General features: G+C 39.6%; 2 protein-coding genes across 5 annotated transcripts; both read left to right on the top strand.

Annotated features, from left to right (window-relative positions):
- The first annotated feature begins 1,422 nt into the window (after positions 1-1,422).
- Positions 1,423-21,637, top strand: GBP5 (guanylate binding protein 5). Of its 2 annotated transcripts, none has more exons than XM_053591464.1 (11): positions 1,423-1,603; positions 9,065-9,306; positions 9,915-10,042; positions 11,215-11,321; positions 12,242-12,435; positions 12,771-13,013; positions 15,136-15,416; positions 16,265-16,477; positions 17,352-17,454; positions 17,743-17,924; positions 18,913-21,637. In XM_053591464.1, the coding sequence occupies exons 2-11, from the start codon at positions 9,117-9,119 to the stop codon at positions 19,027-19,029; spliced, it is 1,758 nt and encodes a 585-aa protein (XP_053447439.1). In that variant the 5' UTR covers positions 1,423-1,603; positions 9,065-9,116; the 3' UTR covers positions 19,030-21,637. The 2 variants fall into 2 exon arrangements, with proteins under 2 accessions (XP_053447439.1, XP_053447438.1); XM_053591463.1 differs by having other exon boundaries at positions 12,239-12,435; positions 18,913-21,636.
- Positions 21,638-31,421: 9,784 nt separating this feature from the next.
- On the top strand, positions 31,422-56,279 carry LOC128585997 (guanylate-binding protein 4-like). Of its 3 annotated transcripts, XM_053591460.1 has the most exons (12): positions 31,422-31,682; positions 37,136-37,197; positions 37,819-38,014; positions 45,604-45,731; positions 47,634-47,743; positions 47,934-48,130; positions 49,800-50,045; positions 52,596-52,876; positions 54,081-54,293; positions 54,615-54,717; positions 55,080-55,273; positions 56,004-56,279. In XM_053591460.1, exons 3-12 carry the CDS (start codon positions 37,825-37,827, stop codon positions 56,223-56,225), a joined length of 1,884 nt encoding a protein of 627 aa, XP_053447435.1. In that variant the 5' UTR covers positions 31,422-31,682; positions 37,136-37,197; positions 37,819-37,824; the 3' UTR covers positions 56,226-56,279. The 3 variants fall into 3 exon arrangements, with proteins under 3 accessions (XP_053447435.1, XP_053447434.1, XP_053447436.1); XM_053591459.1 differs by lacking the exon at positions 37,136-37,197 and having other exon boundaries at positions 31,423-31,682; XM_053591461.1 differs by lacking the exons at positions 37,136-37,197; positions 37,819-38,014 and having other exon boundaries at positions 31,423-31,682.
- Positions 56,280-72,089: the final 15,810 nt, after the last annotated feature.

The raw sequence follows: 72,089 nt of genomic DNA, 5'->3' as shown, positions 1-72,089 counted from the left end.
TACCCTGCATCTCCTAGTCCGTCCATGTCAGGCCAATCCAGGTCTCCCGGGAAGAAGCACACACCACATCTGGATTCTCTTGGTGTGAGACTGCATGGTGGGGCCCAGATCGAAGCCGTGGTAATTGGGATATCTTATGTTAAGGTAAAGAAAGGCCAAGAGACAGCAGCCTCCAACCAGTACTGGCATGAATTGTCACCAAAGTAATGTCAAAATGTCAAACACTCAGGTTGGAACACTGTGGAACTTAACATACCTCTGTGAATGCGGTAATAGAAGATGGCATATTAGTATCTCGATGGCTTTTTTGGGGGTCAGGGGTCTCACCTCCTCAAACCTGGTTGATCTGGTTCGATTACCTCACCAAGCTAGTTCAACTGAGGCACAGTGGTAATTGAAAGTAAAAATGAAAGGAAACTGGAAATTAAACTGGAGCAGCACAGGCAGCATGAATAGGGAGCAAAGTAACTCGCACAAGTTTCAGTGTAACAGGTGAATTTTATTTAGGAAGAACAAAGAGAAAGTGTAGAGCACTTCCAAAGAGAGTTGGAAGTGGTCCCTCCCATGATGTAGGGAAGGTGGGAGATAGAGATTCAAAGGCCATGCAGGGGTATAAATTCTCTTTCCATTTGAAATTCCAAAGTTTTTGGGAAGGAAAGACTTTTCATCTTTGGGCATTATTGTCTTTTTTATTGATCACTGATTATTTCGTATTTACATTTTTTTTTTTTTTTTGGCTGGGGCTGGGTTTGAACCCGCCACCTCTGACATATGGGTCCAGGGCCCTACTCCTTTGAGCCACAGGCACTGCCCCATATTTACATTCTTATGGGCCCTTCGCACTTTCTTGTTCCACAGGCCAGGAGGCCAGGCTTTCCCCCCCTCCCCCCAGAGCCCCTTTCTTAATGTTCTTTCTCAATTTTGAAGAAGTTATTAAATCTCTCTGTGCCCTACCTCTTGCAAAACTGGGGGGAAATATTTGTTGGGAGAATTAAAATACACTAATAAATAGGTAAAAACATAGGTGCCCAGAACTTTGTGCTTGCCTCGGAGTTAAGGTTCTTGGCTACCTAACCTATTGCAAAAGCAATAAACATACGTGAGTGCATCTAACATTTCAGAAAAGTAGGCCTCAATAATTATATGGAGTCTCCCCAAGGCTGCCTCCAAACTAGAGGGACATGTCATCATGCTTCAAAGTAGGTCAATATCATAGACTGTGAACAATTGCAAAGGATCTGGAAGTTCTCTTCTGGCAACAGTTGGGAATTTCTGAGAGATCAGGCCAAGTCATTCATTTTCATCCACCAGGCCACAGTTGGGAAATTCCCTTCAGCATCTGCCCTTATCACCAAATACGGTTTCTGGTTTCAGTTTCCAAATTCCTTCCCCCTTTTGCTTGGTTTGTATTTCATACTCAAATTGTCTGCCTTGCAGGGTAAGGAAGAGTGAGTGGAGAGAAAAGAAATCCCCAGGCTTGGGAGAGAAAGAAGTCTATCAGAAAGCCTCACAGCTCAATTTAGAAACAAGAGTTGGAACTCTTACCAAGTTCTCATCAAAGCAGCTTTTTACTAGCTCTGAAAGATCTCATTTTCTGGTTAAGGTAAGAAGGAGGCATGAGGGGGAAGAGATTTGTAGGGTTCAGTTAGTTTTAAAAAACATTCTGTGTGGGATAAGATACAGCTCAGCCTGTATCAGACCTCAGTAAGGACTAAATTGTGGTATCATCAGATATGCCACAGAATTCATCAAGAGCCAGTTACATTTGGCTCCCACTGAATTAGGCACAAGTATGTGTGGGAAGTAAACTGAGGGTTTGAAAGGCCTTCAAATTGTGTTTCTTTCTTTGCCACTTCATGACCTCTAAGGATGTAATTGCTACTTATGTTACCTTTGCCTTTGGTAAAATCCGATTAAGCTGATTCAAAATGCATCCTGAAAGTTTCAAGAAATGTGATTGTATTATTATTTTGTGGCACAAAATCCTATTTTTTAATTTTTAATTTTATTTTAATAGATTTAGGGAGTACAAATAGTTTTTGTTACATAGACAAATTATATAATGGAGAAGTCTAGGCTTTGGGGGTACCTATAAGCTGAATAGTGTTTATTGTACCTACAGGTAATTTTTCATCTCATGTCCCCTCTCGAGTCTCCAGGGTCCATTACATAATTCTGTGTGTCCTGCGTGCCCATTGCTTAGCTCTCGTGTATAAGTGATAACCTGCAGTGTTTGGTTTTTTGGTTCCTGGGTTACTTCACTTAGGACAATAGCCTCCAGTTCCATCCAAGTTGCTGCAAATGGTCTTATTTCATTCTTTTTCAGACCTCAGTAGTATTCTATGGTGTGTGTGTGTGTGTATCACTTTTTTTGTTTTTTTTTTAATCTTCTCAACAGTTGATGGGAACTTGGGTTGGTTCCATATCTTTGCAACTGTGAATTGTGCTGTGGTAAACATGAATGCAGGTGTTCTTTTAACAAAATGACTTCTTTCCCTTTGGGTAAAACTCCAGTAGCAGGATTAATTGGGAATTTTCACAGAGAAGAGCCAATATTCTGAGACAGTCAGGGCTGCCATGGAGAAAGTATTTAATTCTGCAGAGCGCCAAGTAGGGAGATGGGAGGAATTTCTCAAATCAGCCTCCCTGAGAATTTGGGAGGCAGGGTTTTTAAAGATAATTTGGAGGGCAAAGGATTAGGCAATTGGGTTTGCTAATTGGCTAGATTCAAGGCAAAATTATAGGAGTGTGGAAATCATCTTGTTTTTCTTCACTTCTTTGGTTGGGGTCATGATTTCAATTCCAGAATCATACCCTTCATACCAAGAATTCCAGTTTCTTGGTTTGAGCTGCTGCTCAGGGTGGGTCAGCGTATCCACTGGATTTGAGGCCTGGAAGATACCTCAGAAACTACCCTGAGGTTTCAAAAAAGTGTTATCTATGAAGAGAGTTAGGAATTTTTATGACTACCAGCTATGTGACTCCAAAGTAGCAATTACAGAGTAGAAAACAAGGGGACAGTGACTAAGCATTACCAAGCAAACGAGGAGACATGGCTGGTTATCATTTTTAGCTAAGCCTGTGCCTTTGCTTCTAGGAACAATTGGGAATTTCTGAGAGATCAGGCCAATTCATTCATTTTATCCACAAGGCAACAGTTGGGAAATTCCTTTCAGCATCTGCCCTCATCACCAAATTTGGTTTCTGGTTTCGGTTTCCAAATTCCTTCCCCCCATTCACTTTTTAATTTCATACTCAAATAGTCTACTTTGAGTATGCTTTGAGAGTTTTAGGCCCTTACCCCAGTTCTTGCCTTCACACCTTTATTAATTTGTAAATGGTGGTTTCAGTGGATCCGCTTTTAGTTCTTTGAGAAGTTTCCTTACTGTTTTCCATAGAGATTGTGGTAGTGATCTCGAAATGGAGGTTTTTCCAAGTTCCTGGTGATCATCAGGAAAAGAATTTTGCACCATGTAAGCCTTGAAAGCAACAGCTTTTTGTTTCTTATATTGAAAGCAAAAATACTCTCAAGAGAAAGAGACCCAACTGGGTTTAGAAGAGCATCTGGAGGAAGCTGATTTTCAGTCTTTTGAAGTCTAACTAATGGAGGGGGAGAATATTCAAAGCCAAGCTTTAACTTTTACTAAGAATTTGGGTGGTCATTCCAAGAGTTGGGTTTCCTCCCATTGTTTTACTGTATATGATTGTCTCAGAAGTGCTTTGGTGATTGCAAGGGTGGAGAACTTTTAAAACCACAATGGCAATGATTTTATAATTCACCAAAGCTTGCTTAAGGTGATAGATTTAGCTGACAAGTAGGTTGAAGCCTGTTTTGGCAGAGGCTGAGCCAGAGGGATTTGGAGTCCCTAGAAAGAGTGAAGTGGGAGTGTTTACTTTTCCTTCCCTTAGAATGTGGCAGTTCAGCACCTCCTGATCTGCCAGAGAGCCCTTCTACTCTCTCAAGGCAAAGGCTGCTGCCATTGGTAAACTGGTAGCATCTTGAGAGCACAGCTGTCTGGCTGCAGGGCCCACATGGGGTTGCTTCGCCCTGCCACAGACCTGAGCTGAGATGGCAGGTGCCACATTGTCTATGCACTCACTGGGTGCCTCTATCCCGCCTCAGTCTCCCTGTCACTGGATCCCATAAGAGCATTCCCCAATACTCACTTGGACTATGGAAATTAGAAACAGGGAGACACAATATAGCTGCAGGATTTCCATTCCTGCCTGCAGTTATCAGCCTCTCTACTTAGCTTCTGCCAGAGGATTGTCTACATGAACACCTGCACCAACTCCGCAAGCCCCTGCTAGGGTCTTGGCCCTTGTCTCCTCCTCTCCTACACTATAGCCATCCCCATTCACACTGCATGAGTGTTTCCTTTTCCCTGCATCTGCTCCAGCACTGATTGTTTTATGTTTTGCAACCTTTTTTATCTATTTGCACACTCGAACCTATAGTTACACTTCCATTAATTTACACTTAAATTATATTGATTAAAAAAAAAGAGTTAAAAAATAGAATATACTTACTGTGCCTTGAACTTCTTTTGATTACTTAACTAATAATCTTTAAAAATTTTCATGGCACACAGGTTGAAAATCACTGGTTTTGACATCATCATAATGGTCATTGTGACAGAAGTAAAGTGCTATCTCATTGTGGTTTTCTTTTTCTTTCTTTCTTTCTTTTTTTTTGATTAATCTGGCAACCGACATCTCCAGCTGACCATCTTGCCCCCTCCTCAAATCCCTTTTTAAATGCCAGAAGCTGAGTGTAAAAGCTTCGTCTGTCTTGCACTCCTGTGGTAGCAGACCTGCATTCTGATGTATTACTTTCAAGAGAAAGAGCAATTAATGAGAAGCATATAAAGAGCTTAAATGTTGAAACCCACAAAGATATTTCATGAAAACAGCAACAACTATTTCGTCATTACCTTGACTTTGTGGATATCTTCCTTTGAAAATAGTTCTGATTTAGTTTGTTTTGGTTTCTTGGCAGCCACTCACTTTTCAACCCCTTCTGTATTGGTTGCTGCTAGGATTATGAATCACTAAATTGAACAGGTGCCGAATTGGAATCCTCAATACTGCCTGGCAATTTTTTTTACTCCTTGAAATTCTCTCCTTTTGAATTGCTGCTCAAGGCACATGCCCCACACATCTACTTGTTTGATTTCCATTTCTCTCCCTGGGAAGATGCTTTTTTTCCAATTAATGAGATGCGAAACAATGAGATAAAAAAAATGCAAAATAAAACAAAAACAAACAAGACCAACAACAAAAATAGCATAAAACCTTAACTAGAATCCTATGTCTGAAAATAGAGACATTTTCTTTCAGACACAACTAGCTCTTCCTGACCGTTTTCTCTTTGTTTCTTGGCAATTCCCTTCATTGTATTTTTTTTTCCTGTCCTGGAGCTCTGTCTCTCTCTTTTAAGATAGTAGTTTTACTGTTGTCATAAAATGTTTATTTGCTCCCATAGTTTTAGGAAAGAGGCTTGAAGAATTGAGGGATATCCCACTGTGTTATGGATAGCCAGGTGCAGAGCTGGGGTTGAAAGTCAAGCCTAAGTTACTGCAAAGCCAAAATGTGCAACTGTGTGTGTGTGTGTGTGTGTGTGTGTGCCCATTATTGCATTGTTTTTATTTACAAAAGGTTTGAAGGCCCTGAGAGAGTTAGGGAGAATGCATCCCTGAGCCCCCATCACAGGCTAAGTTCTGTATGACCAAGCAACAGTTCCATGTACAGACCAAACGTGTTGAATCTGCAGCACTATGGTAGAGATTTGACTCTCTTAAAAGCATTAAAGATGCTTTCAGATAACACTTGGGAAAAACATAAAATACGCTTTTCAATATATATACACAGTACAAAAGTTATTCATAAGGAAGTCTGAACACGTCTGGCAAATTATTCCCTCCCTAATTAGCAACATCATCTCAAAGCATAAGAACTCATAGGTTCCCAAATCTGCCTACAGATTTGTGTTATGTGTCTGCTGTTCTTCTAGCTAATTATTGTAGATCATCACTGCAAGGAGACCATGTATTTCTAATTTAAAAATTATTCCAGCATCCACTACATACAAACCAGGCAACCAGAATTCTACAATTATAAGGTACAAATATTCCATTGAAAATGGATTGGAATGGACTTCACATGTGAGTCTATAAATTTATTATGGAATTGCCTTTGTTTGGACCAGGCTTTCGCTAGACATTTCCTAACTCCTATGACCTAGTGCTATGCCATTTGCAAGTGGATCTCCTATTGTCTGCTCCTAAGAAGTTTCTGTTTTAATTTGTCTGTCACCTGGATCTGTCCAGGTCTTAGCTTGAGGAGGGGGCAAGAGTGAGTCTTTATAATTGTAAAAAGACAGTTTTCAAAGATCTCTATAAAGAGAACTATGAAACTTTAAGAAAAGAAATAGCTGAAGATATTAACAAATGGAAAAACATGCCACGCTCATGGCTGGGAAGAATCAACATTGTTAAAATGCCTATACTACCCAAAGCAAGATATAATTTTAATGCAATTCCTATTAAAGCTCCATTGTCATATTTTAAAGATCTTGAAAAAGTAATACTTCATTTTATATGGAATCAGAAAAAACCTCGAATAGCCAAAACATTACTCAGAAATAAAAACAAAGCAGGAGGAATCACGCTACCAGACCTGAGACTGTACTATAAATCGATAGTGATCAAAACAGCACGGTACTGGCACAAAAACAGAGAAGTAGATGTCTGGAACAGAATAGAGAACCAAGAGATGAATCCAGTTACTTACTGTTATTTGGTCTTTGACAAAACAATTAAAAACATTCCGTGGGGAAAAGATTCCCTATTTAACAAATGGTGCTGGGTGAACTGGCTGGCAACCTGTAAAAGACTGAAACTGAACCCACACCTTTCACCATTAACTAAGATAGACTCTCACTGGATAAAAGATTTAAACTTAAGACATGAAACTATAAAAATACTTGAAGAAAGTGCAGGGAAACGCTTGCAGGAATCGGCCTGGGTGAATATTTTATGAGGAGTACTCCCCAGGCAATTGAAGCAGTATCAAAAATACACTACTGGGACCTGATCAAACTAAAAAGCTTCTGCACAGCCAAGAACATAGTAAGTAAAGCAAGCAGACAGCCCTCAGAATGGGAGAAAATATTTGCAGGTTATACTTCTGATAAAGGTTTAACAACCAGAATCCACAGAGAACTCAAACGTATCAGCAAGAAAAGCACAAGTGACCCCATCTCAGGGTGGGCAAGGGACTTGAAGAGAAACTTCTCTAAAGAAGACAGACGCACGATCTACAGACACATGAAAAAAAGCTCATCATCCTTAATCATCAGAGAAATGCAAATCAAAACTACTTTGAGATATCACCTAACCCGAGTAAGAGTAGCCCATATAACAAAATCCCAAAACCAGAGATGTGGGCGTGGATGTGGAGAACAGGGCACACTTCTACACTCCTGGTGGGAATGCACACTAATACGTTCCTTCTGAAAGGATGTTTGGAGAATACTTAGAGATCTAAAAATAGACCTGCCATTCAATCCTATAATTCCTTTACTAGGTTTATACCCAGAAGACCAAAAATCACAATATAACAAAGACATCTGTACCAGAATGTTTATTGAAGCCCAATTCATAATTGCTAAGTCATGGAAGAAGCCCAGGTGCCCATCGACCCAGGAATGGACTAGCAAATTGTGGTACATGTACACCATGGAATATTATGCAGCCTTAAAGAAAAATAGAGACTTTACCTCTTTCATATTTACATGGATGGAGCTGGAACATATTCTTCTTAGCAAAGTATCTCAAGAATGGAAGAAAAAGTATCCAATGTACTCAGCCCTACCATGAAGCTAATTTATAGCTTTCATATGAAGGCTATAACCCAACTATAGCACAAGAATATGAGGAAAGGGCCAAGGGAAGGGAAGGGAGGGGGGAGGTTGGGGTGGAGGGAGGGCAATGAGTGGGGCCACACCTACGGTGCATCTTAGAATGGGTACAGGCGAAACCTACTAAATGCAGAATACAAATGTCTACATACAATAACTAAGAAAATGCCATGAAGGCTATGTTGAATAGTTTGATGAGAATATTTCAGATTGTATATGAAACCAGCACATTGTACCCCTTGATTGCACTAATGTACCCAGCTATGATTTAACAATTAAAAAAAAAAGACAGTTTTCACAATCTGTTGAAAAGAGATGGGGAATCCAGGCCTTTTCATTGTAAGATTTCAGTCAAAGAAGAAATAAAGCAGATGGTGGATTTTTATCTTTGTTAGCAAATAATCACCCTAAAATAGAAGAAAACTGTTCTTTATAATACGTCAAGGCAGGAAAGCAAACATTTGATTATGTTTCATATAGCACAAAAACACTCTCCCAGAGACTTTCTAGGTTACAGGAATCAATGCCAGAAGTTAGAAAGGAGGTAGTTAAGCCTCATTAAAGGAAATTTCTTTACTTATTCAGTCAGTCATAACATGATCATGCTTTGAAGTTTTGGTTTAATAAAGCACTTCAATAACTGTGTAAAAAATACTTTGAGAGATACATTCCTAAGAAGCAAACAACTGTGATTTCTTAGCTAATGCTAACAAATAACTTGGTAGTATGTAATATAATGAAGTTTGACTGGATAGAAACCTAACTAAGAAAAAGATCAACTTGATATGTGGTGAAAGCAACAAGTGTAATACAACAAATAATAGTAAAAAATAATTAATAAAGAGATTCAGGAAGGTAAAAACTAAGAAATGTTAAGTCAACCAAAATCAATGCAATTAGAGTTAGATTCAAACTAGCAGAGGTTTGGACTCTAGACATGTGTTTCTCTATGCCCACCAAATGTTTAAGGACCAGTAGGGTAACCTATAGTAGATCTATAAAAGGTCTCGGGCCCATTTTATTGTGGCCTTCTTTGCTATATCCTTTTATTTAAAAAAATGTTTTTCAGAAACTTAGGTCATGCTTGGAAGTAGTCCACTACAAGTTCAGTAAGCAAAGTAATTTTCTCTGCTTAAACGCTAGAAATTCCAGCCCATCTCATCTCTTTACTTGCGGGCAAAGCAATATCTGGGACATGGCTCCAGAGATCCACATGCCAGACCCTATGTGTCTTGTTGAGAATACCGAAGAGAAACTGAAGGTTAACCCAGAAGCATTTGAGATCCTGTCTGGCATCACGCAGCCCATGGTGGTGGTGGCTATCGTGGGCCTCTACCGCACAGGCAAATCCTACCTGATGAACAAACTGGCTGGGAAGAGCAAGGGTGAGTGGCACCCCAGAGCTTTGCCAAGTCCCTTCTGTCCACTCACATGGGCAGCATCCCGTGTGGCAATGTGAGGAGAGAAAGTTAGAGATGGGAATGGATGTTGAAAACCAGCACGTAGGCCACAGCTGATCTTTTTATCTTCTGTGAGATGAAAGGCAACTCATTGTTACTGATAGCTCACCTTTTTTTGCCTTCATACTTCCTTGGAAAAAGCATAACATATTTATCTCATAAAGGCAAGACATCAGTGAAATATTTTCCCTATATATAATTATGAATTAGCAAAGTTTTAGGAGCATATTTTAAAAAAATCAAATTTCCAACCTGTGGTATTTGATGCGACTTTCCCATCCTCTGTTGTAATTCTGATCAATATACTGGTTGTACCCTCTGTTTTTTCCTCATATCTCTTTTTTTTTTTTTGGAGTTTTTGGCTGGGGCTGGGTTTGAACCCACCACCCCACCTCCGACATATGGGGCCGGCGCCCTACTCCTTTGAGCCACAAGCGCCACCCTGTTTCCTCGTCTTGCTTTCCTTAAACCCTCACTCTATTACTAAGAAAATCTCTGATTTGCTTTTCCAACCTCTCTCCTCCCCCTGACAGGCTTCTCTATTGGGTCCGCGGTGCAGTCGCACACCAAGGGCATCTGGATGTGGTGTGTGCCGCATCCTCAGAAACCAGACCACACCCTAGTTCTGCTGGACACAGAGGGCCTGGGAGATGTGGAGAAGGTAAAGAAGAAGGATTTCCTTTTTAACTTATTCCTCATTTCTGAATAGTCTTTATACAGGGAGTGTTTAGGTTTCTTTTTCTAAATTTGTGCTTCTACTTAACCAAAGTATACCTCTACTCTTTCCCCTTTCTATATTTAGTAGTCAGAGTTTAGAAGCCTGAAGTGAGAAAATATAATGGAGTCAGTATTGGGAGAACTGCACTGACATTGAACCAGGGAGTTGACCAAAATTTGTAAAGATGGTGCAAATAAGATTGCTATGACCCAGTCCTGGAGATTACACTAGTTAATAGTGGACGCTGGGCTCAGATGAACTTGTGTTAAAATCAGGGCTGTGGGACTTGTAACTCTCTAACTTTGACAAGAGAAGTAAGTCTCCCTAAATCTTTTGTTTTCTCTTTGGTCTTATTCAACTCATAATTGGACAGTAGATAGGTGGATTTTTTCTAATTTTATGCTTGTTAGGTATTTACTAGCCAGCTCACTAAAGAGAAGAAACAACAACCTTGTTTTGTAGCATTTGACTGTTTCCTAAATGCTCCTATCCTTACTGAGTTCACGCTAACAAAGTGGAGACACTAAACTCATTCTTTGAAAGGGGTACCCAATATGCTGTCACCAGCTGGCTCTGACATACAACTGCATCCATTTCCATTGTTTTTATGTTGTTTGTTTGTTCATTTGCTTTTGATTTGCCAAGATGCAAAGATGATAAGCCGTAATTTGAACTTCAGTTTCCTCACCTACAAAGTGGAAATAGTAATTATAAATCCACATCACAATATATTTTTGTAAAAATTAGATAAGATCAGTTATGTGAACTGCATTATAAATAATAATTATTTAATAACATAGATATATTTATGGTTTATATGCCAATTTTGTTTTATGCTCTGGAAAACCATGGTTTTTGAGTAGTTATATTATTTCCATTAACGTTAACTAGCCATTTGTTTTGCAAATATCTGATACTAGTTACAAAAGGGGCTAGGGAATTAATATGGAAGAGTATAAAATTATCAGTGTTAATAAGAGAACTATTCAAGATTCACATTTATGACAATTATTCGTGTTTGTCTTCTTTAACATTTGTAGATCAGGAGCCTACTTTTATAGATCGTGCATCTGGGAATCCCAAGAGACATGACTTAAATTTGTTCTGACTTCTAGGTTGACCAGACTGATACGCAGATCTTTGCACTGGCAATCCTCCTGAGCAGCACTATCATATACAATACCATGAACAAAATTGACCAGGAGGCTATTGACCTCCTGCAGTATCCTTTTGTGGTGTAGGATGGCACCAAAATCAGAGATAACTCCTCTATCCACTAGCTGTTTGTTTGCAAGTCCTTGTGAATCACAAAAATGAAAACACGGCAAATATTGAAAGTACAAAGAAAAGAACTTTTCTATTTACTCATATGATGATTTGGTAAAGACCCAAAGGGAAGGCTGGGCCCGGTGGCTCCACGCCTGTAATCCTAGCACTCTGTGACGCCAAGGCAGGTGGATTGCTTGAGCTCAACCAAATTTGAGACCAGTCTGAGCAAGAGCAAGACCCCATCTCTAAAAAAAAAAAAAAGAAAAATAGGCAACAAATAGCAGCCCATCAATGCTGATGGAAATTATTCTATCAGTTAGCCAAGCAACAACTCAACCAGTCCTGGGCAAGAATTATAATTCAGCTTTCAAAACTGAAATTACTCTACTATTGCTATTTATATTGTTTTTATTGTGAAATGGAGAAAATACTTTTGTTGAGTTTCTTTGTATACATGAATATTTTTCTAATTCATTGCTCTCTAATAAAACATTTGGAAAAAAAATAGGCAGGTTTTGTGGCCAGTGCCTGTAGTCCCAGCTACTCGGGAGGCTGGGGAAAGAGAATTGCTTGAGCCCAAGAGTTTCAGGTTGCTGTGAGCTATGATGCCAGGACAATCTACCCTGGGTGACAGACTGAGACTCTGTCTCAAAAAAAAGCACCTTAAGGAAAATAAAGGTCTGGGGAGACATAGAATTAAACATAGGCTTTGGGCAGTGCCTGTGGCTCAAAGGAGTAGGGTGCCAGCCCCACATGCCAGAGGTGGTGGTTCAAACCCAGCCCTGGCAAAAAACAAACAAACAAACAAACAAAAAACATGGGCTTGGAGGCATCTTATCTCTGACAGTTTTCCTTAATTGCCCATTTCAGTAGTGTAACAGAACTGACAGATCTGCTCTGGGCAAGAAGCTCGCCTGACCTTGTTGGAGCTGAAGATGCTGTTGACTTTGCAAGCTTCTTTCCAGAATTAGTGTGGACTCTAAGAGACTTTTACTTAGACCTGAAAATAGATGGGCAACTTATCACAGCAGATGAATACCTAGAGAATTCTCTGAGGCTAAAGGAAGGTAACAGGAATTTCACATCTGGAAAGATGGAGAAAAGTAACATAAGAAGTGAACTCTTTTGTGTATAGTTTTCCATGTTCACTCACCTAGCTCTCCTACAAAATAAATAATGAATATTATTAATTTATAATGTAATAGGTTCAGTATTAAATTGCTTTACTCTGTTCTTAGAACAATTGTCTTTTTCCCCCTTTCTCAGATTAGTAATCATTTGTCTTTTTTGCTTAGAGTTTATGAAGATACATTAAACTGTGTAACATTAGGAAGAAGAACATTTATTTGAGATAAATAGATTAAAATTCTATACCGAATAAGTTCAATTTTTCCTTCTTCAGGTAGTGATCAAACAATTCAGAAGTTCAATTTGCCCCGTCTATGCATACAGAAGTTCTTTCCAATAAAGAAATGCTTTATCTTTGACTTACCCACTCACCAAAAGAAACTTGCCCATCTTGACACACTGCATGATGATGAATTAGATTCTGAATTTGTGCAACAGGTGGCAGAATTCTGTTCCTACATCTTCAGTTGTTCTATGATTAAAACTCTTCCAGGAGGGATTCAGGTCAATGGGTCTTGTAAGTACCATTTTTAGGTTTTTCTTTCAATTCAATGTAAAGAATAAGGACCATTTATAAGAGTTTACTTGCAGTGTCAGTGTTAACAAATGCATAGGGAATTCCTACCATGAAAATTACACGTATATTTTTATTAAGTTTTAGTGGGTATCAAAACTATTTCTAGTGTTTGTAAGTAATGCTTCCAAAACTGTGTAAAATGTATTTATTTTGTGTCACAGCTTTCAATTGGCACAAGAGGAGCAAGACGCACGTGCTTACAGAATTTGAACTTGATTGGAACAAACATTATTCAAAGGCCCAACTGTTCAGAATTTCTTCCTTTTTTCAGACACAAATATGTATTTGTGAATGTTTTACTGAATTTGTAAATTTTATTTTACAAGAATTATTTTAAATTTCATAACATTAGGGGGTACACATGTTTTATTGTTTGCCTACTTTGTTTTTGCACAGATGGAGTAAAAGTTATAAGCGTGTCCTTCACCCAGAGAGTGTGCACTGTGCCCAATAGGTGTGAATTTACCCATCCCCTCCTCTGCCCTCCCCCCAGCTTGATTTTCATTGTGATTTACTTCTGCATGTGCACTTAATTGTTGATTGATTACTTCCAATTTGGTATTAAGTACTTGTGTTCTCCACTCCTGTGAATGTTTCACTTAGAAGAGTGGTTTCCAGTTCCATCCAGGTTGTCGCAAAAGATACTAGACTGGCATTTTTTGTGGCTGATTAGTACTCCATAGTATGCATATACCACATTTTATTAATCCATTCATATATTGGTGGGCACTTGGGTTATTTCCATGTATTTGCAGTTGTGAATTGTGCTATTATAAACATTCCCATGCAGATGAGCTTTTTATAAGATGACTTTTTTCCTTTTGGTATATACCACCAGCAGGATTGCTAGATCAAATGGTGAATTCTTTGAGGTATTTCCATACACTTTTCCATCAATGTTGTATTAGTTTACAGTCCCACTAACAGTGTATAAGATTTCCTCTCTCTCTGTGTCCACACCAGCATCTGTTGTTTAGGATTTTTTAAGAGGAGCCATTCTCATTAGAGTTGGGTGATATCTCACTGTGGTTTTGATTTGCATTTTCCTAATGACTAGAAATGTTGAAATTTCTAACAAATTTTTTCATGAATTTGTTCATCATTAGTATATCTTCATTTGAAAAGTTTCAGTTCATGTGTTTGCCCACATTGTAATGGGATTGCTTGGTTGTTCCTTGCTGATTTGCTTGAGTTCTTTGTAGATTCTTGGTATCAGTTCTTTATCAGATGTAGAGCATGGAAATATTTTCTCCCATTCTGTGGATTGTCTATTTGCTCTTTTGATTGTTTCCTTGCCTGTGCAGAAGCTTTTAAATTTGATCAGGTCTCATTTACTTATTTTTGTCATTGCTGTGAATGCTTTTGGGGTCTTTTAAATGAGTTCTTTGCCTAGGCTGATATCTATAAGGGTTTTTCCAACATTTTCTTCTAGGATTCTTAAGTTTCCATTTCATGACTTAGGTTTAAATATTTTATCCATTGTGAATTAATTTTTGTGAGTGGTGAGAGGTATGGATTCTGGTTCTGTCTTTTAGAACACTAAAGGAAATCTGAGATTTCTTAATCTAGTTTTTCTTAAGAACTCTGTGTCTCAGAACTCTGTAAATAAATGCTGCATTACTAAATTTAATATCAGGTCTATCCAGATTAAGTAGAATGATTTTGAAGTATTTCTTCTTTTTCTATATCTATGAGATTTGGCATGATCTATTTTTTTGAAATTATCTTTTATCTTCATTTATAAATATTAGTTGTCTATTCTTTGATACTTTGGGAAAAAAATAATAAGAAGTATCCCATTTTCCATGGGATATATTCCACATATATCTTGAGATTTCCTCTGTTTTCTTCTTTGGACACAGTTACTTTTCCCAAAGAAGGAAAAACCTGGCTCCCTGATCATACAGTTTCCCAAAGGAACTTATCAAGGCTACTACCCAGAATACTGAAAAATGTCAGGCAACCCTGACATTTGTACACTGTTAAATGTACAATCTCAGAATTATTCATCTAAATTACGCCTTCTTTCTATGCAAATAAGCATTTCTTTTTTTCTATGAAGGTCTAAAGAACCTGGTGATGATCTATGTCAATGCTATAAATAGTGGGAATCTTCCCAGCATGGAGAACACAGTCCTGACCTTGGCCCAGGTAGAGAACTCAGCGGCAGTGCAAAAGGCCGTGGCCTATTATGACCAGGAGATGGGCCAGAAGGTGCAGCTGCCTGTGGAGACCCTTCAGGAACTGCTGAACCTACACAAGGCCAGTGAGAAGAAAGCCATTGAAATCTTTATGAAAAACTCTTTCAATGATGTGGACCAAAAGTTCCAGAAGGAATTAGAGGTAATGACTTTTTTTTTTTTTCTGGTTCATGAGGATTAGGGTCAATAGAAGGCAATATTGCTATGAAAGGTAAAACAGGACTTAATTAAGAAAAGCAATTGCTACTAGATTGGAAAACGGTAGGAATCACTTATCAGGCCATGATATCACTATCACTATTATTCTGAAAATAAACAAACATGTAACTACTCTGGGCCTTATACATTCTGAAGTTTTCATATATGCACACAACCTACTTTAACCAGGTTATACCCATGAACTACATTTGAATTAATTTTATTGCTGTAAAGAATTGTATTTACAAAGTATTAATTAACTTTCCCATTTCATTAATCAAGCATACAGAATTACCAGTTGGATCCACTAAAACTATGTGCCTGGCATTGGTTTTCCTAGCACAGAATTTATACTCTAATGATAGCTGTAGAATTAACTTGAACCATTGCAATAATTACCAGGTTTAATAAAATAGGCTGAGCTCATTCCAGCCAATTATTTTATTCCATCTTCTTACTGGAAAGCCCAGGCCTAATAAAACACTGAAATGAGGAATACTATAAAACAGTAGGCTGCATTTAAAATTAGCATGAAGCTAGTGATCTGTGGTCTGAATATCACGCCTGTAGCAGAAATCACAAGAAGAGGGGAGTTTGGAGAGATTTTGAACCCAAATGTCATTTTTCTACAAAGTATCATCCTTAGAACATTTCCAGATTTAGTGAGAAGGATACAAGCTTGCTTGCATTCCTTTACATTTCTAGAAAATACATAGATTGTTTTTGAGAATCATTTCCAGAAAAACTGAAGTATTGCTAACATCTTTGCCATGGGTTGTTGTCTCTTTGAAGACCCTACTAGATGCAAAGCACAAGGACATTTGTAAACAGAACTTAGAGGCATCATGGGATCATTGCTGGACTTTACTTCAAGATATTTTTGGTTCTCTAGAAGAAGCAGTGAAGCTGGGGGTTTATTCTAAGCCAGGAGGCCATACTCTCTACATTCAGAAGACAGAAGAGCTGAAGGCAAAGTACCGACAGGAGCCTAGGAAGGGAATACAGGTATCCCTGCTTTTATCTATTGTAGGGAATTGTTGGGAGGCCTCTTTAAAAAATTGGTGAAGACAGACAGACGGGGATGTATACAGGCACACAAATGAGGTTCATGTGCATGTCTCAGCTTCGCTTCGTTGAATAAGCATTCATGGAAAAACCATACGCCTCGCGTTGGTTTTCCTAGCACAGAACTTATACTCTAATGATAGCTGTGGAATTAACTTGAACCACTGCCACAATGACCAGACTTCTACCACAACCATCGTTGCAACAAAGGGATCTTTTTGATTACACAGGACAGAATCTCAATAATTGAAACTAACTTAAAAGAAATTGCTAATCCACTGGCTTATATAAACTAAAAGCAAAAAGCTTTAACTTAGTCTCAACTATAAATACATTCAGGTGTTTAAATAATGCTGTCGGTTGTCCTCCCTTCCTTCTTTCTTTCCAATCTCCACCTCATTTTCTGTTTCATTTTCCCACTGGCTTCATTTCCAGACAGGCTAAACCTACAGAACAATGATGATGACACCAAAAGGACCAAGCTTAGCCGGTCCTTAATGCCTCCTTCTCAGGGAAAAGAAAGCATCTTTTCCCCAGAGTACATGAGTCTTTGAAACACCCAAGTGTCATCAGTTTTCCTCCTTACAGTATTTTTCCACCTGTGAACAAGGCCTTCGTATCTAGTGGCCTTGGGCTTTGGGCCTTCTGATTGGCCGAAACTTGTAACCAGGGAGTCTTGATTAAAAGTTGCACCAAGTGCAGGCTGAGCACCTCTCATGAAGATAAGATACTGGAAGGAAAAAGAAGTAAAGATGTTTATAACATTCCTAATCACTATTTCCTACATCTAACTGCATGTTTTGGGGGTTGCTAGGCCGAGAAAGCTCTGCAGGAGTATTTAAAATCCAAGGAGTCTGTGAGCGATGCTATTCTACAGACCGACCAGGCTCTCACAGAAAAGGAAAAGAAAATGGCAGGTAAGAAGAAATCAGAAGGGATGCAAGAGACAAAAGAAATTTCCATAAATTTGAAATTAGACTGGCCTTTCTCTCATGGGATCCTTAGACTGGAGCAAGGACAAACTTCTCAGCTCCTCAGGCTGTGTCCAAGTGTGGCATGATCAGCTTCGTTATGGTTATCTAGGACAGAAACAACCCCAGGGAACAATCTCTAAGAAGTTGGAGCAATAGCAAATAAGAGTGGGAGGCAGAAGGAAGGGGCACGTTAATCCTGGAGAGGTTTGTCTTTCTACTTTTTCTCCTTAGAGGAACATGCGAGAGCCATGGCTGCACAGGCTGAAGCACAAAGGTTGGAGGCTGTTCGAAGGCAGAACCAGCAAATGATGGAGGAGAGGGAGAGACTGCATCAGGAACAAGTGAGACAAATGCAGATTGCCAATGAAAAGCAGCTGGCAAAGCAAAAGAAGATGAGGGAAATTCAGATGCAGGTATCGGACCATTATTTCATCTCTCCGCTCTCTGAAATGATGAGAGCTCTAAGCAGAGATCAAGGGGCAGGGCCGGGGAAGGTCATAGCAGAGGCTCCTAGCCCAACCACCTGGGGGGCAATCTCAGCTCCACCTCTTAATAAATACATGGTTTAGGCAAGTTATTGATCCTGTCTGTGCCTCATTTTCCTCCTTGTGAAATGAAGACAGTGATGATGCCTGTTCTCTAGGGTTACTTTGGTAATAAAATGAGTTAATTAATCTGTGTTTGGAATGGTACTTGGCACGGAGTAGGCACTCTAAATTCTTAAATAAAAACTAAAGTATTTTTAGCCTGCAGCAATTGGTCTCTCCTATTAACTTGTTAATTGCTCTGGTCATTGATACCTTGTTAAATTAAAATCATATTATTGTATCTATGCCCCTGTCCTTGCCTTCAACATCTCTGGTTCTCAATACTTTTAACTTGCAGTTTGTTTCATCCAGTCCTTCAGTTTTATTTTCATTTAATAAGCAGTAATTGTTACTTACCAAGCACCGTCAAAACACTTTACATGCATTACGTGCAAGGCAGAACTACTGCGCCTTGATTTTTCAGATGAGATAAATGAGGTTCCAAAGAGATAACCAAATGCCAATACACACTGCCTAGCAAGTTATCAAAACGGCCTTCCCAGTGAGTGGTTTCTGTAATATTTTCACTTCTGCACATCCAGTGTGAAATTCCTATTCAGCCTATCGAGATAAAGAACATCTTGATTCCTCCCCATGGCTTGTCAGCCCACCTTTAGGTACTAGTTTGTCAAGAGCTACTCCAAGAAATTTCTGAACTCGCAGCTCTTTTCTGAAGAGCAGTATGGGCAGACTGTCTATTTCTACTGTGGAGTAAAATAAGTAAGGACAAATGAATGACTTAGGGAACCAGAAAAAAGTTTGATCTTACTTTTTGCAGAACTTCAATAATTTCTATTTATCACTCTTTTTTTAGAAGGAGGCTGAAAAGCGCAAAGCAGAATTGGAAGCTGAACACAGAAGACTTCAAAATCAGATCCAGGTTCTCCAGAGTGCTGCCAGACGACCAGATGATCCATGTATCTTACTCTAAAGTACTAAACATCGGAGCTTCCTTTCTTACTCTTTTCTCTAAAGACACAAAGGAACAAGAAATTATAGACCTTGGAACAATTGCATTTCAATAAACTTCATAATTATGACATCAAACCTTTATATTGTGTTATAAGGTTATGATGCTTGTATCTGGTGAAACGTACATCTCAGCAGTCCAATAGTTTAAATGATAATTGCTTCCTTGAAGAGATTCTGATGTATAATAAGGGACATTTTATTACTGCCTTTCTTTGGGGGTTATATTAGGATGGGTCCCCTAGGAGGCATATCCCATTGCCACCTGTCTAATTTTCTATATTTGTCTCAGGGTATTATAAACTATCTAGGAGGTGTTATTCACATAAGCGCAGTCAAATGGAACTTGGCCGAGATCTTGGTCTCAGGACCATCACTCCTGCTAATGGTCGGGTGCTGGATGCCATCAGAAGACACCAATGGTACAGTGTAAGGAGGTGGAGCCTGCTGCTCTCTGAGCAGTGACGTGATTCCTTAGCACTGTCAGTGGACAATCTCCATAGAGAAGTTCCAAGTTGAAAGTCAATGATGTTATAAAAAAGTAGAGATCCTCCAGAAGATGAAAGGAATGTAATGATAAGATACATTAGCTCAATTTAATCTTTCCACTTTGTATGCAAACATCATAATATCACCTCATACTCCATAAATATATACAAGTATAATTTGTCAACATATAATAAATTTAAAAATTTTTTAAAAATTGAGGAACTGAATAAAGAAATAAATTGGCTAAATAAACTGGACTTGAACTAAAGGGTTGAAGGCTTCTTGGGTTCATAGGCTTTGATGAGGGTAGCAATGTGTTAATTGCAGAAATGCCATTTCTTGGTAAGATGGGAATAAAAATTATGAGCTCACAAATGAAATAGGCTCATAATTCCTCATAGAAAATTATAAAATGAGGCTAGTTTTGTTATATTGCGGCTCATTGTTGGAATATATGAATCATGTTAGTAATATTTGTCAAAAATTTAAAAATGAAAAAGTATTACCTAAATATAGGGTGTCCCAAAGGTTGTCATAAATAGGAAAAATTAACAAACTCATATTACACTTTATATTTTTTATATTTATATACTAACATGTAGAGAAAAACTTTGTAAATCTGTGTAAAATCTTGTAATGAATATTTTGTAAATAATGCTGCATTTAGCTACAATTTCCCATTTTTTGTATGTATGTATATATGGTGACTCTGGGGCTTGCCACACAAAATGCAACTTAATTTTAATCAAATTAGCTTTTTTTTTTTAATGGGAAACAAGAAAGAAGATCTAATGGAAGAAAACACCAAATTTCTAATTACATCAAAACCAGTAAACTTATGGAATAAAATGATTCAAAAGCATGTGAAATTCAAAAGAAAAAACTTAACTGTTACCGAAATACACAAAACTTATAAAAATTGTCAGAAATAAAAATGCCAATATTCTTAAACCTACATATATAAAAAAAAATCAAAACTTATTTGGGGAAAATAAATTTCTTTTAAAATTTATAAGAAAAAAATATCCAAATGCAATTTTTTTTTTTTTTTTTTTGAGACAGAGTCACCCTGGGTAAAGTGCCGTGGCATCATCATAGCTCACAGCAACCTCAAACTCTTGGGCTTGAGCAATCCTCTTGCCTCAGCCTCCCAAGTAACTGGAACTACAACCATGAGCCACTATGCCTGGCTAGTTTTTCTATTTTTAGTAGAGACAGTGTCCCATTCTTGCTCAGGCTGGTCTCAAACTCCTGAGCTCAAGCAATTCACCCGCCACAGCCTCCCAGAGTGCCAGGATTACAGGTGTGAGCCATGGTGCCCGGACCCCCAATGCAATTTTAAAAAGTAACAAAAATAACAAAATGAGAAGGGCTAGCTTAAAACATAGATGAAAACATCCAAACAGTTAGCCAAGTAGACAGAGAAATGGATATTCAAACAGTAATAAAACAAAATTTAAAGTTTAAAAGTCAGTTCAAAGTCATTCAGTATATAATAAATCTGATATTTCATATTAGTTAAGGAGTGTGAAATACTTAGGTAGTTGTATTGGCACAATAGGTCGTGATCTTGGGGAAAAAAGGTTCCCTTATAACTTATATCAATATAAATTTCAAATCAATCAAGATAGAAGCATGAAAAATATAACTATAAAATTATATCATACCAGGGAGTTTTTTAATACATAAAAGAAAACAATTGTAAATTCAACTACATAATAAAACACATTATTCACAGGAAAACATAGGCAAAGGAAAAAGACAAATGACAAGAGAAGGAATACACTTTAATTTCTATCATGAAAACAACATAATTTCTTAAACCATAAGGATACGTTATAAATGAAAGGAAAAACAATCTCATTTAAAAATGGGCAAATGTGGGTGGCTCAGTCGGTAAGGCGCCGGCCCCATATGCCGATGGTGGCGGGTTCAAACCCGGCCCCAGCCAAACTGCAACCAAAAAATAGCCGGGCGTTGTGGCGGGCGCCTGTAGTCCCAGCTACTCAGGAGGCTGAGGCAAGAGAATCGCCTAAGCCCAGGAGTTGGAGGTTGCTGTGAGCTGTGTGATGCCACGGCACTCTACCGAGGGCCATAAAGTGAGACTCTGTCTCTACAAAAAAAAAAAAAAAATGGGCAAATGTAAGAAGAAAAGTTGTTCAACCGCAGTGATAATATCAAATGGGCAGAGTGAAACTATGAGGCTCCTGTTTAACTTCTAAGATCTGCTGGGAACAACACATTTGATGGTACATGGGTTTGACAAGAGTTTAAAGAAATCAGAAATTTCTCATGTTTGCTAGTAAGAGTGCAAACTGGAACAATTATGCATCAAGATGTTAAATGTACATACCTTTTGATCCAGTAAATCCACATTTAGGACTTTGCCTTATAGTTTTATTTACCTATGTGCAAAATGACACGGACAACAGGATGTTTGCTGTGGCATTGTTGCATAACAAAAATTTGGAAGCAAACTTCGAGTCCCTCTGTTGGTAACTGGTAATATACTGGTAATAAGAATTGTAAATCTTGACACCTAGAAAATATTCAAAACATGTTTGTTGAACTAAATGGGTTCTCTTTATCAAGATGAAAATTGCTTCATTTGGCTCAGCATCTGGAGCACAGTGGTTATGGCGCCAGCCACGTACACCAAGGCTGGCGGGTTCAAGCCTGGCCTGGGCCAGCTAAACAACAATGACAACTGCAACAAAAAATAGCCAGGTGTTGTGGCAGGTGCCTGTAGTCCCAGCTACTTGGGAGGCTAAGGCAAGAGAATCTCTTAAGCTCAAGAGTTTGAGGTTGATGTGAGCTGTGACACCACGGCACTCTACCAAGGGCAATATAGTAAGACTCTGTCTCAAAGAAAAAAAAAAAGAAAGCAAACTGCTTCATTTGATATGTTTGTGTTTGTCTGTGATTATTATAAAAGCTACAATAATTGAGAAGTTAACATAATAAATATATATTTTTAGATCACCACAACTTGAAGGATTGATTTTTTTTTTTTTTCTGGTGGTAGTGAGATAAATATTTCTTGGTTTTCATCTAGGTAAACTATATCGTACTAATATATACATTTTTGTCAAAATGTAGCCATTATAGCCATACAGAGCATGCAAATTCTAAATTAATTTTCTTATTAATGAACATTTTCATTATTATCTTAAGTCAGTAACGTCAAATTATTTTGAAAGAGGTAGTGTTCACAGAGTTAGTTGTTTCATGTGAAATATTTAACAAGATTCAGTTGTCACTACAATTATTTTAGGGAAAAGAGGGAGAGATGAGTTTTCTAAAAAAAAAATTAGACCTTATGGGTGGTACCTGTGGCTCAAAGGAGTAGGGCGCTGGCTCCATATGCCGGAGGTGATGGGTTCAAACCCAGCCCCGGCCAAAAACTGCAAAAAAAAAAAAAAAGACCTTATTTGGTCAAAATAAGTGGCTAAAATCTTAGCATTGGTCCTATTTCAAAGTAGAGGTATACTTAATTTTACTTTATTACTCACAACAAACAAAGTTTTAAATTTTGTCTTATTTTATTTATTTATTTGAGATAGAATCTCACTCTTGTCGCCCTGGGTAGAATGCCATGGCATCATCATAGCTCACAGCAACCTCAAACTCTTGGGCTCAAGTGATCCCAAAGCGACTGCCTCAGCCTCCCTCCTGAGTAGCTGGACCTACAGGTGTGAACCACAATGCTCAGCTAGTGTTTTCTATTTTTAAGTAGAGACAGGGTCTTACTGTTGCTCAGGCTAGTTTCAAACTCCTGAGCTCAAGCAATCCTCCCCACTTGGCCTCCCAGAGTGCTAGGGTTATAGTCATGAGTCAACCATGCCCAGCCATTAAATTTTGTCTTTAAATTGACACCAGAACTTTTATCTCCATGAGGAAAACTGTCAAACAATTTGAACTTTGTAATTTACAAATGTTTAATCAGTCATGTTGATAAATTAGAAAGGGCAAGAGGATAGATATTGGAGAGTCATTTCTCATCGATTTCATACAGAAATTTCCCCAAAATTCTGTTGACAGAGTGGTCATTTTAGGATCTGAGCTGGTTTCCTTGCAGCTTGTAAGACTCCAAATTCTGGATTATGCTTGAATGATCAAATTAGGATCTGAGCTGGTTTCCTTGTAGCTTATGTGAAACTCCAAATGCTGGACTATGTTTTCAATGATCAAGTGATCCTGATGTCCAAAAGAGATGAGAGGGTCATGATGTTTATCTAAGGTTAAATAATGGTGGCAACATGTGATTCCCATACCTGAGCCTGCACAGGGAAGGATCAGCATGGAGAGGTGTCACTGTGTAAATGACGGCAAGTCTTCCTTCAGGAGTGTCATTTCCACTCTCTGCTGCCAGACATTTTTTAGATATCTAGGTAATGCATCTACCTGTACCTGGAGAAGTTGTTTAATTCTCAGCTGACTTATCACATATCAACATTCCTCACAATTTCAGAAAATTTCTGGGGCAAAGACAACAGTAACGGGATCTAGTTACCTAGCTAGGTGGTGACAAAAGAAGAACACAGACCTGTATTTAGAGGAGAGGCAGGAAGTTTCTTATTTAGTTTTTACTGCAATAACACTCCACGAAATCATCTTCACTATGTAAGCAGTTTATAAAAACAACCAACCGTTTGTTTCTTGCTCACATTGCCTGCATCATGCTCTAGGCTGTGAGTGACCTTTTCAACTGTGATTGACTTGCTGGAGCAATTCCTGTATGGGTTTTACTGTCCTCATCATAGAGTGCAAATGGAAATGGTGGGAACCTAGAATGTCTTTTGAAAAAGTCTGCTCTGGAATGACAATGATGCACTACCCTTTCTAATCACACCCCATTTGAAAGCACGTCACATGATCAGTCTCATATATGTGGTGGGGAAATAAAATAATTCCATGAGAGTAATAAAGGAAGAGTGAATATATGATAATTAATCAAATCTACCAGATGAGGGATTGAACCTAGCACCACAAGGGGAATGGTATACCAATGCACTTAGTGATAAGCCATTACATGTTGTAACTGCTCAGGAATGCTAGGAACTGGTTAGTATATTGTAACCTTCTTAAATCATATGAACAGTAATATCTCCAGACATAAATATATGACTGTTACCCCTTTAGGATCATTTATTTTTATTATGTGATTATGCCCTCATCAAAAGGTAACATAAAAAAAGTTATTTTTCTCTTGGATGGTGCCTGTGGCTCAAAGGAGTAGGGCGCCAGCCCCACATACTGGAGGTGGTAGGTTCAATCCCAGCCCGGGCCAAAAAAAAAAAAAAAAGTTATTTTCTCTTATTGAAAATTGAAACTATTTTTAGGAGACCCAACTCTCGAACGAAAGAGAATTGTTGAACTCTGCATGCTTTTATCAGCTTCAGGGGAAGTAGCAGAGTCTCAGGAAAACAAAGCATTTATACAAATCCAAACTCAAAGTATCAGTGCATATAAAGTCCCAAGCTGTAGGGCTATGGCGGAGTCCCCAAGTGCCTTTTACTGGAGGGAGCTAGTATGAAACGTATATTGACCAGAAATTTCTGGCAAAATGTATGTTGCCAGAAAAAAGGTCAATACAACTCTTTTTTTTTTTTTCCCTATAACTTCAATGACATTAGTTTTTTACTATGGTCATAGAGAACTTCTTACCAATACATATTAAATTACAGTTATTTCAGTTTAAACTCATTCTGTATTGTGCAAAAGATTGGGGGAAGAAAAAGAACCCTTCAGTCTCTTCTCCAAGAATTAAGCAGCTCACGTTGGGAGGCAGAGGCAGATGCCATGTTATGGATGCCAGAAAAAACTATCCAGACTTAACACTATTGTCAGGTTTACAAGTATTTCTTCAAGAGTTGGCTACATTAGAAAAATAGAGCTGTCTCTAGAATTCCTACCATTTCAACAGACAAGGGCACAGGCTGGGTCTTATATCAGGTAAATATATTAAAGAGTTTCAGAACTAAAAAAAAAGAGAGAGAGAGAGAGAGAGAAAAAAGCTGTCAGGACCCAAGCATTCATCATTAGTTGCCTAATCCGAGTAGGCTCAGAGCAGGCTGCAACTGCAGTTTCTATTTCTTAGCACCATAGTTATTACAGGAAAAGAGGGAGAAGAGGTGGGGTCCACGTTGCAGACACACGAGTCACTTCCTATTTCTGGACACAGAGACCGGTGTTCTGCCACCGTCTGTTGCTCCATTTGAATTATGATCTTTGGGCTCCAGTACTCTGAAGAGCAAAGAGGTTTGGTGAAGTGATTAACACCCCTGATAAACTTGTCTAGATTCAGGAAGATTAAAGGACATAGAGGATTAAAAATCATACTTGGCTCCATCAGCACTAAATAGAAATGACTACTTCTTTGTCGGTGCTAGCTCTGTGAACAGACCAGTTCACGGAGAGCCGGGCGCTCACAATTTTGCCTGAGGTCCTGCTTTCTCCTAGGATGTGGCAGTTATAGACAAACTCCTGCCAGCTTTTTCTCATACTACAGTTTGTCAACTTTGGTTTTGTGGAAAGAGAGAACTTTCATTCCAAAAATAACTTACTTCCCTTTTAAACGGAACTGAAGAGGGTTTGGAGTGAGCACTTGAACAGTGAAACCTCAAACCAGGTCATTAATTAAAAAATTCAACTTAAAATGAACCATTCCTGACAAGTGCTGCTAATGGGCATAGGGGGCGCTTCCTGCGGGATGGCTTGGAAATAATCTACTCAGATGTGTCTTTACCACCCGACTGCATCCTGCAGGCCGCAGAGAGGGCCACAGTCGCCCGCTCTTGTTAAGCTGTTTCCATCTCGTTCCTCCCGGAGGATGCAATTCTTTCCCCCAGCGGGCTCATTTCCAAGTCCTTGGACCTGTTCTCCAGGGAGTGCCGGGTGTAACCCAGGGAGTACTTGTGGTCGCTCTCAGTGACGTGGCAAAAGGCTAATTTTACCTGATTTAGGGATGGACAAGCGGATAGAAGAACGGTGAACTCAATTTGGGGAAGAGGCACAGCGGTGTCAGTGCTGGGTGTGGAGGGCCCTGCTCCCCACCCCATCCCACTAACTCCCTTTTCCTGCCTACTTAGAAACAGTGGGGAAACCTCAACTGCTAACTCAGCGAGAAATCATTTTCCTTTGGATTTTGGTTCTCATCTCAATCCACAAAAATGATGACTGGAGGATCTGGCTTGATTTTTAGCGTCTAAGAACAACTGTTTTCCCGAGGAGCCAGACGCAAGAGGGAGCCCAAGGGGTGAGCGAGGTGGGCTGAGAACGGGCAGGTGACCTCCTGCGCCTGGTCTTCCACGCTCATTTCTGCTAACTAATCAACCGGGAAATTGCAAGCGAGGACTCTCCGCACTGGCAGGTGGGCAGGTGGCCGCAGGCAGAGGAAGGGTGCCAGGCGTGGTCCTAGGACACCGGGCAGCTCAGGTCTCTGTGTGGTGGCCGGGACACAGCGAGTCCCCAGGGTGCTTCTCGCGTATCCATCCCAGGCTTCAGCAAAAAGCCCTAACTCTCATCCGCTGAAAATCGTGCCAAGTCCCTTCTTCAACCCAGGAACCCCAAATCAGCCGCACTCATTCCTTTCTCAGCCACTCCCCCCGCCAGACCCTGGGGAAACAGATTAACAAGAGGAAAAATAGTCCTTTCCTCAAGCAATTGAAATGCTAAGAGACTGACTCTTGTTTACTTCCGTACTGTCCACATTTACCCTTCCAGGACAAAGCTGCCATGTGTGGGATGGTTTAGTCTCACGCGACCAGTGAACTGTTAGAGATAAAGCCTAAGCCTGTTTGATTATCCTGCCCTGTTTTAAAATGTGTGGTCCACACGGGAACTGCATCCTAATAATTGGTGGAATTTGTAGAAAATGGATAATTTTGGATAATTTTTAACCATCACTGCAGGTGACTCTCATGGAGAGTAACTTTTGGAAGCTGTTAATCTTTCACATCATCTGATAAAACTACTTCATTCTGTTTCTTTAATTAAGATTTGAAAACGTCTTGCCTGAGTTATCTTGCTCCTCATTGCAGTCCGAAAAATAATTCAAATAAAAAGAAAAAAGAACTTTGTAAGCTGCTTGACAGTTCCCCAAAGCATCCTTAAAATTAAATCTAAGAAAAGGATGCCACCGCAATTTCAATGTGGAGAAACCAGTTGGTGTTTTTTTCTGACAAAAATATTTTCAGTTAACTTGGTTTGTTCGGAAATACGCAATTAACAGGACACACGGGCACATAGTAACTCATTACCTTTTTGCAGAAATAGTAGAGTAGCTTTGGAAAATTGAAAATAACTTACTGATGTCCTACTTGTTATTAGCCTGTAGTGAATCAGACAGAAAAAATTTAAATTTGTAGGCCAGGCGTGGTGGCTCATGCCTGTAGTCCCAGCACTATGGGAGGCTGAGGCGGGTGGATTGCCTGAGCTCGGAGGTTCGAGACCAGTATGACCAGGAGTGAGCCAGAGTGAAACCCTGTCTCTACTAATATCAAAAACAGCTAGACGTTGTAGAGGGCATCTGTAATCCCAGCTACTGGGGAGGCAAAAGGGAAAGAGAATCGCCAAAGGAAGAACAGTAAAAAAAATAAACAAATAAAAAAAGTTCAAACGAAGAAGAATGAACAAATAAGCTGAAATTAAAAAAAAAATTAATTTGTAATATTGATAAGAAAATCGAGGCTGACAGAGGTCAATTCCTCTTGTAAAGTTTCAAAGGTAGTAAATGATTAGATCCCTGGGGTTTGAACCCTGGGAGCCTGACTCCTGAATCTCTGCTGTGGCGTCCCTGGGCTGTTCTGGGCGTCCCTTGCCTGATTCATCCTCCCTAGGGCTCCCCTCTCCCCTGCCCTTCCTCCTCATTGGATGCCCCACTCTTCGCTTGTGCAGGCCCTGGTGTCCTTCATAGCCCCACTGACTCCTGGTTGGGAGACCCGCTGCTGTACCTGTCTAGAGCCAGTCCTTCACCTTCATTTGGCATTCCATCCATCCTGCCTCCTAGTACATGGACATACACAGGGTGTCCATACAGTCTGGGACACTATTTTACATTGCAAATGAACTTTCTGGACACTGTGTGTACGTGTGTGTGTTTAGGACAAATATTATACTTACTATGTATCAGTCATGTTTTTGGTGGGCCGTGAACATTACAAGATATTTAATTCTCCCGTGACCTAATGGGGTAGTTAGTATGAGTATTCTCATCTTACAGAGAAAGAAGCTAAGGCACAGAGAGCGAGTTCCTCTCAGCCAGTATCTGAACCCAGACAGTGGGCTTCAAATACACCGTATGTATCTTTAGGACTTTCTTCAGCTTATTGGTCATGCCTCACTTTCTGGGATCTATAGTTCTCTCTCTCTCTTTTTCCTCTCCCTCCTCCTCTCCCTCTCCATTTTTCTCCCTGTTTTTCTCACTTCTGCTCACTTTTATTCCTGCTCTACTTTTAGCTCTACTGGAGTTCGTTTTCATTATTATCAATGCCTTCAAATAACCCATTTTATTAGCTGAAAATTTTAGAAAACAAATGAACAATGTTATCTAATCTCAAAAAGGTAGAGAGAAAATATGATACTGAAAAATTATGGAGGAGGCAGTCTTCATCCAGAAATTATGCTAGGTTGCTATTTAATATTTCATTTAGTGTCTCACATGAGATACAAGGGCTGCTACTGCCTATCACCAGTTACCCTGCCCCAGAAGACAGAGCACTGTGCATGGGCACTACACAGACTCACAGTAATTACACAGGGGTGGCCAGCGTGCTCCCCTCTGACAAGCAGAGGCTCAGTTGTGCCCAGAGATCTCAGCTTTGCCTTGTGGGCAGAGCTTCGGAAGTGTGAGAGTTCCTCTCACCTGGGCTCCAGGACTGCCTGAATGACGGTTCAAAGTCATCAACCTATCTTGAGAGGAGCATCGGAAGCGGTGTGCTGCTTCCTAATGTCATGGAGATGATAAGAGGGTAATCAAAGCTCTCTGATGGCCTCTGTGTCTTATAGAACACATGTCATGCATAATTACAAAAGGTCATGCATAATTTTGCTATGTAAGCAGTTTATAAAAACAACTATTTGTTTCTTGCTCACATTGGCTGCAGAGGTCATGCTCTAGGCTGTGGCATCCCTGAGCTGTTCTGGGCATCCCTTGTCTAATTCCTCCTCCATAGGGCTCCTCTCCCCCCTGCCCTTCCTTCTCAATGGATGTCCCATTTTGGGGGGTTATGAAATGCTCCACTCATTAATATGAAAAAATCTAAAGTACAGGCTCACCCAGATGTAGGAACTCTGTCCACATTGGGCAAGTCCCCAGACACTTACACTTCTGTCTCTTCCCTGTCACCCAGTGAACAGAAAATACCCTTTCTTCTAGTTCAACAAATTATTTCCTAGACTCACATTTTTGCCTAGCCACTATAAAGATGTGTCCTGTACTATCTTTAAAATGTTCATTTTTTGCCTGTTCTGCCTTCTTTCTTCCTAACTTCTCCATCCATCCTGCTCCTTCCCCATCCATTCACTACATTTGTTCTCACCAAGGTGGATAATCACCTCCACTTTGTCTCTTTCACATGGAGGCCTTTCCCGGACTGCCCTATATATAAAGTCAACTCCCATCACACCGTATCACCATTCCCTGCCCATGTGGCCTCAAAGCACTTCACATGTTTTGGTCTCTGTGTGTGTATACATACTGTATATATATGTAGACACACACACACACTTTTCTTATTTGTTTTATCTGTGTTTCCATTAAAGTATAACTTCATGAAGCAGGAGTTTGTATCCATTTTGTTTACAGCTGGATCCTGAGAACGTAGAACAGTGCAGTGAGTGCCAAGTACTCAACATACATTTGTTAATAAGCTAATATCTTTGGTCCTCCTCCGTTTACTCTCCCCATGCAATTAGCATTGATCACTTCCTCTTTCTTCACACTCATCCTGGTAGGCTAATGGGACATGTGCTCCCCTAAAAACCCTAGAACCTCCTCTGACTACTTTTGCCCATCTTCCTCCTACGTGTCCTATTATGCCTGTAGTTACACCCAGAATATTGGTGTTCTGAGAGCTTCGCCTTCTGTCCCTGCTTTTCTCCCATTTTATTCATTTTCTGAGCAAGCTGGGATCAAACCATCCCCACTGTTTCATTGCATTTACTATAGCATTTATGTCTAACGGTTCACACAATAAGTTGAGCTGCATATCAATTCACGTCAGCAAATACTTATTTAGTGTGTAGTATCTGCTGAGAATTGGATTCACATTGGTGAGAAAGTGGATGGGCCCATCCCCCCACCTAATTCAGCATGATAGGAACCAGCATGATAAACTCTACTAGTCTGACACCCTGGTATTCAAATATACATAATTCTATAGAATGACCTATGAGTATACCAGAAATTAAAGAAATTCAAAAATTCGGTGTGTACTAAAACCATATTTATATTTTTCTTTCCCTCACTTTTGACAATATGTACTGGTTACCCAAGCTAGAACTCTAGGAATCATGTTAGAAATCTCCTTCCAATTTTAATCTTTGTAACATAGACACAAAAACACACCTATGTATTTTTACAGTTAATGAAAAAGAGCTTACAAAAGGAGATGAGAGACAGAAAGCACGCGAACAAGTAAAGCAAAATCCCCCACTGCTCCCTAAGTTAACCCTGCTGAACCGGCTGTTGCAACCCCCTGAATCTGAGCCCTGTGTTTACACCCGCAGCTGCTGCTCTGTGTTCATTTGGGGGCTGGAGCCAACGGTGGAAGAGGGACGAGCCCGGATTTCAGAAGCTCGGTGAGGAGGAGCCCGCACTTTTCTCCCACCTCTTCTGCCTCAGCAAAACAAGGGGGAAAGAGGGAGGGAGAAAATGAAAAAAATAAAATAAAAAACCCCAGTCGTTTACTGCCGCCTCCCCCCAAACGCTTGCGCTTTCGCTTTCAGTTTGCTTCACTCCAGCCCTTCGGGTGACAATATAACACCCCGCCTGCTTTGAGGTTCTGAGAACAGCAGGTTTCCTGAGGCTCTTAAAGGCTGACTCAGGAAGAAAACTGGGGAGTGACAAGGGCTGCTGAGAACTGAGAACTTGTCCTCTGGCTGCTGAGTCGGCGCCACCGCCAGGTAAGGTCGCTCCCGAGCTTGCTTGCTTTTTTTTTTTGGAGACAGAATCTCATTATGTCGCCCTTGGTAGAGTGCTGTAGCGTCACAGCTCACAGCAACCTAAAACTCTTGGGCTTAAGCGATTCTCTTGCCTCAACCTCCCCAGTAGGCGCTCGCCACAACGCCCGGCTTTTGTTGTTGTTGTTGTCATTGTTGTTCAGCTGGCCCGGGCCAGGTTCGAACCCGCAGGCCTGGGTGTATGTGGCTGGCGCCGTAACCACTGTATTATGGGCGCCGGGCCCCAAGTTGACTTTTCGTTTATATTTGGGCGAACAAACATCCAAGAACGAATTCCCAAGGGGAGACGCCGCACGGGGATGTAGACGCCACACTAGGGGGTGACAGGGGTGACTGGAGGACCGCGCCTGTGGCCAGATTCTCTGCGACACCCGGCTATGCTCCAGACGTCTCAGAGTCTCAGTTTTTTCGTCCAGAGGTGGCTGCGAGCCGACAGCGCGCGATGTCCCTACGGTCAGCCGCTCCTGCTGGGACATCCACCCAGGGCTACCGCAAAGAGCCGGTATCCCACCCTTCTCTGCTGAACCCGGCTGAAGTCCTTTCTCCGGGGAGGGACCACCGCCCAGTTCCCGCACTCGCGCGCTGCTGGCGGGAAGGGGGTTTCCTCCCTTTTCCTTTCTCAGACGTTCCCTGGCTGCCCCTTCTGGACAATGGAGGAACTGAAGAGATCCTTACAGTGGGCAATTTCAATCCTTAAAAGTCTGACTCTTCCCATGGGGGTTAGGTGGTATCTCAGGGTACCTTTGATTTGCACGTCTCTGATGATTAGGGACATGGATATTTTTTGATACGTTTGTTGACCATTCGTCTGTCTTCAGTTTCTGTTCAAGTCTCTTGCCCACTTATAAAGACTTATAAATATTTTCCTTTCTTCTTGTCCATTGAGTTTTCTGTAGATTCTAGCTATCCTCTTTCTTCTTCAGATAAGTTTCTTTCAAGTCTCTTTTCCACTTATAAAGTGGATTGTTTGCTCTTGTCTTGTTGATTGATTTGACTTTTTTTTTTTTAGAGACAGAGTCTCACTTTGTCCCCCTTTGAGTGCTGTGGCGTCACAGCTCACAGCAACCTCCAGCTCTTGGGCTTAAGGTGATTCTCTTGCCTCAGCCTCCCAAGTACCTGGGACTACAGGCACCCGCCACAACGCCCAGCTATTTTTTTGTTGCAGTTTGGCCGGGGCTGGGTTTGAACCCACCACCCTTGGTATATGGGGCCAGCGCCCTACTCACTGAGCCACAGGTGCCTCCCTTTTTGATTAATTTGAGTTCTTTGTAGATTCTAGTTATCAGTCCTTTGTCAGATTCATACACTGCTGGAGGGATTGCAAACTAATACCTCCTCTGTGGAAAGAAGTATAGAGAATACTTAAAGAGCTGAAAGTAGACCTTCCATTTGATTCTGCAGTCCCATTTCTAGGTATCTAATCCAGAAGAAAAAACTCATTTTATCACAAGAACATTTGCTCTAGAATGTTTATCGCAGCTTACTTCACGACTGCCAAGATGTGTAAACAACTGAAATGCCCATCAACCCATGAATGGATTAACAAACTGTGGTGTATATACACCATGGAATAGTATTCAGCTACAAAAAGTGGAGATTTTACATCTCTTGTGTTTACCTGGATGGAGCTGAGGCGCCTTCTTCTTAGTAAAGTACACAAGAATGGAAAAGCAAGTATCCAATGTACTCTATATGAAACCAATAGAAAAAAAACTACATGCTCACATGAATGAAAATCACAAGTGTATTCACGTGGGGGACAGGGGGAAAGAGGGGAAGAAAGGGAGGAAGGAGGAGGATCAGTGACCTCTCACTTAATGTGCACAGTGTAAGGGTATGCAGCATACCCCCTGGATGAAGGGCTCAACAACAAGTTGAACTTTGCTTCGGAAACGCAAACAATGTAACCTAAATATTTGTGCTGTCATACTAATCTGAAATAATTTTTTAAAAAAGTTTGACTCTTGATTATTTTTCTTTGAGCTACATTTAACATCACAAAGATGCCACAAAGCTGCCTTGTATGGAATTTCTGTCTCACTCTCACTAATCAACTGTTTAAAATAACTTGAAGGTTTAATGCTGTTTGTTTATCATACTGTGGTTTTAATGTCTAAACCATGCGAGAACTGAAACCAAAAAATGTGTCATACTGGTTGAAAAAACAAGGTTGCAGGATTTCTTCTTTCTTTCTTTAAGTTAGGGACTTTCTGTGTTGCCTAGGCTGGAGTGCAGTGATATTATCACAGCTCACTCAAACTCCTGGTCTCCTGCTTTAGCTTCCAGTAGCTGGGACAACAGCCACCCACCAGCATACCTGGCTACTTTTATTTTATATGATTTTGGGGAGGCAATTCTAGCTCTGTTGTCCAGGCTGGTTTCCACGTCTGGCTTTAATCAATCCTCCGGTCTTGGCCTCCCTAATTGCTGGGATTACAGGCCTGAGCTCCACACTGGGTTCGGGCATTTTTAATTATTGCTCCAGATGTCTAGATGAACATTCAGTTTTGAAGACCATTGATTGCCTACCTACAACAAAAACAGCTGTCTTTTTCTACTTGTTTATTGTGGGTTTAATCCTATGCTAGACCTCATCCAACAAAATGATTTTCCGGTTCCACTCCAATGTCTTTGGGTGCAGTGTACACAAGCCTTCGACTTCCTCAGGAATGGATAAAATGAAAATACATATGACAGTAACAGTTATGGCTTCTAGGAAGGGTTTTCCAAGTGATCTCAAAAAGAAGAAACTTCAGGAATATGAATTATGTGCCTATCAATGTGATATGAAGATGACGTGCCTCTCATTGCATGACAAGAGGTTAGTGGCAATGCTGACGACTTTCTTTGGTCTCAAACGCAGTTCATCACTGGTTGCAGGAAGAAAAGCCTGTTCGATTTGAAAAGTTGGCACTTATTTTATAATACACGAAGTTTATGAGAAGAGAGGACAGAGCTGATCAGTTCTGGGCATGGTACAGCTTTATAAGGAGGTCCTACAAATGGTGGAAAAAGTTATTCTTTTGGCTATTGGAAGTTGCGGTTGTGAACTTTTACATCCTTTACTCATTGGCTTAGAATAAGATGGAGAAAAAGTGCAGACACACCTTTCTTACAGGAGAAATCTAATCACTGGGCTTGGGAGCAATGTGAGGGAGAGAAATTTAAGAAAGGAAGACCATCATCTTTTGACACTGATGGAAGTCTAAATGGGAAGATGCATTTGATAATGCAAAATGAAAAAAAGTCGGCCAAGGATTGCCTGGTTTGCAGCAGAAGAAATGAGAAAGGTGGAAAGAGAAACCATTTTCTACTGTGAGACACGCAACAGGACTTTGACTTCATCCTGGACATTGCTTCAAGAAGTATCACACTCAAAAAAATTATAAACAAAAATAAAAAAAACCACTTTATTCTGTGTAACCTAAACTGAGCTCATTTAAGTTGAGTTGATATTTGTTTTTCTCCTTTAAAACTATAGGATAATTACAAGTAAACCACCAACATCTTTCCTGCCCAAAATAAATAAGAGTTGGGGAGTATGCAGGTGGCAGAAAAATTGGATTGGAAAGGGTGGCTGATTGATGTGGAGACCTCACTATGCTTTGCATTGCACAAACAAACATAACTTTTTGAATTCGTCTATTCCCACATAATCCTGCTTTCAAGAACTTACAGAAATAGAAGTGAGAGTCTATAAAGGAAGTCTGGTAAAAAAACAAAGTCACGAGTTTTCTGACATAGAAATTTCTGATAGTTTCTATTTCTTGGTAATCTGGCACCTCACAGAACATACTGACACATTCTAACACACTGCCATCAAGTGTGGCTCATGCCTGTAGTCCCAGCACTTCTGCATTAGACCTTCATGCAGAACCAGCACTTTGGGAGGCTAAGGTGGAAGATGGGTTGCTTGAAGCCAGAAGTTCAAAACCAGCCTGAGCAGGACAGCAAGACAAGGTCACTCCAAAAACAGAAAAATTAGTCAAGTGTGGTGACACCTACCTGTAGTCTCAGCTATACAGGAAGGCAAGGCAGGCAAATGGCTTAAATCCAGGAGGTAGAGATTTCAGTAAGCTATGATGAGACTGGACTCTCTAGTCCGGACAACAGAGTGAGACTCTGTCTCTCCATAAATAAACAACAAACTAAAACAAAATGAAAACCAAACAACACCCCCTGCACATGCACGCACTGCCTATTCAATGTAGAAACTGGATATTAATCTTAAAATTTAAAATACTTATTGAGGGTTTACTTTTTATCGGCATTATAGTAATGAATCAGGCACTCATTATTGCTTACCTATAACACTGATAAGCAAATACTTATAACCTCAGGTTTGCAGAGGTAAATTCCATTTTCAAGGCCTCCCAGGTAATAGGCAATCTGAACTGAGGGTTTGAATTCCAGCAGTCTGACTCCAGGACTGTGCTGTGACATCCCAGGACAGCTCTGGGTCTCCCCCGACTCATCTGTGCGGTGCCCTCTTGCCAGCTCTTCCCACTGGGTCAGCTCCTGCCTGCTCATCCTCCTCATGAGCTACGTCCTTCACTTGCACCCTGGTGAGCAAAGTCACTGTTTCTGTCCAAGGTCAACTCACTTTCATTTAGAAATTACGCTTCTTGGCTTCTTAGATGCTCAGCTTTTATGCAATGCCATAGAGGATAAACTGTGAACCAGCAAGATTTTTTTTTTTTTTGACAGAATCTCACTATGTTGCCCTCGATAGAGTGCTGTCGTGTCAGCTCACAGCAACCTCAAACTCTTGGGCTTAAGGGATCTCTTGCTTCTGCCTCCCAAGTAGCTGAGACTACAGGTGCCCATCACAACACCTGGCTATCTTTGTTGTTGTTGTCATTGTTGTTTGGCAGGCCCGGGCTGTGTTCAAACCCGCCATCCTGATGTACATGGCAGGTGCCCTAGCCGCTAAGCTACAGGCGCTGAGCCAACCAGGCAAGATTTTAAGAGCATTATTCTGAGATATTTGCTACTGTTAATGACCAATAGTTATTCCATTTTACAAAAGATAAAACTGAGGCAGAGAGAAATTAACAATCTTCCCAAGGCTCACACCGCTAGTAGAGGATGGAAACATGAGAATGTTGCTGAATATTGTGTTGAAAAAAGAGGAACTCTCAATGCTCTTTCACTGCCCTATGTCTCCTTCATGCAGAATGTCACTCATAGACAAGGGACCATGGTAGATCTGGGGAAACCCTATAAAACCCTGGCTATGGGATGTTTTCTCTATTAGCCTGTGAATAAGACACAATTTTTTCTCTAGCTATGAAAAGTAAATCCTGAACCCATATATTTGTCTAGGTACTCGAAAAAAATCTATCCTGTTGTGTTTTAAGAGAGAGCTACATCATTTATCTTTTTCTTTTTTTCAGGATCATTCCTCTATCCAGCCTGCTCCTGCTTTGACCAGTTCACTAAGTTTATCCTGATCAAGGTCAATCAATGCTCACTTTCGCTTTGTCTCTTTCTCGGAGAAGCTTCCCTAACGAACTACCCTTCATATAAACTCAACTCTCTACACTTTCTATACCCATTCCCTGTATTTTCTCCTGAGAAATACCATTTTCTAGTATAAATATATAAATGTTTCTGTTTATTTGCTTTGTTACTTGTCCCCCCACCAGATAATAAATGAAGCTCCAATAGGCAGAAATTTGTATTATTTTGTGCTTGACACTGAGCACCCAGATCTGTGTCAGGCACATGGTAGGTATTCAATAATATTTCTGAAAGTAAGGAGAGAACAAATTCCTTTGGAATGCCAAAACCTTTTCTGACAACTCCTCATTTCCTCCATGTCACAGTCCTACTCTGTTTGTCCCCCAATTTTAGTATCTTGAGGTTCTCCTTCTATTCATTTTAAGATCCCTGGGGTGAGGCTCTTTAGGGTTTTTGTTAGAATCATGAGATAATGTTTCTTTAGGAAACATACAAAACACAGGAAATGGATGTGTACCTTCTGCGAGCAGAAAGCTGATAGGCATGTGCTTTGGGTAACCACTGCAGATGACTGCAGGCTCTTGCATTCTACTGAGTGGTATTTCTGGGTTTGCAGGGTACCATGGCATCTGACTCCACCATGAAGGCCCCCATTTGTCTAGTGGAAAACTCACAAGAGAAGATGATGGTGAATCCAAAAGCATTACAGATTCTGAACAACATTTCTCAGCCTGTGGTGGTGGTGGCCATCGTGGGGCTATATCGTACAGGAAAATCCTATCTCATGAATCGTCTTGCAGGACAGAAGCGGGGTGAGTGTGGTCCTGGGGCAGGAGCTATTTCCTTATCACCAGGGATAACACAAGCAGATCACACCTCCTCTATGGTCATCTTAAAGAAGAGCACGACTCTTCCCTATGAAGAAAATTTCTAATTATCCCCGCCAAATTTACAATCTGAACCCCAAGATGTCCACAAAATCTCACTCTTGTTCAGTAGTGAATAATTCTAATAATCCTATCAAAGGATCTGCTCTTCTGGTCTTCTCCATCCCATCCACTCTCACCTGTTCAGGAGCTCAGCTGCTGCAGGGGTTCCTTTTCTTTATCTTACACCACTTTTGTTCAAGGTACGTTGTCATTGCCAATAGCACACAAATGTAATTTAATACATCCTGTTTATAAATATGGATCCTTGTATATTTCATACATAAATTTAGCTACTGTCCCTTTTTTTTTTGTTCCTTATCATAATAAAATTTTGATACATTACGCCCCCTTCTCTTCCTCTATTTGGTCTTTCTAGTATGTGAACTACAACACGTGGAGAAGAGTCCATATACCATACGTGTGAGACAAAGCTAGTGAATACACCTGTGTAATCACTTGTCACTTCAAGAAATAAAACATTACCAACCCAAAGGCCAAAAATCAAACCCTCTCACATCTTCACTAGAGTCCTCCTGTATTTTGGTAGTCAGAGCACTTCATCCACTCTCACTTCTTAAAAATGGTTCTTCCTTTAAAATTTTATATAAGGGGAATTATACTTTATATGTTCTTGGGTACCTTGCTTCTTTTATTCAATAAGAAGTTTGTAAGGTTCTTCTACTTGTCATATACATCTGAAAGTTATTCATTTTGCTGCTGGATAGTATGTCACTGTTGGAGGATTCATGTGCCATTTATGAACATTGGCATTATTTCCAGGTTTTGTCATTAATGAATAACGCAGTTGTGAATATTCTTGGATTTCCCTCCTGATGAAAGTGTATAAAAATTCCCTTGCGTACTATGCTGAGAAGTGAAATTTCTGGATCAGAGAGTTTTTTCAACCCTATAACAGCTAGCATTAAACAGCTTTTTTGTTTGTTTGTTTTTCTGTTTTTTATTGTTAAATCATAGCTGTGTACATTAGTGCAATCAAGGGGTACAATGTGCTGGTTTCATATACAATCTGAAATATTCTCATCAAACTGTTCAACGTATGCTTCAAGCATTTTCTTAGTTATTGTATGTAGACATTTGTATTCTGCCTTTAGTAAGTTTCGCCTGTACCCATTCTAAGACGCACCATAGGTGTGGCCACACCCATTATCCTCCCTCCACCCTAACCTCCCCTTCCTTGGCCCTTTCCTCATAGTCTTGTGCTATAGTTGGGTTATAGCCTTCATGTGAAAGCTATAATTTAGCTTCATAGTAGGGCTGAGTACATTGGATACTTTTTCTTCCATTCCTGAGATACTTTGCTAAGAAGAATATGTTCCAGCTCCATCTATGTAAACATGAAAGAGGTAAAGTCTCCATCTTTCTTTAGGGCTGCTTAATATTCCATGGTATACGTGTACCACAATTTGCCAGTCCATTCCTGGGTCAATGGGCACTTGGGCTTCTTCCATGACTTAGCAATTATGAATTGGGCTGCAATAAACATTCTGGTACAGATGTCTTTGTTATATTGTGATTTTTGGTCTTCTGGGTATAAACCTAGTAAAGGAATTATAGGATCAAATGGCAGGTCTATTTTTAGGTCTCTAAGTATTCTCCAAACATCCTTCCAGAAGGAACGTATTAGTGTGCATTCCCACCAGCAGTGTAGAAGTGTGCCCTGTTCTCCACATCCACGCCAACATCTCTGGTTTTGGGATTTTGTTAAGTGGGCTCCTCTTACTGGGGTTAGGTGATATCTCAAAGTAGTTTTTATTTGCATTTCTCTGATGATTAAGGATGATGAGCTTTTTTTCATGTGTTTGTAGATAGTGCATCTGTCTTCTTTAGAGAAGTTTCTCTTCAAGTCTCTTGCCCACCCTGAGATGGGATCACGTTTTCTTTTCTTGCTGATACGTTTGAGTTCTCTGTGGATTCTGGTTATTAGACCTTTATTGGAGTTATAACCTGCATGTATTTTTTCCCATTCTGAGGGCTGTCTGCTTGCTTTACTTACTATGTTCTTGGCTGTGCAGAAGCTTTTTAGTTTGATCAGGTCCCAGTAGTGTATTTTTGATACTGCTTCAATTGCCTGGGGAGTCCTCCTCATAAAATATTCACACAGGCCGATTCCTTCAAGAGTTTTCCCTGCACTTTCTTCAAGTATTTTTATAGTTTCATGTCTTAAGTTTAAATCTTTTATCCAGTGAGAGTCTATCTTAGTTAATGGTGAAAGGTGTGGGTTCAGTTTCAGTCTTTTATAGGTTGCCAGCCAGTTCACCCAGCACCATTTGTTAAATAGGGAATCTTTTCCCCACTGAATGTTTTTAATTGGTTTGTCAAAGACCAAATAACGGTAAGTAACTGGATTCATCTGTTGGTTCTGTATTCTGTTCCAGACATCTACTTTTCTGTTTTTGTGCCAATACCATGCTGTTTTGATCACTATCGATTTATAGTACAGGCTCAGGTATGGTAGCATGATTCCTCCTGCTGTGTTTTTATTGCTGAGTAATGTTTTGGCTATTTGAGGTTTTTTTCTGATTCCATATAAAATGAAGTATTATTTTTTCAAGATCTTAAAAATATGACAATGGAGCTTTAATAGGAATTGCATTAAAATTATATCTTGCTTTGGGTAGTATAGACATTTTAACAATGTTGATTCTTCCCAGCCATGAGCATGGTATGTTTTTCCATTTGTTAACATCTTCAGCTGTTTCTTTTCTTAAAGTTTCATAGTTCTTTTTGTAGAGATCTTTCACATCCTTTGTTAGGTATACTCCCAAATATTTCATCTTCTTTGGCACTACTGTGAAAAGAATAGAGTCCTTGACTGGTTTTTTTTTTTGGCTTGGTTATTGTTGGTATATATAAAGGCTACAGATTTATGGGTGTTGATTTTGTAGCCTGAGATATTGCTCTATTCCTTGATCACTTCTAAAAGTTTTGTAGTAGAATCCCTAGTGTTTTGCAGCTATACGATCATATCATCTGCGAAGAGTGAAAGTTTGATCTCTTCTGACCCTATGTGGATACCCTTGATCGCCTTTTCTTCCTTAATTGCAATGGCTAAAACTTCCATTACAATGTTAAAGAGCAATGGAGACAATGGGCAACCTTGCCTGGTTCCTGATCTAAGTGGAAATGATTTCAATTTAACTCCATTCAATACGCTATTGGCTGTGGGTTTGCTGTAGATGGCCTCTATTAGTTTAAGAAATGTCCCTTCTATACCAGTTTTCTTAAGTGTTCTGATCATGAAGGATGCTGGATATCATCAAAAGCTTTTTCTGCATCAATTGAAAGAATCATATGGTCCTTATTTTTTAGTTTGTTTATGAGCTGAATTACATTTATAGATTTACGTATATTGAACCAGCCTTGAGACCCTGGGATAAAGCCCACTTGGTTGTGGTGTATAATTTTTTTGATGTGTTGTTGGATTCTGTTTGTTAGGATCTTATTGAGTATTTTAGCATCAATATTCATTAGTGATATTGGTCTATAATTTTCTTTTCTTGTTGGGTCTTTCCCTGGTTTAGGGATCAAGGTGATGTTTGCTTCATAGAATGTGTTGGGTAATATTCCTTCTCTTTCTATATTTTGGAAGAGGTTTAGTAGTATAGGTACTAGTTCTTCTTTAAAGGTTTGGTAGAATTCTGACGTAAAGCCATCTGGTCCTGGGCTTTCCTTTTTAGGGAGATTTTGTATAGTTGATACCATTTCAGAACTTGATATAGTCCTGTTCAACACTTCCACTTTATTCTGGCTAAGTCTTGGTAGGTGGTGTACTTCCAGGTATTGGCCGATTTCTTTCAGATTTTCATATTTCTGAAAGTAGAGTTTCTTGTAGTATTCGTTAAGGATTTTTTGAATTTCTGAGGGGTCTGTTGTTATTTCATCGTTACCATTTCTAATTGATGAAATTAGAGCTTTTACTCTTTTTTTCCTGGTTAGGTTGTCCAAAGGTTTATCTATTTTATTGATCTTTTCAAAAAACCAACTTTTGGATTTATTGATCTGTTGTATAATTCTTTTTTTTTCAATTTCATTTAATTCTGCTCTGATTTTTGGTTATTTCTTTTCTTCTACTGGGTTTGGTGTTGGAATGTTCTTCCTTCTCCAGTTGCTTGAGATGTCCCATTCAGTTATTAACTTCCTCTCTTTCCGTTTTCTTGACGAAGGTTTGCAGTGCTATAAATTTCCCCTTGCAGTATCCCAGGGGTTCTGGTAATTCATGTCTTGATTGTTGTTTTGTTCCAAAAATTTGGTGATTTCCTTTTTAATCTCGTCTATAACCCATGTATCCTTCAGCATAAGGTTGTTTAGCTTCCATGTTTTTGCAGGTTCCAGTTGTTATTGAGTTCAACTTTTATTCCATGATGGTCTGAGAAGATGCAAGGAATAATTTCTATTTTTTAAAATTTGCTGAGGTTAGATTTGTGGCCTAAGATGTGGTTGATTTTGCAGTATGTTCTGTGGGCTGATGAGAAGAATGTGTATTCAGTTTTGTTGGGATGAAATGTTCTGTAGATATCTGTTGAGTCCAGATGTTGAATGGTTGAGTTTAAATCTAAAATTTCTTTGCTTAGCTTCTTTTTGGAGGCTCTATCCAGCACTGCTAAAGGGGTGTTAAAATCTCCAACTACTATGGAACTAGAGGAAATCAAGTTGCTCACGTCTGTTAGAGTTCCTCTTATAAATTGAGATGTGTTCTGGTTGGGTGCATAAATGTTAATAATTGAAATCTCATCATATTGAGTATTACCTTTAACAAATATGAAGTGTCCATCCCTATCCTTCCTTGTTTCAGTTGTTTAAAACCCTATTGTGTCTGCAAAAAGGATTGTAACACCTGCTTTTTTTCTGCTTTCCATTTGCCTGGAGTATAGATGACCATCCCTTCACCTCGAGTCTATATTTGTCTTTTAATGTAAGATGCAATTCTTGTATGCAGCAGATATCTGGCTTGAGTTTTTGCATTTAGTCAGCCAACCTGTGCCTGTTTAGAGGACAATTTAAACCATTCACATTAATTGAGAATATTGATAAGCCTTTCGAAAGTCTGGTGGACATTTTTAAACCTTTTGTGACTGTGGAAGTTGGAATTTGATCAACATTTTCTGGGTGGGTTTACTTTTGTGGTGGAGGATTACGCTGGTCTTTATGGAGGATAGGTCTGAGAATATCCTGGGGAGTTGGTTTAGTTATGGCAAATTTCTTCAGAATGTCATTGAAGTATTTAATTTCTCTGTCATAAATGAAACTCAGTTTAGCTGGGTACAGGATCCTGGGTTGAAAGTTATTTTGTTTTAGGAGATTAAAAATCAATGACCATCCTCTTCTAGCTTGAAAGGTTTCAGCAGAGAGATCTGCAGTTATTCTAGTATTCTTGCACTTGTAGGTGATGGTTTTCTTTCGTCTGACTGCTTTCAGAATTTTCTCCTTCATATTAACTTTAGTGAAATTGATTATGATGTGTCTGGGGGATGTCTTATTTGGGTTGAGTCGTGCTGGAGTTCTGAAACTGTCTGCTATCTGAATTTCAGAATCTTTTGGCATGTCTGGAAAGTTCTCCTTCATAATCTCATGGAGAAGAGACTCTGTGCCTTGTGAAGCCACTTCATCGCTTTTGGGGATCCCTATCAGATGAATATTGGTTTTCTTCTAATTATCCCAGAGTTCTCTGAGAGAGTGATCTGTTTTTGCCCTCCATTTCTCTTCCTCTTCGAGAGTTTGGGAGCGTACGAAAGCTTTGTCTTCAATGTCAGAAATCCTTTCTTCTGCTTGCTCCATTCTGTTACTGAGGGTTTCTACTGTGTTTCTCAGATCTTTGAGGGCTGCAACTTCTTGTCTCAAGGTTTCAAAATCTTTGGTCATTTGTTCTTTGAATTTGTTGAATTCTTGAGATATCTTTTGGGTTACTGCTTGGAATTCTAATTTGATCTTATTTGCTATCCAGATTCTGAATTCGATTTCTGACATCTCAGCTATTTGTTTGTGCATGGGATCTTGTGCTGTGTCTGCCCCATTCTTCCTTGGGGGAGTTGATCTACTCTGATTATTCATATTGCCAGAGTTTTTCTGTTGATTTTACCTCATGATTGTTTTTCTCCATTGCCTCTGGCCGTCCTCAGAGTTGGGGTGGTGTCTCTCCAAGATTATACCCCAGCTATTATTGCTGGCTCTTTGTAGGGAGTGACCCTGTGTAGTTCCTCTCGGGCTGCCCAGCCAGGGAGTTCTGGTTGTGGAGGCAGCTCTGCAGTGTGACACACCCGGATCCAGCAACAGGGTGGGAGGTGGTGTACACAGTTCTGGGAGTACCTGGTGCCCAGTGACTTTGGCACAGAGAGCCCAAGGCTCCAGCAGTCTCTGGCCAGGAGAAGGGCTCTGCACAGAGGCAGGGAGGACTCCATAGGGCACGTGGTTACCAGAGTCCCTGGCCAGACGAGCAGGCTGGTGTGGAGGCAGGGAGAGTACAGGAGGGAGGAAACAGGGTTCCGTGGCTCCCGCAGTTCCTGGTCAGGGCATGCGGAGGCCCGGCAGGCACAGCTCGTATGGAGGTCCGGGCAGCACCAAGCCCAGGTGTTTGAGGTTGCTATGAGCTGTGACGCCACGGCACTCTACCCAGGGCAACAGCTCGAGGCTCCAGTGTGCCAAAACCAGTCTCACTCTGCCACTGAGGGTTAAGGCTGTAAGGCAGCTCAGTCCCTGTCCTTAGGCTGCTCAGTCACTAGGTTACTAGCTCCCACCCGATCCTTGCTCTGTGACCCTGAGGGTGGAGCTTGCCAGGGCAGTTCTCTCAAAATGGCTCCCTATGGCCCACAGCCGAACACTATTAGCTCCATCCAGCTCAGCGGCTCAGTCTGGGGAGCTTTTGAAACTTTATGTGCAATTTACATACTTATAAGCAGTAACTGAGAATTCTGAAAAATTGAGAATTGAGAATCCTACAAAAATTTAGTAACATTTTAGTAACTTTTGTGGATCTGTACTTATAGAGTTCAAGGTTATTTATTTCACTATAAATAAGTTTATGCATCTTTTCACAGATTTATTCTCAATTTGTATTTCCTATTTTGTGATATATTTTTTATCCCTACCAGGCTGTCTCTTTTGGTTCTCATTCACTTTTAAGACGATCTGCCTGTGGTTCTGTTAAGTGATCCTGTCTTTAAAAACCATGCAGCTATTTTAGCCCTTAAAGTCTCACTTCCTCTCTTACTCAGCAGCTTAGCAGCAATCTCAGTCTACTAAACAAGGTTAAGAAAGAACACAAATTTGAGGAATTCCTAAGCGTATGTATATATATGTGTATATATATATATATGAAGATTGGATTGATTATTTTTGCTGAAATTGAAGCAACCCTTTCCCCCACCTGGCATTTACTTTTCTACAAGTTTAACCAATGTAAACTCTGTGTCCCCTGGTCTGCCTGCAGTCACTGTTGTTTCTTCCCTTTCCTGCAGGCTTCCCTTTGGGCTCCACGGTAAGGTCTGAGACCAAAGGCATCTGGATGTGGTGTGTCCCCCACCCTTCCAAGCCGAACCACACCCTGGTCCTTCTGGACACCGAGGGCCTGGGCGATGTGGAAAAGGTAAGGCAGAGAATCTTCTCTGCTCATGATGGTTCTCCTATATTTTTCTTGGACTTTTAAACCTGCTTTTCAAATACTGAAGATCATATTGTGGCTTCAAAATCCTTGTCTTATGTGTGTGTGTGTGTGTGTGTGTGTGTGTATTTAATTTTATTTTAATAGATGTAGAGATAAAATTTTTTTTATTACAAGTCAGAATTGTATAGTGGAGAATTTAATGGGAACTTTTTGTATCCGTCACCTGAATAGCTCTGTACATCATACTCAACAGGTGATTTTTTTATCCTTTACTCCCTCCTACTCTCCCCCTCTTGTGAGTCACCAGTATTTAAGTCAATCTGTCATGCATGCCCATTGCTCAGCTCCCACTTTTGAGTGAGAACATGTGGTATTTAGTTTTTCTGTTCCTGGATTACTTCACTCAGGATAATGGCCTCCAGTTTCATCCACGTTGCTGCAAAATGTACTATTCAATTATTTTTCATTTCTGAGTAGTATTCCATGCTGTACGTATGTGTGTGTTTGTGAGTTTATACCACTTTTTAACCCAAATGTCAGTTGATGGACACTTAGGTTGATTCCATGTACATGTAATTGTTTATTGTCCTGTGATAAATGGGTTCAAATGTCTTTTTAATAAAATGACTTTTTCCTTTTGGTAGATCCCCAGTAATGGTACATCTATTTTTAGGTTTTGAAAATCACTATTTTTCAGAGAGGTTGTACTAATTTATATTTTTACCAGGAAAGGTTGAGAACTCTCTTTTCACTGCATTCACGCCAACATCTGTTGTTTGTCCGCTTTGTAATAGTGGCCATTCTGAAAGGAGTAAGGCAGTATCTCATTGGGTTTTGATTTGCATTTCCCTGATGACCAATAATGTCCAGCATGTTTTCAAATGCTTATTGGTTATTTGTTTATCTTCTTTTGAAAAAGTCTCTTCATGTCTTTTGTCTATTTTTTAATGGGATTATTTGTTTTTTTGCTGATTTAAGTTCTTCATAGTTTCTGAATATTAGTCATTTTCAGATGTATAGTTTTCAAGGATTTTCTCCCATTCAATAGGACAGTGTTTTTCAACCTTTTTTTTTTACCTCACAGCATACTTAAACCTAGAGGGAAACTTCCATGGCACACTTAAATTACGTTGATCAAAAAAAAAAAAAAAAAGGGAGAGAGAGAGAGAGAAAAAAAGAATAATATTCTTACTGACTTTTGAACTTCTTTTGAAAATAATTTAATTTACATGTGAAACTTAGTAAATGTAGAATATAATTGTCTTAACACAATAACTAAGAAAATGCCAGGAAGGCTATGTTAACCAGGGTGATGAAAATGTGTCAAACTGTTTATAAAACCAGTGTATGGTGCCCCATGATGGCATTAATCTACACACATATGATTTAATATTAATAAAAAAATAATAAAATAAAAAAACCCCAAAAAACAAAAATCATCTTAAAAATTTTCATGGCATACCTAAGATCCTCTCACAGCACACCAGTTGAAAATCACTGCTACAGGATGTCTGTTAACTCTGTTCAATAATTAATTTGCTGTCCAAACTTTTAAGTTTATTTAAGCCCCATTTATTTTTGTTTTGGTATCATTGGTTTCTAAAGTCTAAGCCATAAATTCTTTACCTAGGCAAGTGTCAAGGATAGTTCCTCCAGGTTTCCTTCCCATATTTTAATAGTTTCTTACCTTACCTTTAAGTCTTTAATTCACCGTGAGTTATTTTTTGTATATGATGAGAGACAGGGACCCAGTTTCATTCTTCTGCATGAGGCTCTCCAGTTTTCTCTGTTACTCAGCTACAGCACAGCTGACGTGTGAATGAACAACCATATGAATGAATGAAGAGTAGTCTCCTAAATCCTTTTATGAAACATGCATTTTAGGGTGACCCTAAGAATGATTCATGGATCTTCGCCCTGGCTGTGCTTCTGAGCAGCACCTTTGTCTACAACAGCATGAACACCATCAACCACCAGGCCCTGGAGCAGCTGCAGTATCCTTCCAAAATGTTCACTGAGTTTATTGGAATGGAAATTGACACTGGGTCTTCTTGGCTGAGACTCCATTGTCCTTGTTGAGGAAGAAAGGACACAGGGTAAAGGCAACATTTGTGAACTTTGTGTGTAGGGGCAGTGTGGAGATTGTTGTGTAGGGTGCTTCTCGTTCCTTAGCTAAGACTCCAGCTACGTGACTGAACTAACAGAGCTAATCAAGGCAAAATCCTCCCCAGGAACTGATGGAGCAGGGAGTGCCGCTGAGTTTGTAAGTTTTTTTCCAGACTTTGTTTGGACTGTACGGGATTTTGCTTTGGAGCTGAAGTTAAATGAACGTGTCATCACAGAAGATGAGTACCTGGAGAACGCCTTGAAGCTGATTCCAGGTATTGGATGGTGGCCTGGGGAGGGGAAGTTTCAGTAGCAGGGGTGGGATCAAATAAGCCCAGTCATTCAGCAGCTTACATCAGTGTTTGCAGAAGACTGGTGTGAGGCCCATGGTAATGGTTATTGGTGATGGACAGCTGGTTGGGGTTTTAGTAGTCATTACCACTTGAAAATTTCCAGAAGCTGGCATTTAAATTTACTGAGGAAATTTAGGACTTAATGTTATTTCAAATAATTTTAGAACAGTCAGCATCATGAAAGAACCACTTCAGCATTGCCATCACTACTTTCATGTCTTAAGACTCACATATTTATGTTACTTATTACGTCTAGTGTTCCTCTTACTCAATGTGGAAAAAAAACGGTTCATCTGTTTGTATGTTGGTAAACACAGAATCATAAGAAATGAAATGACAAAATTTTGAAAATACATTTTACTCAGTATATCTTACCAGTCTGGATAGTTAAGTTCTCAGGGAAAAGGATATTTATGCACTAAATGATTCCAAAATAAGTAAAATGACACTTATATGTGCTTCCAATGAGACTGTCAAATCCTACCTTTTTCATTTCTGTATTATCACCTTCTTTCTACAGCCTTATACAATCTGTTGTCAATCTATCATAAAGTTATTACATGGATTACATTTAGTGGAGTAGATAACTGATGACAATCTGGAATCAATTTTTGTTCATTCATTTATTCATCCTTTCAACAAGCCTTTATTCAGAAAAGATGATATAGGACACAGAATCCCTCTGGACAACAATGTCAAATCCAATATATTCTGACATAGAAAAGTGAGAAAAATGAAGAATTCTCCAAATTCCATTTAGATTAACTTTACTCTAGACTTTACCGCTAAAGGATTCTCTTAACATATTTATGGTGTTGGCTTGGTGCCTATAGCTCATTGGCTGGGGCGCTGGCTACGCACACCGGGGCTGGCAGGTTCAAATCTGGCCTGGGCCAGCTAAACAACAATGACAACTGCATCAAAAAAATAGCCGGACGGTGTGGCAGACGCTTGTAGTTCCAGCTACTTGGGAGGCTGAGGCAAGAGAATCGCTTAAGCTCAAGAGTTGGAGATTGCTGTGAGCTGTGACACCATGGCACTCTACTGAGGGTGGCATAGTGAGAGTCTGTCTCAAAAAACCAACCAACAAAAAAACCGCCATATTTATGGTGTTCATAATTTTTTGACTCTGATTTTGATCCATTTTTCATTACTAACATGGGTATCTTCTGTCCATCTCATGAGATCATTTCCAACATCATCTTATAGCATTAGTTTGCTTTAAGCCCCAGATTCCATTTCTAACGTGGGACTGTCATATCAGAAATGTATTTCTGACAAATGTGTGATTAATCAATCACTCAAAAACATTTAAGAAATAGTCTATTCAAAGCCACCATTCAAAGACTGAGGAATCCAACCATAAGTTTTTTAGTTGTCATCTGTGCCTCCTTTTTTAGTACATTATTGCTTCTCACCCTGTACAACAGTAGTTGGAGAGGATTAGAATCAAGCTATTTTGTATGATTGGATAAAAGTAGATTTACATGGCAGAGAGCTGCACTGATGCAGTGATCTTTGGAACAGTCCTCAGCACTGACCCTTGCCTAGAGTTTGTTCTTGACCGGGCACTCTTTTTATAATTCCGCAGGCAACAACCCCAAAATCCACAATTCCAACATGCCTAGAGAGTGTATCAGGCGTTTCTTTCCCAAACGGAAGTGCTTTGTCTTTGACCGGCCTACCAGTAACACAAAAGATTTACTTCATCTGGAAGAAGTGCCAGAAGACCAACTACAAAGGAATTTCCAGGTGCAATCAGAAAATTTCTGTTCTTACATCTTCACCCACGCAAAGACGAAGAATCTGAGAGAGGGTATCACTGTCACCGGGAACCGTGAGTCTCTTTCTACCCACAGCTGGACTCTGTGGTCCAGTGTGTGAGATGAAGCTGGGATGCCTCTGTGGGTTGGTCAATAATTTTGTTTACTTCTGAATAAAGATGTGGAGAAGCAGATCTTCATGCCACACATGCAAATGCACATTTCTGTTCTTTTTTGATTTCTTTATTGTGTGAAGAAAGTTTAATCACATTTTTAATGTTCATTTTTAAAAATTTCAGATTAGAATCAGACATTTAGGTTACATTGTTTGCATTTGTTAAAGTCCAAGTTGTAGTTGAGCCCTTCACCCAGTAGGTGGGCCTTTTATCCCAATGTTGTACCCATTAGACAGTAGTTTACCAAACTGCCTCTCTCCTTCCTTCTCCCCCTACTTGAATTTAATTGTGTTTTTCTCTTGTGAGGACGTATAGTTGCTTGTCTGTTGGTTTCCTATTAGTATTGAGTACTTTGTATACGTGCTTTTCCATTCTTGTGAGACTTTACTGAGGACGATGTTCTCCAGATCCTTCCAGGTAAACACAGGACATGTAAACTCTCCGTCTTTCTTTATGGCTGAATAGTATTCTGTGTTACTCAGATACCACAGTTTATTTATTTATTCATGAGCTGATGGGCCCTTGGGTTGTTTCCACATCTTGGCGGTTGTGAATTGAGGTGCCATAAACATTCTAGTGCAAATGCCTTTATGGCAAAATAACTTTTTTTCTTCTGGGTAGATACCCAATATTGGGATTGCAGGGTCAAATGGAAGGTCTTTCTTTTAGCTCTTTGAGGATTCTCCATATATCTTTCCAAAAAGGATGTATTAATTTTTAGTCCCCCCAACTATATATAAGTCTTCCCTTCTCTCCACACCCATGGGAGCATCTGCAGCTTTGGGATTTTCTGATGCCGGCTATTCTCACTGGTGGTAGGTGATGTCTCAGGGTGGTTTTAGTTTTCATTTCTCTGATTATTAGGGATGGTAGGCATTTTTTCATGTGTTTGTTCGCCATTGTGTCTTCTTGGGAGAAGGTTCTGTTTATGTCTCTTGCCCAGTTATAAATGGGATTGTTTGCTATTTTCTTGTTGATTACTTTGAGTTCACTATAGATTCTGATTATTATCCCTTTGTGAGATTCATAAGGTGAAAATATCTTCTCCCATTCTGAAGGCTATTTGCTTTAATCGTTGTACCCTTAGATGTGCAGAAGCTTTTTAACTTGATCATGTCCTATTTATTTATTTTTGTTGTTGCTATGATTGCCAATAGGGTCTTCTTCATAAATTTTTTTCCCAGGCCAATATCCTGAAGAGTTTTTCCCACACTTACTTCTACAGGTTTTATCTTTTCTTCTTTTAGATTTAAATCTTTTATCCATCATGAGTCAATTTTTGTAAGTGTCAATCTTTTATGTGTGGCTAACCAGTTCTCCCAGCACCATTTATTAAACAGGGATTCTTTTCCTGAGTGTATGCTTGAGGCTGGTTTCATCTCTAGGTTTACCCCTCTGTTCTATAGATCTCTGTCTGTATTTTTGTGCCAATGCCAGCTGTTCTGATCACTGTACACCTAAAGTCTGGCAAAGTGATGAGTCTAGATTTATTTTTATTTCTAAGAATTAAATGCATATTTCTTAATTAAAGTTTCCTTGTGGGTATTTATTGAGGCCTAATACATCTCATGAACTTAATACATGGGTATTGTAAGCACAAACTGTTGTCAGGAGAGAAATTTGCTCGATGAGGAGACATCCTACAGGATGAATGTTTCTCAGTGAAGAGAAGACATTTTATACACTTACATCAGTCAGAAAATAAATAGAAGGCCATGAGTCTCATGAAAGCTCATTGAGAGTTTGAGAAACAAACTTAAACATCACTAAGAACAGGAATGGTGTCCTGACATGAGACCTGTGCATTCACCCAGATCTTATGCTGACATGACCAAGCTTGTTTCAATACTCTATGCTCTTGTCTTCAAATTCCTTATGATATTTCTTATAATGGGACTTGAATTTTTATTTGGAAGTAGGACTCATACATTATGTAATACAATTCCCTTGTTTAATACATTTACTTATATTTTGTTCAGATGGGAAATTATTTTTTCCAGGAAACTTAAATATATATAGTAGAACCCCCATAGTTGACCATGTCCTGACATTGACCACTTCAAGTTGACCCAATTTTCATAGACTGAACATGCACCACCTATACATATATTAGGGCTAATTTCTTCTGTTGACCACCTCTGTATATTGACCAGTTTGTAACAGTCCCTTGGGGTATTCAATTTACAGAGGTTTTGCTATATTTTGCAGTGAATAATTTAATTTTGTAATGGGGTGAATTCAAGAGCCATAAAAGAAATAGTGAATTGGAAAAGCAGTTGTGTTACTATAAACAGCTGGATTCATAAAGCAACATGAAAAAGGAAGAGCAGGGGGAGGAAGAGGAGAAAATGTAAATAAAGATTTTGTAATTTTTAGAATGTGATTCTTAAAATTTGATAAAAAGTTAAGTATAACTTTCTATTTGTTCCCTAAATGTATGCCATTCAGGGCTGGGGACGCTGGTGGTGACCTACGTGGATGCCATCAACAGCGGAGCAGTGCCTTGTCTGGAGAATGCAGTGACAACGCTGGCCCAGCGTGAGAACGCAGCAGCTGTGCAGAGGGCAGCCGACCACTACAGCCAGCAGATGGCGCAGCGAGTGCGGCTCCCCACGGACACGCTCCAGGAGCTGCTGGACGCGCACGCGGCCTGCGAGAGGGAGGCCATTGCAGTCTTCATGGCGCACTCCTTCAAGGACGACACACGGGAATTCCACAAACAGCTCGTGGTACTTTTAGTATATTCTGGCCCTCATGAGTGATGCCTAAACTTGACCTCTGTGACCCCATACTTCATATTCCCTTTTTTTTTATTAAGTCAAATACACATAGATCATGAATACATTAATGCATATGTGGGGTACAATGTGTTGATTTTTTTTATACAATCTGGCGTAATTAGATCAAATCAATCAATATAGCTTTCACCTCATTTACTTGATTATTGTATTAAGACATTTATGTTCTACACTTGACAGATTTGACTTGTACCCATTGTCATATGCTCCATAGGTGTGGTCCCGCTTTTTATCCTCCCTCTATCAAACCTTCCCCCTCCCTTCCCTTCCCACTCCATTTCTCTCCTTCATCCTGGGCTATAGTTGTGTTCTGTCTTTCATAAGAAAGTGCAAGTAAATATGAGTAGGTTTCATAGAATTGAAGGAACCTGGGTTCCTGCCAATGAAAGGGCTTTTTGAGCTACAGATTACACTTTTTCTAAAAGAAGGTCATTTTTATTATTGCTTCAAAGCAATTTACCATAAGTTTAGCAACTTATTTACTTAATTAATTAAAGACAGAGTCTCAGTCATCTAAGGTAGAATGCCATGGTGTCAGCCTAAGCTCATACAGAAACCTCCAACTCTTGGGCTCAAACAATCTTCATAATGATGAAATCCAGCTGGACTATAAAATTATAGTGAAAAAAAGCAAAATAATTTTTTTTCTTAAATCCTCACATAGTCCAACCTCTATTGAAAGAATGCACAGATGCTTCATACTCTGTTCAGAATAGACTTAACTCCTTTACTGGGGAATTAATTTGCCATGTATATATATTTATCCATAGCAATCTATGATTTCCTTGGAAATTTTACTTCTAGCAATAATTCAGCTTCCTATTGCTCCTATTTGGATACTGCCTCCCTGATAATCATTCTATAGCTCATTGAATAGTAGAGTTTATCTGTCACCTTATAATTTTACAGATATTGGGTGTAATTAAGAGAATTACAGAGGAATTCCCAGAGGAATTAAGTGACTTTTCAGAAGTCATGCACAGAGATGATCAGACCTGGGATGGAATTAAGTATTCTGTGACCCACATCCCAGTCCAGTGTAAGACCATGAGACTGTCTCCTCTAAAAGGATCACACGTGGACTTTCCCTTCAAACAGCTTCTTTCTATTCCATTTCCCTACATTTTTCTGGCAGGTAGCCATAGAGAAAAGGAAGGAAGAATTTGTGCTGCAGAATGAAGAGGCATCTGTCAAATATTGCCAGGCTGAGCTTAAGCATCTTTCGGAGCCCCTGATGGAAAGTGTTTCGAGAGGAACTTTCTCTGTTCCTGGAGGACACAAGCTCTACTTAGAAGCAAAGAAAAAAGTTGAGCGGGACTATGAGCTAGTGCCCAGGAAAGGAGTTAAGGTGAGGAGTAGGGGCCAGGGGGATGGACACCAGAGGATAGTCAGAGGGTCTTTGTTGCCCCTTCTGGAAGTCTAAGACCACAGCGCCATTTGTGGAATGAAGGCAGAACACAAGGATACCTGGGAAGGGGACTGCTGGCGAGGGTCCTCATGTCTCCATAAAGAACTCAGACCTCTTGTTCGGGCTGGGGAAGGACAAAACACTGTGGGATCCTAAGGAGGATACAGCATTTCCATACTTAATTTTGTAGAACATTACTTTCCTCATTAGAAGACAATATCTTTGCAGCCTCACCGATCTTACTCCTTCTTGGTTCCTCAGGCAAACGAGGTTCTCCAGAACTTCTTGCAGCAGCAGGTGGTTACAGAGCAATCCATCCTGCAGGCAGACAAAGCCCTCGCTGCTGGAGAGAAGGCCGTAGCAGGTGAGGGGCAGGGCTCAGCTCTCACTGGGTGGGCAGGTTCCTGCAGTGCCCTCTGCCTGGTCGGACAGAAGGATCTTCCTGACACCAGAAGCTTCATCCTGCTAGAGAACACGTGCTCTGCTAAATCTTACAGCCACAAGGAGAGTTGGGGCTTCACATCTGGCCAGTCACTTCCTTTCCTTTGTAGTCTGAAACACGCTCTGTCTGACGTGGCTGGTGGAGAATTCAGATATTCCCGATCGTCTACCTCTCTGGGTTTTTAAAAGTCATTTGGTCTCTGAGCTCAGGAGGCTAGAACTCAGGCAGGTAGAACTCAGGCCTGACTATAATTTTCTTTCCTCTGTAAAATCTTCGTGAAACAGCGGAACAGGCCATGAGGGAGGCAGCTGAGCAGGAAGTGTTGGTGCAAAGACAGAAACAGGAGGAGCTGGAGCAGAAGATGCAGGCTCAGGAGAGAAGCTTCCGAGAAAACATGGCCCAACTTAAAGAGAAGATGGAGAGGGAACAGGCAGACCTGGTGAGAGAGCACGAAAGGATGCTGGAGCACAAGCTGCAGGTGAGTCTGGACGAAGCCTAACGACGCTGGGTGGGGGCGGGGGGACTGGTTCCTCGGGAAGCCTGTAAGTCTGCAGACTCCAGCACCTTCTGTAGCGTTAGCCCTTGGAGAGCACACGGGACATCCCAGGGTGCTAGCTGCTGGGTGTGGAGACTGTAGGATGCTCTCACCATGCCCCAGTGAACAGGTTTAGTCTACAGGTCCTTCAGATTCCCGACACCCCCATCAGAGAGACCTGAATTAGATCCATCTGATCTGAAGGTAGCAGGTTTGGCCTGATGTGAAATGAGGCATGCTGAAAGCTGTGAAATTGCTTCATGTTTCCATTTCTACCTGATCCAGCCCATATGAGAGTAACATGCATTCTTTGTCCCAACCTGTAGCATTGTATCCAGGGTCAGCAGTTCCCAGTATCTGTGAGAGGAGCCTGGCCCTGCTCCTCGGAGTAACTGAGCATTAGTTAGAATGAAAGCTGCATCCCTCTCAAAGCGCATTCCTTGTATGGGAGGAAAACTCCTCTCCTCCTTCCAGTAAGGCAATGTCACAAAGGTACAAGCCATAGACGCTCCTACTGCTCATGTCCAATCATCTGGAAATTTTGGACATACTCATCAAAGAGTCGTAAGTTGTCAGCAAAATACACACAGGCTTAAGTAATAAAATGTCAGGTACAAAACTCTGACTCTTACAAATTGGGGATTCTCAAAAGTGGATTATTCCTCCTTTACAGCTCCAAGAAAAAATGCTTAATGAAGGAGCTAAGAAGCAAGCTGAGGAGTTAAAGAAAGAGATAAGCCAACTAAAAGAAGAGATGGAAAGAACTGAGAAGGAAAAACCCTCAGTGTTTTCGAGGATCCTCGATACAGCGGCCGACATTTTTATTGCAGCCCTACCTGTACCTGCTAAGCTACTTGGTTTAGGGATGAAAATTTTGTCCCCATTTACTAAATGAATAGGCTGAATATTCCTCGCAAGGAAATTATAAAATAAAGTTTCTTTGTTATAACTGGATAACATCGTTGCTCATTTTTTCAGTGTATATGTCATAGCAGTTTCATTCAAGGATAGTCTAACAATAATAAGCAATTAAGAAAGAATATCAGGACCTGAGATTCACACAAATCAAACTTAATTTTGATTGAATTAATAATTTACCAAAATGGGGAATATATTAGAAGATAGCAAAATTATTCACAGAAAGATTTAAGTAAAGCAAAAGTCTAATGGTTGGTGAAGAAACTTATAAGTTTGGCTTCCAATTTATAAGATAGTCCCAGAGATGATTTCAGTTGTAATTAGCTGTTGCAACTCACTGAGAAGAAAGCAATGTGACATTTTTTAAATAGGCAAAAATATGAGAATAAAAATGTTTTATTTTACTGATAATAAAAGATAGATGAACTAAAAATATGAAGTTCTTGTTTACCTCTAGGGTGGGTAAAGAAGAACAGCTTAACAGGACCCTGACAGGGCACCAGTTCAGGAATATTGGTGGCATCTCATCTTGGCTAGCGAGTGTGAACTGTTGGAATCATGTATTGAACATGCAAACACACATACCTTCAATTCAGCAATTCCATTTGGAGGTATTTGGGTATATATTTCTTTACTCAAGTTGAAAAGAACATAAGTAACATCATTGTCAGCATCATTGTCAGATATAAAACTGCCTCTTACAAATTGAGGATTTTTGTATAAAACGATATTAAAATAATCTTTAACTCGCTTTCGCAGCTACAGATAAGGTAAATCTGAGGAAACACTTTCAAAGGACTACTCTACATATAGGAGGGTGATTGAGGGATCTCACCTAAGGTGCACAATGTGAGGGTGTTCAGCACGCCCCTGACTGAAGGGCTGAACTACAACTTTAATTTCACCTTAGAAATGAAAACAATGTGACTCAACGCCTGTAGCTCAGTAACTAGGGCGCCAGCCACATACACCAGAGCTGGTGGGTTCAAATCCAGCCCAAGCCTGCCAAACAACAATGACAACTACAACCAAAAATAGCCAGGCATTGTGGTGGGTGCCTATAGTCCCAGCTACTTGGGAGGCTCAGGCAAGAGAATCGCTTGTGCTCAGGAGTTGGAGGTTACTGTGAGCTGGGATGCCACAGTACTCTACTGACATAGTAAGACTCTGCCTCAAAAAAAAAAAAAGAAAAGGAAAAGAAAATAATGGAACCTCAACATTTGTACCCTCATATCAATCAGAAATAATTTTTTATAATTATTTTATAAATAATAATAACAACTCTGTAGTTATTAAAATGAAACAAGAAGCTCTATTTATGCTAACCTGGGAAAGTCTCCAAGATGTGTCATAGGAACAATAGTGATGCAGAGAGGGTGGATAATTACTGCTAGTAATGTAGGAAATAATGAATATATGCATATATTATTATCTCCCTCTATAAAAATACATGATATGGTAGTGTCCAGAGTCACCAACTATAATGGAGCTAAATAGTTGAGGTGAGGGCATCTGGGCACCGTGAGGCTGGGGAGATAGGACTCCAGGCATCTCTGGCTGATGGGATCTACCTATCATCACTCCTATGAGGATACAGGGAGTCAGTGAGAGACTTCTGGACCCCAAGAGGAGGACTAAAACAGTGGAAAACCAGCAAGTGGTCGCGTGTGTTCAATCCGTCTAAACCTGCCCACAACTTCCACAGGCACAAGAACTTAAAGAGCAAGAGGAAGTGAAAGGAAAATTAGGGCAAGGAAACAGATAAAAGAAATCACTCATGAGGAAGAATCAGCAGAAAACTCCAGGCAACATGAAGAACCAGTCTAGAACAACCCCACCAAGGGACCATGAGATAGCTACTGCAGATGATTCCACCTATACAGAAATGTTAGGAATGACAGAAAGGGAATTTAGAATACACATGTTGAAAACAATGAAAGAAATGATGGAAACAATGAAGGAAATTGCTAATAAAGTGGAAAATAACCAAAAGGAAATCCAAACACAGAATCAAATAAGAGATGAACGATATGAAGAATATAAAAAGGATATAGCAGAGCTGAAGGAACTGAAACAGTCAATTAGGGAACTTAAAGATGCAATGGAAAGTATCAGCAACAGGTTAGACCATGCAGAAGAAAGAATTTCAGAGGTAGAAGACAAAGTTCTTGAGATAACTCAGACAGTAAAAGAGGCAGAAAAGAAGAGAGAGAAAGCAGAACGTTCACTGTCAGAATTATGGGACTTTATGAAGCGTTCCAACATACAAGTTATAGGAATTCCAGAAGGGGAAGAAGAAGGCCCCAGAGGAATGGAAGCCATACTAGAGAATATTATAAAAGAAAATTTCTCAAATATCACCAAAGATTCTGACACAATGCTTTCAGAGGGCTATCGGACCCCAGGTCGCCTCAACTCTAACCGAGCTTCTCCAAGACACATTGTGATGAACCTGTCCAAAGTCAAGACAAAAGAAAAGATTCTGCAAGCTGCAAGGAGTAAGCACCAGTTGACCTACAGGGGCAAATCCATCAGAGTGACCGCAGACTTCTCTAATGAAACTTTTCAAGCAAGAAGACAATGGTCATCTACCTTTAATCTACTTAAACAGAACAATTTTCAGCCCAGAATTCTGTACCCTGCTAAGCTAAGCTTCAAAATTGACGGAGAAATCAAATCATTTACGGATATACAAACATTGAGGAAATTCGCCACAACAAGACCAGCTCTACAGGAAATACTTCAACCTGTTCTGCACACTGACCACCACAATGGATCAGCAGCAAAGTAAGAACTCAGAAATCAAAGGATAGAACCTAACCTCCACACTGATGCAAAAGATAAAACTAAACAATGGACTCTCACCAAATAAGACGAATAGAATACTACCACACTTATCAATTATCTCAATAAATGTTAATGGCTTGAATTCCCCACTGAAGAGACATAGATTGGCTGACTGGATTAAAAAACACAAGCCATCCATTTGCTGTCTGCAAGAAACACACCTGGCTTCAAAAGACAAATTAAAGCTCCGAGTCAAGGGTTGGAAGACAATTTTTCAGGCAAATGGAATTCAGAAGAAAAGAGGAGTTGCAATCTTATTTTCAGATACATGTGGATTTAAAGCAACTAAAGTCAAAAAAGACAAAGATGGTCACTTTATATTGGTCAAGGGAAAAATACAACAAGAAGACATTTCAATTCTAAATATTTATGCACCCAATTTAAATGCTCCCAGATTCTTGAAGCAGACCTTACTCAGTCTGAGCAATATGATATCTGATAATACCATCATAACAGGGGACTTTAACACTCCTCTTACAGAGCTGGACAGATCCTCTAAACAGAAATTAAACAAAGATATAAGGGATTTAAATGAGACCCTAGAACAACTATGCTTGATAGACACATGTAGAACACTCCATCCCAAAGATAAAGAATATACATTCTTCTCATCACCCCATGGAACATTCTCCAAAATTGATCATATCCTGGGACACAAAACAAATATCAACAGAATCAAAAGAATTGAAATTTTACCTTGTATCTTTTCAGACCATAAGGCACTAAAGGTGGAACTCAACTCTAACAAAAATGCTCGACCCCACCCAAAGGCATGGAAATTAAACAATCTTCTGTTGAATAACAGATGGGTGCAGGAAGAAATACAACAGGAAATCATTAACTTCCTTGAGCATAACAACAATGAAGACACAAGCTACCAAAACCTGTGGGATACTGCAAAAGCAGTTTTGAGAGGAAAATTCATCGCTTTAGATGCCTACATTCGAAAAACAGAAAGAGAGCACATCAACAATCTCACAAGAGATCTTATGGAATTGGAAAAAGAAGAACAATCTAAGCCTAAACTCAGTAGAAGAAAAGAAATATCCAAAATCAAATCAGAGATCAATGAAATTGAAAACAAAAGAATCATTCAGAAAATTAATGAAACAAGGAGTTGGTTTTTTGAAAAAATAAATAAAATAGATAAACCATTGGCCAGACTAACTAGAAATAGAAAAGTAAAATCTCTAGTAACCTCAATCAGAAATGATAAAGGGGAAATAACAACTGATCCCACAGAGATACAAGAGATCATCTCTGAATACTACCAGAAACTCTATGCCCAGAAATTTGACAATGTGAAGGAAATGGATCAATATTTGGAATCACACCCTCTCCCTAGACTCAGCCAGGAAGAAATAAACCTCCTGAACAGACCAATTTCAAGCACTGAGATCAAAGAAACAATAAAAAAGCTTCCAACTAAAAAAATGCCCTGGTCCAGATGGCTTCACTCCAGAATTCTATCAAACCTTCAAGGAAGAGCTTATTCCTGGACTGCAGAAATTATTCCAAAAAACTGAAGAAGAAGGAATCTTCCCCAACACATTCTATGAAGCAAACATTACCCTGATACCAAAACCAGGAAAAGACCCAAACAAAAGGAGAATTTCAGAACAATCTCACTCATGAATATAGATGCAAAAATTCTCAACAAAATCCTAGCCAATAGATTACAGCTTATCATCAAAAACGTCATTCATCATGATCAAGTAGGCTTCATCCCAGGGATGCAAGGCTGGTTTAACATACTCAAGTCCATAAACGTTACCCACCATATTAACAGAAGCAAAAATAAAGATCACATGATCCTCTCAATAGACGCAGAAAAAGCATTTGATAAAATCCAGCATCCTTTTCGAATTAGAACACTGAAGAGTATAGGCATAGGTGGCACATTTCTAAAACTGATTGAATCTATCTATGACAAACCCACAGCCAATATTTTACTGAATGGAGTAAAACTGAAAGCTTTTCCTCTTAGAACTGGAACCAGACAAGGTTGTCCTCTGTCACCTTTACTATTCAACATAGTGCTGGAAGTTCTAGCCAATACAATTAGGCGAGACAAGGAAATAAAGGGAATCCAAATGGGAGCAGAGGAGGTCAAACTCTCCCTCTTTGCTGACGACATGATCTTATACTTAGAGAACCCCAAAGACTCAACCACAAGACTCCTAGAAGTCATCAAAAAATACAGTAATGTTTCAGGATATAAAATCAATGTCCACAAGTCAGTAGCCTTTGTATACACCAATAACAGTCAAGATGAGAAGCTAATTAAGGACACAACTTCCTTCACCATAGTTTCAAAGAAAATGAAATACCTAGGAATATACCTAACGAAGGAGGTGAAGGACCTCTATAAAGAAAACTATGAAATCCTCAGAAAGGAAATAGCAGAGGATATTAACAAATGGAAGAACATACCATGCCCATGGATGGGAAGAATCAACATTGTTAAAATGTCTATACTTCCCAAAGCAATCTACCTATTCAATGCCATTCCTATCAAAGTACCTACATCGTACTTTCAAGATTTGGAAAAAATGATTCTGCGTTTTGTATGGAACCGGAAAAAACCCCATATAGCTAAGACAGTTCTTAGTAACAAAAATAAAGCTGGGGGCATCAGCATACCAGATTTTAGTCTGTACTACAAAGCCATAGTGCTCAAGACAGCATGGTACTGGCACAAAAACAGAGACATAGACACTTGGAATCGAATTGAAAACCAAGAAATGAAACTAACATCTTACAACCACCTAATCTTTGATAAACCAAACAAGAACTTACCTTGGGGGAAAGACTCTCTATTCAATAAATGGTGTTGGGAGAACTGGATGTCTACATGTAAAAGACTGAAACTGGACCCACACCTTTCCCCACTCACAAAAATTGATTCAAGATGGATAAAGGACTTAAATTTAAGGCACGAAACAATAAAAATCCTCCAAGAAAGCATAGGAAAAACACTGGAAGATATTGGCCTGGGGGAAGACTTCATTAAGAAGACTGCCATGGCAATTGCAACAACAACAAAAATAAACAAATGGGACTTCATTAAACTGAAAAGCTTCTGTACAGCTAAGGAGACAATAACCAAAGCAAAGAGACAACCTACACAATGGGAAAGGATATTTGCATATTTTCGATCAGACAAAAGCTTGATAACTAGGATCTATAGAGAACTCAAATTAATCCACATGAAAAAAGCCAACAATCCCATATATCAATGGGCAAGAGACATGAATAGAACTTTCTCTAAAGATGACAGACAAATGGCTAACAAACACATGAAAAAATGTTCATCATCTCTATATATTAGAGAAATGCAAATCAAAATAACCCTGAGATATCATCTAACCCCCGAGAATGGCCCACATCACAAAATCTCAAAACTGCCAATGCTGGCGTGGATGTGGAGAGAAGGGAACACTTTTACACCACTGGTGGGACTGCAAACTAGTACAACCTTTCTGGAAGGAAGTATGGAGAAACCTCATAGCACTCAAGCTAGACCTCCCATTCGATCCTGCAATCCCATTACTGGGCATCTACCCAGAAGGAAAAAAATCCTTTTATCATAAGGACACATGTACTAGACTGTTTATTGCAGCTCAATTTACAATCGCCAAAATGTGGAAACAGCCTAAATGCCCACCAACCCAGGAATGGATTAACAAGCTGTGGTATATGTATACCATGGAATACTATTCAGCCATTAAAAAAAATGGAGACTTTACATCCTTCGTATTAACCTGGATGGAAGTGGAAGACATTATTCTTAGTAAAGCATCACAAGAATGGAGAAGCATGAATCCTATGTACTCAATCTTGATATGAGGACAATTAATGACAATTAAGGTAATGGGGGGGGAGCAGAAAGAGGGATGGAGGGAGGGGGGTGGGGCCTTAGTGTGTGTCACACTTTATGGGGGCAAGACATGATTGCAAGAGGGACTTTACCTAACAATTGCAATCAGTGTAACTGGCTTATTGTACCCTCAATGAATCCCCAACAATAAAAAAAAAACAAAAAAAACAGACGTACAGGCAAAGTCCTGCCAAGGTCTGTGAGAGAGCTGTTAGAAGTTAAAAGTGGAGATTATGGCATCTTAGAAGATTTTATAAAGATGCAATTTGTATCAGTTTCAAAAGACAGAAGATAGACAAGGGAAAATATTATTACTCCATATATATTCAGATTACTCGCATCTAACCCTTAATCTACATCTACCAAAGGACCATTAGCAACAAAGACACACTTGAAGAATTTAGATTCACATTCCAGGGGTCCTGGCCTGTGCCTGGTGGTTGTAGACACTGTGTGCTTGGAGGATGAAGAAGAGGGAAGTCTTTTGTGCTCTTACGGATGTTGAAGGAAGGAAAAAATGTCACTGAGTTCTAAAAATTCTCAGATTCTCCAGCAATTGGCCATGATGGAGGTTTCATCACCGTTGGTCACAAAGTGGGGACTGGGCTTGTAATTCAATCACAGACTATTAGATCTGGGAGGAAGTTTATAGACATTCTGCTGCTTCCTCAAGTGTACTTGAGAAATACTCACAGTGGGGATCTTTTGAGTGTTCCAGTAAAAAAGAAGGAATTCTGTGGTCATGTAAGTTCATATAATGCTGGGCTAAAAAGTTAAACAGATCCGTTTATTGCAGGGATCCTCAGAGGCTTGATTCTTCCAGAAGGACAGTAACAAGCATATGCAGTGATATATCCCATTAGATCATTTCTCTGTGGAGTACACTTTGAGACAAAAGGGATGATCTGGACCAGCTCCCTCCTCTATCTTTTAAGAATTGCATCCTGAGGTTCAAAGAGGTAAAGATCCATGTACACGTATAGACTTAGTATCAGGTCAAGGCCTAGAAATAAGCCTTCCACATTTTGGAGAGTGCCTTTTCAGGACTCCTTTCTGTTATAGCTGTGTACTGATGTTACCAGAGTTGCCATGTCCAGGATACATTTGGAGTACTGGGCAGTTCTTACACAACCAGTGGAGAATTGTTGATAACCAAAGCCTGAGGGGAATAATTGCAAAGCTCATACTACCATGACAACGCAATGTGATGAAGGGACTCAGGAAATTTCACCCCAAAATATGACTTCCTGGTATAAAGAATATTTTGAATTAAAGGATGTTCAAGGTCAAGAAACACTGGACGAGGCTTTCCCTCTTTCTGTATACACTAGACCGACCTGATCAGAAGATCAAAGGGCACAGACAGTTGACTTCCCTTCCCCCTTCTGTTATCTCAATATACTGAGAATGAAGGGTAAGAGTGTAAGCAGACCTGTCCCAAATCATTTAAGTCATAAACACCTGTCTCTCCGGCTAAACTACAAGTCAATCTATTCCTCCTCAATTCATTCCTCCTGCCTAGCAACCATTTATTACCCATACCTTCAATTTCCCCCTCCCCTCTAAAAGGCACATACAAAAGTACCTGAACTCCCTTGGAAAACTGAGGTATTATTCTGTGTGCACAGTAAAGAAATCTTTTCTCTTATTAAAAAAAAAAAATAGTTGAGGTGAGAAATAAGATGATTACTTTAAACTGTATATTTTTCTATGCCTTATTGTGTATGAATGGAGTATGTATTCAAATAGGAATAAATATAATTATTAAAATTAAAACGAAATAATGGTACATGAATGGAAGAGTTCCCAGGACAGGATGAAAGTGATTATTACTGCTAGAAATAGTATATATCAGCTCAACAGGAAGTCTGCTTATCAGAACAGGGAACCAGAAAGACCATAAGACATGCACCCTAATTTTGTTTTTATCTTGGCCTTTCAGTGAGGATTTCAAAGTTTATTCCCAAATATATTTTCAGACACACATCCCCCTGGGATGTTGACTGGAAATGGTCTCTAAATTCTGCCCCACAATTAAAAGAAAATGAGTTAGAAGAAAATATTATCTACAACTGAACGTTTTAGGGATACATTTCAGATGTCTACTGCTTAAGATTTACTTCTACCTAGAATGGACTCCCTGTAATTCCACAAATTGGGCATATTCTTTTGCCATGGGCTTTTGCACATGAGACAGACTTTTTCAAAGCACTCTGACTCCTCGCCTTCTACCCTCATTTGCCAATGAACCACTGCTGCTGACTAAGATGCCCCATTTCCTGACCTCCCAAGAATGAATGAGGTGCCTTCTCTGTTTTGCCATGGCACCACGTTGTCACCGTTATCACAGTACATTTAATATAATTGTGAAATCAAAATCACCCATTTACTAGCTCCTCTTGATCTCAGGTGCTCAGTCTTCATCACCTTATGTTTACCTCCAAACACAAAACCCACCACACAAACAGTAAGTGTGGGTACATTAAATACATAAGCTGCCTTCTACTAAGGCTTGAATATACCACATCCTAAAGTACACCCTGTTCTCTAGGCCTCTCAAAATAAAAAACACCAGTTTAGGAACAAGTGAAGAAGGGACTCACTGAATCAGAAAGGGTGTGGACAATTACCTGAGTCTGCTGTGCTGTACCCTCTGAGGGACTACATATTCCCTGGGTTCTGTGTTTCTCCAGGTTCTCATGCATGATTATTCCTCAGGAATGAAGTTACCACTATTTGCGCCCTGAACGATTATACTGTTTAAAACAATAAAGTGTCAGAGTCATGCCAACTTCTCACTTCTCCCATAGTTCTTCTGTTAATTCAGGCTACTTCTGCTTAAATAATTGAACCATTCTCCTTATATGAGGATCAAAATCTCACTGAAAATGATACCTATTGGCTAACAGAGGGGAAGAATCTGCACATTGTCCATACAGCCATCAGAGAGCAGCACTGTAATTACCCCCTTTTCTTTCCCTCTACATTCCTAAGAGCACAGCTCTGGTTTCTTTGGGGTCTCTAAGCAGTGTTTAGTCATCTTTCAGTTTCCACAACCTAACCCCCTGGTGTGAGAAGTCCTGCAACTGAGTCAGTCCCCAAAGGCCCACGGATGTCATCCCCCAGAGGAATGCTCAGATACAGCCCATCTGGATGGTCTGGGAACAGTTAATGACAGGGCAGGATAAAACTCAACTTCCCCATCAAATCTGCTCAATACATGACTAATAATTGGAATATGAAACAGTCAATCATAAAATAATGTACCAAACTTTAGCTGTTTACAAATTAGGGAGGGAGCAAGACTGAGCTAAGGACAAAACAGCAGAGCAAATATTCTCTATCCACTTAGATGTCCAGGCATGAGTTGTCATCTGTTGACATAAAATTTTTATATACCCAAAATAAGGCTCAAGTAAAAAGGCCTCTTACCTACTAGAAAATGAATAAATAATTGATGAATTAATGAAAGTGTAACAGATTTATTCCCAGTAGCTTCTCAAACACTTTGTAGAAAGGCTCACATCCCTGGTTTCACACACTGCTCAGTTATAGTAAGAAGGCAGCTGCTTGTCTATTTCTAAAATCCTTTCTCAATTTTCAAGTACTTTGTAGCTGGCCCCACTAGTGCTCCCTTCTTACCTGTGAGGCTGAGCTTGAAGAGCCTGCACAGGATTAATTTCTTCAGGGAACTTTAGTGTTGGACAAGAAGATAGGGTTAGGAACTCGTTAAAATTACAAAGAAAAATATATCTTATCACTCTCCAAGAACACTGTAAGTAGCTTAAGGAAGCAGGAAAGCTGAGGGGACCATGTTGCACGGCGTTCTTTGGCCTTCTCGGGTCCAGATTAAATGATGACACACATATGTGTACATTGACAGTACACAGGAAGTAAGAACATTTAAGCAATGTGCCTGCATCCCACGGTGGTTCCTGTCTTGGAGCAAGGACTCACTGCACAGTGGAAACAGAAGTTCTGTGGATTTTTTCCTGTTCTTGAAGTTAGGTCAAGGGCAGGCTCCTCCCTGGAGTAGGGGAAGTGTGGCAGTAGTCCCCATCTCTGGCACATGTCACGTCAGTGTTGAGCTATGGGTGTGTCCTACATCAGGTCATGTTCACAAAAGTGAACTAGAACCAGGTCAATTCTCCTTAATCACATAATTTAAGTGCTGTGACTTCGCCTTCATGTCAATTAGTAAAACCTTTGTTCATATATGGAAAAGAATATTTCCTAGGCATCTACCCAGAAGAAAAAAAATAATTTTATCACAAGGACATTTGCATTAGATTGTTTATCGCAGCTCAATTTACAGTCGTCAAGATGTAGAAACAACCCAAATGCCCATCAACTCAGGAAAGGCTTAACAAATTGTGGTAAACACACATCATGAAATACTCTTCAGCCATAAAAAAGATGATGACTTCACATCTTTTATAATATCCTGGATGAAGTTGAAACACATTCTTGTTAGTAAAGTACCACAAAAATAGAAAAGTAATTATCCAATGCACTCAATATTAATGTGTAGCCAGTAGACAATCTAATTCATGCCCACATTTGAGCTGCTGGTGGTTCCCTGCTGTCTGGGTGCTGGAACCTTTTGAACTCTCCCACTTGAATGGCAATTTCCTGTCTTGGACAATTGGTTTGTAACTCTTAACCTGGGCTGGCCACCTTGGGACCCTCCAAGGTTGAACCCTGGTTGTGTTGTAGTGGGTGGGACTAACTCTCCTCTTCCAATTATTGCTCGTAGTTGCTTGTATCTCTCCCTAGCTGATATTTCAGCCCAAAGTCAATGATTCACTAGGATTGGATAGAGGCTGGCTGAATACAAGACAGAGCCACCTAGCCCCATCACACCAAGCAGGTCTCCAGAGTCTCAGGCTACAGGACTAAAAGGGACCTTTGTAAAGCTGTAGGGGGAAAGCCGCAGTCACCAGTCCCAGCTCTTTGGTAAAGGGCTCGTTACCTATAACTCTGGGATCCCTCAATCTAATTTCACCTTACCAGCTTCTCTAGCCAAACTGTTAAAAATAATCATGGAGCAGAAGCAGCAGAAAAACTCTGGCAACATGAATAATCAGAGTAGACCAAGCCCTTCAAGGAATAACAAAGTAAACGAAACAGGAAAAGCCATATACAAATGGCTGAAATGTCAGAAATAGAGTTCAGAATATGGATGATAATTAAGATTCATAGAATGGAAGTAAAGTTGGAATTAGAAATACAAGGAGTAGTTCAAAAGTTGTCTCAAGAAATCCATGAATTCAAAGGCAAAAGGGTTTAGATATGAGGAAAGAAATTGCAGATCTCCAAGAACTGAGAAATATAGTAGAATCTCTCAGTAATACAATGGAGTAGGCAGAAAAAAGGATCTCTGACATTGAAGACAAAGCTTTTGAACACTCCCAAATCCTCAAAGAGGCAGAGAATTGGAGAGCAAAAATGGATTACTCCCTGAGAGAGTTGTGGGACCACTCCAAAAGAGCAACATTCACCTTACAGGAATTCCTGAAGGAAAAGAGGATGGTTCTAAAGGCACTGATGCTCTACTCCAAGATATAATGGAGGAGAATTTCCCAAGCATGGCAAGAGATACAGAAATTCAAATAGCAGACAGTTTCAGAACCCCAGCATGACTCAATCCAAATAAAGCATCTCCTAGACACATTGTATTAACTTTGCCAAAGTTAAAATGAAGGAGAAAATCCTGCAAGCAGCCAGACATAAGAAAATCATAACCTACCAGGGGAGGAATATTAGAATGACTGCAGATCTCTCAGCTGAAACTTTTCAAGCCAAAAGGGGATGGTCATTGACCTTCAATCTCCTAAGACAAAACAACTTTCAGCCTAGAATCCTGGTATCCAGCTAAACTGAGTTTCATTTGTGATGGAGAAATCAAATACTTCACCGACTTACACGTTGAAGAAATTTGCCATAACTAAACCAGCTCCCCAGCATATTCTCAGACCTATCCCCCATAATGACCAGCTTAATGGTATACCACCAAAGTAAACTCACCCTGAAAGCCTTAAACAAAACCTAACATCCACAATGGTGAAAGGATTAAAAATATCCACTGCACGCTTGAAAAACATGACAACCAAAACACTACCATGCTTATTAATACTCTCAGTTAATGTGAATGGCTTCATTGTCCTCTAAAGAGGCACAAGTTGGCTGACTGGATACAAAAACTCAGGCCAGATATCTGTTGCATACAAGAATCTCATCTTACCTTAAAGGATACAAATAAACTGAGGGTGAAGGGAGGGACATCTATAATTCATGCAAATGGAAATCAGAAAAAAAGCAGAGGTTGTAATTTTATTCACAGATACAATAGGCTTTAAACCAAAAAGATAAGGAAAGATAAGGATGGTCACTTTATATTTGTCAAGGGAAGTATTCAACATGAGGAGATTTCAATTATTAACATTTATGCACCCAACCAGAATGCTCTTCAATCTATAAAGGAACCCCTAACAGACATGAATAATTTGCTATCTTCCTGTACTAATATAGTTTGAGATGTTAACACCCCTTTGGCAATGTTGGATAGATCCTCCAAGACTAAACTAAACGAAGAAATATTTGACTTAAACTTGACCCCATAACAAATGGACTTAACAGACATCTACAGAGCATTTCATTTTAATAAAACTGAATACACATTCTACTCATCAGTCCATGGACCATCCTACAAAATTGATCACATCTTAGGTCACAAGTCTAACCTCAGCAAATTTAAAGGAATAGAAATTATTCCTTGTACTTTCTCAAACCATCATGGAATAAAAGTTGAACTCAACAACAATAGGAATCCTCATGCTCAAACAAAGTCATGGAAACCAAATAACCTTATGCTGAATGATAGCTTGTTCATAAATGAGATTAAGAATGAAATTACCAAATTTTTGTAATAAAATTACAATGAAGACATGAATTATCAAAACCTGCGGGATACTGCAAAGACAGTCCTAAGAGGGAAATTTATAGCATTGTAAGCCTTCCTCAAAAGAATTGAAAGATTGGAAGTCAACAACAAAATGGGACATCACAAGCAACTGGAAAAGGAAAAATATTCCAGCCCCAAACCCAGCAGAAGAAAAGAAATAACTACAATTAGAGTAGAATTAAATGAATTTGAAAACAAAAGAACCATTCAGAAGATCAACAAATCAAAACGTTTTTTGAAAAGATTAACAAAATTGACTTTGGCTAATCTAACCAGAAACAGAAAAGTAAAATACCTAATATCATCAATCAGAAATGATAAAGGTGAAATAACAACACCTCACAAATTCAAAAAATCCTTAATGAATACTATAAAAACTATATTCTCAGAAATATGAAAATCTGGAGGAAATAGACCAATATCTGGAAGCACACCACCTTCCTCGACTCAGTCAGAAAGAATTGGAAATGTTGAATACACCTATATCAAGCACTATAATAGCATCAACTATACAAAATCACCCAAAAAGAAAGTCCAGGACCAGATGGCTTCACATCAAAATTCTACCAAACCTTTAAGGAGAAACTAGTACCTATATTATGCAACTTTTCCCAAAGCATAGAAAAAGAAGGAATACTTCCCAACAAATTCTATGAAGCAAATATCACCCTGAGCCCAGCCACTTTATCATCATTTGATGTTTGATAAGCCTATCAAAAACATAAATTGGGGGAAAGATTCCCTGTTTAACAAATGGTGCTGAGTGAATTGACTGGTGACTTTAGAAGACTGAAAGGACCCCACCTTTCACCATTAACAAAAATTGATTCACACTGGATAAAAGTTTTAACTTAAGACATGTAACTATAAAGATACTTGTAGAGAGTACAGAGGAAACACTTGAAGAAATTGGCCTGGAAGAATATTTTATGAGGAGGACCCCTGGGCAATTGAAGCAACACCAAAAATATATTACTGGGATCTGATCAAACTAAAAACCTTCTGCACAGCCAAGAAAACAGTAAGTAAAGCAAACAGACAGCCCTCAGGATGGGAGAAGATATTTTCAGGTTATGTTTCTGACAAAGGTTTGATAACTAGAATCCACAGAGAACTCAAACTAATTAATAAGAAAAGAACAAGTGATCCCATTTCATTGTGGGCAAGAGACTTGAACAGAAGCTTCTCTGAAGAAGACTGGTGCATGGCCTATAGACACATGAAAAAATACTCATCTTTAATCAGCAGAGTAATGCAAATCAAAACCACTTTGAGGTATCATCTAACTCCAGGAAGAATAGCCCACATAACAAAATCCCAAAACTACAAATGTTGGTGTGGATATGGAGAAAAGAGAACACTTCTCCACTGCTGGTGGGAATGTAAGCTAATACATTCCTTTTGGAAAGAATTTTGGAGAATACTTAGGGAACTAAAAGAAGACCTGCTGTTCGACCCTGCAATTCCTCTACTAGGTATATATCCGGAAGACCAAAAATTATTTTACAACAAAGATATTTGTACCAGAATGTTTATTGCAGCCCAATTCATAATTACTAAGTCATGGAAGAAGCCCAAGTGCTCATTGACCCATTAATGGATTAATAAACTGTGGTATATGCATACCATGGAATATTATGTTGCCTTAAAAAAAGATATAGACTTTACCTCTTTTATGTTTGCATGGATAGAGATGGAACACATTCTTCTTGGTAAAGTATCTCAGGAATGGAAGAAAAAGTATTCAATGTGCTCAGTAGTATTATGCAACCAATACATAATCAACCATACTTTCATACAAAAGATAAAATACAATTATAGCCCAGGATGAAGGAGAGAAGAGGAGGGAGAGGGAAGAGGAGTGGGGAGGCCAGGTGGAGGGAGGGTAATCAGTGGGACCTCCCCTATGGTGCATATGACAAGAGTACATTTCAAATCTATTAAGAGTAGAGTATAAATGTCTTACAATAATTAAGTGAAGACTATGGTAACCAGTTTGATTAAGCATTCTAAATTGTATATAAAATCAGCACATTGTACCCCATAAATGCATTAATGTACATAGTTATGATTTAATAAAAAAATTTAAGAGAAAACAATAACAACAACAACAAAAAAAACAGAGCAACTCCTCCAAGGGACCATGAGTC

The sequence above is a fragment of the Nycticebus coucang genome, chromosome 5, assembly GCF_027406575.1.
Source record: "Nycticebus coucang isolate mNycCou1 chromosome 5, mNycCou1.pri, whole genome shotgun sequence".
NCBI classification, from domain to species: domain Eukaryota; kingdom Metazoa; phylum Chordata; class Mammalia; order Primates; family Lorisidae; genus Nycticebus; species Nycticebus coucang.
The sequence above is the reverse complement of the archived record's forward strand: the minus strand, read 5'-3'. Positions and strand labels throughout refer to the sequence as shown.

Bases quoted from the DNA above. Each gene is read 5' to 3' on its own strand.
- GBP5 (XM_053591463.1), top strand. From the start codon at position 9,117: ATGGCTCCAGAGATCCACATGCCAGACCCTATGTGTCTTGTTGAGAAT. The intron at 15,417-16,264 runs GTAATGACTTTT...GTCTCTTTGAAG, and splicing joins AGTTCCAGAAGGAATTAGAG to ACCCTACTAGATGCAAAGCA. The intron at 17,455-17,742 runs GTAAGAAGAAAT...TTTTCTCCTTAG, and splicing joins AAAGGAAAAGAAAATGGCAG to AGGAACATGCGAGAGCCATG.
- LOC128585997 (XM_053591460.1), top strand. From the start codon at position 37,825: ATGGCATCTGACTCCACCATGAAGGCCCCCATTTGTCTAGTGGAAAAC. The intron at 54,294-54,614 runs GTGAGGAGTAGG...TTGGTTCCTCAG, and splicing joins TGCCCAGGAAAGGAGTTAAG to GCAAACGAGGTTCTCCAGAA. The intron at 55,274-56,003 runs GTGAGTCTGGAC...CCTCCTTTACAG, and splicing joins TGCTGGAGCACAAGCTGCAG to CTCCAAGAAAAAATGCTTAA.